General features: G+C 43.8%; 7 protein-coding genes across 12 annotated transcripts in view; 3 read left to right on the forward strand and 4 right to left on the reverse strand.

Moving 5' to 3' along the window:
* Nucleotides 1-4157, reverse strand: part of ST6GALNAC3 (ST6 N-acetylgalactosaminide alpha-2,6-sialyltransferase 3) — a 228180-nt gene extending 224023 nt beyond the window's left edge. The window contains exon 1 of the mRNA XM_035332981.1: nt 4119-4157. Coding sequence (XP_035188872.1) covers nt 4119-4142 — 24 coding nt within the window. The 5' untranslated portion in view covers nt 4143-4157. The remainder of the gene's footprint in view (nt 1-4118) is intronic.
* A 12749-nt stretch (nt 4158-16906) lies between these two features.
* On the reverse strand, nt 16907-25334 carry PIF1 (PIF1 5'-to-3' DNA helicase). The gene is made up of 12 exons (XM_035333270.1): nt 24795-25334; nt 24618-24723; nt 24333-24458; nt 24090-24243; nt 23464-23578; nt 23287-23393; nt 22726-22865; nt 21939-22045; nt 21115-21202; nt 20391-20536; nt 19219-19410; nt 16907-18894 (listed from the first exon to the last, which is right to left on the reverse strand). Exons 1-12 carry the CDS (start codon nt 25281-25283, stop codon nt 18838-18840), a joined length of 1827 nt encoding a protein of 608 aa, XP_035189161.1. The 5' UTR covers nt 25284-25334; the 3' UTR covers nt 16907-18837.
* A 62-nt stretch (nt 25335-25396) lies between these two features.
* FAM183A (family with sequence similarity 183 member A) lies at nt 25397-26741 on the forward strand. Its single transcript, XM_035333272.1, has 4 exons — nt 25397-25566; nt 25849-25908; nt 26091-26194; nt 26444-26741. The coding sequence occupies exons 1-4, from the start codon at nt 25434-25436 to the stop codon at nt 26531-26533; spliced, it is 387 nt and encodes a 128-aa protein (XP_035189163.1). The 5' UTR covers nt 25397-25433; the 3' UTR covers nt 26534-26741.
* A 237-nt stretch (nt 26742-26978) lies between these two features.
* Nucleotides 26979-32124, reverse strand: EBNA1BP2 (EBNA1 binding protein 2). The gene is made up of 9 exons (XM_035333271.1): nt 31969-32124; nt 31810-31893; nt 30842-31008; nt 30095-30218; nt 28677-28766; nt 28373-28448; nt 28019-28109; nt 27584-27746; nt 26979-27254 (listed from the first exon to the last, which is right to left on the reverse strand). Exons 1-9 carry the CDS (start codon nt 32041-32043, stop codon nt 27204-27206), a joined length of 921 nt encoding a protein of 306 aa, XP_035189162.1. The 5' UTR covers nt 32044-32124; the 3' UTR covers nt 26979-27203.
* On the forward strand, nt 32075-53731 carry CFAP57 (cilia and flagella associated protein 57). 3 transcript variants are annotated; one of them, XR_004752868.1, is made up of 22 exons: nt 32075-32277; nt 32352-32671; nt 34063-34349; nt 34523-34706; nt 35480-35632; nt 36328-36467; nt 37189-37354; nt 37712-37825; nt 38298-38510; nt 39152-39325; nt 39523-39684; nt 40160-40315; nt 42424-42517; nt 43424-43614; nt 44658-44831; nt 45632-45790; nt 46196-46339; nt 47469-47585; nt 48060-48194; nt 48317-48460; nt 49395-49508; nt 52314-52440. XR_004752868.1 is itself a non-coding variant. In XM_035333268.1 (22 exons), the coding sequence occupies exons 1-22, from the start codon at nt 32121-32123 to the stop codon at nt 52923-52925; spliced, it is 3723 nt and encodes a 1240-aa protein (XP_035189159.1). In that variant the 5' UTR covers nt 32076-32120; the 3' UTR covers nt 52926-53731. The 3 variants fall into 3 exon arrangements, 2 of the variants coding, with proteins under 2 accessions (XP_035189159.1, XP_035189160.1); XM_035333268.1 differs by lacking the exon at nt 49395-49508 and adding an exon at nt 52714-53731 and having other exon boundaries at nt 32076-32277; XM_035333269.1 differs by lacking the exons at nt 32075-32277; nt 32352-32671; nt 49395-49508 and adding exons at nt 33078-33356; nt 52714-53731.
* Nucleotides 53732-56007: 2276 nt separating this feature from the next.
* On the forward strand, nt 56008-63712 carry TMEM125 (transmembrane protein 125). Of its 3 annotated transcripts, none has more exons than XM_035333670.1 (2): nt 56008-56324; nt 60552-63712. In XM_035333670.1, exon 2 carries the CDS (start codon nt 60863-60865, stop codon nt 61523-61525), a length of 663 nt encoding a protein of 220 aa, XP_035189561.1. In that variant the 5' UTR covers nt 56008-56324; nt 60552-60862; the 3' UTR covers nt 61526-63712. The 3 variants fall into 3 exon arrangements, with proteins under 3 accessions (XP_035189561.1, XP_035189562.1, XP_035189563.1); XM_035333671.1 differs by lacking the exon at nt 56008-56324 and adding an exon at nt 60186-60471; XM_035333672.1 differs by lacking the exon at nt 56008-56324 and adding an exon at nt 60186-60443.
* Nucleotides 63713-67257: 3545 nt separating this feature from the next.
* The window catches only part of C8H1orf210 (chromosome 8 C1orf210 homolog), a 3681-nt gene continuing 2668 nt past the window's right edge, over nt 67258-68270 (reverse strand). For both annotated transcript variants that reach the window (XM_035333927.1, XM_035333928.1), the window contains exons 3-4: nt 68052-68198; nt 67258-67903 (exon numbers count right to left, since the gene is read on the reverse strand). In XM_035333927.1, the coding sequence (XP_035189818.1) occupies nt 67533-67903; nt 68052-68198 (518 nt within the window). In that variant the 3' untranslated portion in view covers nt 67258-67532. The remainder of the gene's footprint in view (nt 67904-68051; nt 68199-68270) is intronic.

Genomic DNA, 68270 nt, shown 5'->3' on the forward strand with positions numbered 1-68270 from the left:
GGAGAGCCAACAAAAAAAAAAAAAAAAAAAAACACCTTTGTGAGCCATGCTGGATAACTGTTTACAGCATACTCCCTACAGGAGAAGAATAAATATTAACATATGTTTATATATATAATTATTGAATTACTTCCAGAATTCTTTCTCCCCTCAATTTACCACTCAAATGCTATCACACACCTCCCTAAGAGGTTTTTTCTTTGGAAGAATGACTGCCTCCACCTTTATAGCACTTATATTCCTCTAATCAAGTGATGGGGACTCCACCACTGACCTGGGCAGCCTGTTCCAATGCTAGTCTATACAAGCTACTGCCAGCTTGATTTGACGTTTACCTTCATACTTTCTTTTTTAACTTAAGGCCATTCATCACTAAAGCAATTTATAGAGTACTTCATATCCAGGATTACAAACAGCTGCATTGTATTCCACACGGGTGTACACCCATAGCTTAGCAGCATTCTCTTTAATACTAAAGTCTCTCAATTTCAAGACAAAGCAATGCTGGCTCCTAGGTGTCACTATTCATCAGTTTCCTTTTCCCCGGGCAGCTTAGGATTTCACAATAAATCATCCTAACTACTTTCTCAGTCTTGCCATTAAACAACATCTCTTCTGTAACATATTTACCTTCCAAGGGTCTTCACTATACAAATCTTAACACATTATTTGTCTGACATGTACCAGAGCATTAATATTTGCGTAAGTGAGTCTACGAACTCATATGACTAAATACTGGGATAACGAGTTCAACATCACCTAAACATTAATAGGAATACAGACGGATAAAGCTCCTGCAACAATTTAGTAGCAGTGATGTTCACTGGTCATCACGCAAAACACTGCTGAAAAGTAAAGAACAATGAACTGCATTGGAATAAGCAAATAAACAGAAAATCCGAATTCAGTCCCTCTTCAAATCTATTATGCTTCTTTGTGCAATATTAAGGTGGTTACATATTTCTACAAACTTTAAAAGGTAATGTGCTTTACACAGTAAAGCTAAGATAAAACAGAATCGCGTACTATCCTGAATTGGAAGGGACACTTAAGGATCAAGTTCAACTCCTGGCTCTGCACAGGACCACCCAAAAACCAGACCATATGTCTGAGAGTGCTGACCAAACACTTCTTGAGTTGTGGCAGACTCAGTGCCATGACCACTTCCCCAGGGAGCCTGTTCCAGTACCCAACCACCCTTATGTGGAAGAGCCTTTTCCTAACACCTAGCCTGACGGTCCCCCAGCAAAGTTTTATGCCATTTCCTTGAGTCTCATCACTGGTCAGCAGAAACAAGACATCAGTGCCTCCCACTCCGCTCCCCTTCACATTTCACATGCGTGTAAAGGTCACCCACATGCATCAGGAAAGCTTGGACAGCACTCTTCTCCTCCAAGCACTTCCAGTAGAAGCTTTTATTGTTGGCTCCAGCTGGCAAAGCAATGTGTGCTGCATACAAGTCACTTAATGTTTGGGAAACACTCAAATACTAAGGCTATCAATGCAGGCAAGACCCTGGAAAAAATAAAAATAAAAAAAAATTGTACTGTTCCCCCACAACAGTGCTCTCCTGTCATTGCTTCAGGCCATGGAGCAGCCTGTTTCAATCAGTTTCTGAATGAGTTACTTGGCAGTACATAAAATGGACTTCTAACACCAACCACCTTTTGCAGATACCCCTTTGCCAAAGCCTCGTAACGGGTACACCTCCCTGCCAAATGCAGAGCACAGCACGCTAGATCATTTGTTTCTACTGGCAACTCCAAACTGGAACCTTACCGTGAAACTAAGGGGGAGTCTGAGCCCCTGATCTCTACAGATCCAAAAATAATCATCATATCATCAAAATCAAAGATTATCCTACAAATACATACGTGCTATATATAGTTCTTATTTTGATACCTGGCTTTGTTGGCAAATATAATGCTTTCTGCACAGCGTTGGCTGTCTCTAGATGTTTTCATGCAACAATATTCTTTTCTCAGTTACAAGTTCTCCACATTCAGCACGCTCTCACGTGACACATTTCCCTGGCTAATCATGCAAATTAGTGTTTAAGTCATGCCTAGACCTGCATTGAATCAAAAAGTTAAGTTTTCACTCCATTTCATGATTTAAGAAGTCTTGCAAAATGGAAACTATGCCTTGTTATTGACAGCTTTTGCACTACACCACCACATTTTTAACAAGCTACGGGTATTCTGTGTTTCACAGTGCTGATAACTATATTCTAACAAAATGAGTTTGTGAAGTCTCTCAGGAAAGGTAGACCAAAAAGGAGGCAGAAATCCTAACCAACTATTCATTGGCCTTTCATTCTCTTCAGAAGTGCCGGTCCCTTTGAGAACATATTTTTCCTTTCTTTTAAAGGATCTTTACAGCAGCCTCCTCAGAACGCGTTACAAGGATTATTCTATGTCAGATGAAGTGTAGTAAAACACAGCTATGTGAAGCAAAGCTTTTTGCTGAAACAGATAAAAAATAGATTTGCTTCTGTTTTTATGCTGAAATAGTAAATCACTGAAACAAATTGATATAAGCTGTCACTTTAGCTATTTGAAAAAAGTGCTGGTACCTCAGAGGAGTACTGTCTTCCTGAGAATACAAGAGCAGATGATACACATTAACACCAGAGCCACACAAATAATTGATTTTGCAGTTTGCTTGGTGAACACAAATAACCTCATTTCAGTTTAATCTGAAATATTCTTAGTACTCGGTGATAAAAAAAAAAAAAAAGCCTTCAATCTAGAAGACAGAACTTCACACAAAGTTTCTGAGCTTCTGAAATGCATCTGTGTACGAAGCAAATGGAAAAAAAGTTTGAAATGTTTTTCATTTTGCAAAAGAGTAATTAATACTGCTATCCAGGCAAGTTTTCAAACAGTCACTGTTTAAAGAGAAAAACTAGAAACATATCAAGCCTTATGCACCTATACTATGTTTCTACTAGAATTATTTATTAGCAAAGGGAAATTTGCAGCATAGCTTTTATATCTGCTGCATAGAATCCAACACCTGAATCTACATACATGCATTCCTTTCCAAAGAATATTTGAATTAAGCTATGTTTTTCTGCATCCTTGGCTATATGGATATCAGAACACCTTAACCCATTCATAACTGGGCAATAGAGTTCTACAGACCAGTATTAATTTAAGAAAAAAAATATATAACATTTCTAACTAAGGCCTACCTATCTCTATTTCCTTGTCTTTTGTGTTGCAAGGCACATAACAAAGGTTTTGTTTGTTTCTTCTATTGTTTTGCACACATTGTTCAAAATTAAAAGCAATAATAAAGATTAAATCACAGAATCACAGAATTTCTAGGTTAGAAGAGACCTCAAGATCATCAAGTCCAACCTCTGACCTAACACTAACAGTCCCCACTAAACCATATCCCTAAGCTCTACATCTAAGCTCTACATCTAAATGTGAATTATTATTTGCATCAACAGTAATACAAGAAACAGTCCCAGGCTAAATGATGTGCTTCAAATGCTGTTTCCATCATATCACAAAATTTTAAGTATTCTCAAGGTTTACTAGTCTATATCAAGCCCTAAGCGTTTTTGAGTATTCATAAACCAAACAGAAGCATATTATTTTCTGCAAAGTCATTAACAAGTTTTCTCAATTGTTCATGCTTGGGGAAAGCTTTCAACGGCTTTCATTTTACCTTTACATAACTAACCTGTTGCCTCTGAAAATTCAGTCAGCAGCACTTTCCTCCCAGCCCATATTTGAATCTTAACACTTACACAGCATCTTATATTCATCTTTAAAGCATGCACAATGCAAGTATTTAAACTAATCCTCGTAACACTTCAAAGTCCACAGTAGTTGACTAATTTAAAATGAATAAAGGATTTATACCTAGAATGAAGAACAAAGTAGTTCTGAAAAAAAAAAAAGAAATAAACACAGCATGCATTTGCTATCCTGAAGTGAGGTATCATAAAGAGTTCGGCCTGCTTTATAGAGAGCTAAGTCCATACAAGCAAGGACACTCTGAAATGTGACAGCATTAGAAAGTCAGCACTACACATGCAATGCTTTCAGAACAGAAACACTACTAATAACAGCTCATCCATACAGCTCCATTTATCAACTAACCTTGATAAGCACACAGTATATCATCCACACTTCCCCTGATTCACAAGCTCTCAACTCTCTTCTTAATGCAAGCCCTGAATGAAAAGCTATCCTATTTAGAAAGCAGTTCTCTCACCTGGGCTAAAGCAATATTGGCCATGGTGATCAAGCAGTAAAGAAACCCTACCCATCTTTGATAGATACTAGAAGGCAGCTGTGACTGGCTTGGCCAGAGCTTCTCTTTTGCAGCTGTCTTGCCAAAGGCAATGTATTTGCCACATCCTATTCATTTACTTCTTTAGTAACTATGGAAGGGTTACAATTCTACAACACCTGTACACATTTAAGCATTTCAAGGAACGGGTTTTCAAAGGTATTTAGGCATATAAATCAGTTACTACAACCAGATTCAGACATTTAACTATCTTTGTGGCACAATGTCTTAATTCTGTGTAATCTATCATCTTCCTAGTTCTATTTAGAGTTAATCTGAGGACTGGGGTACAAAGGGCTCATTTGTGTCACTTCCTCAAATGAAGGATCTATTTTCCTTCCCTGGCTCTTGCTCTAGGTACTTGGTTTCTTCTTTCCATCATGTTAGGCCTGCATAAAAAAAGATCCATCCCCATTTACTGCAGTGACTGCTGGGATTCTACTCAGTATCTCATTTCACCTTAAATTTAATTTTAAAGTTGATGCTAGAAAACCAAGATGGACAACTGGAATCTAATCTAGGTAATCAAACTTTATTGACGATGCTATTAGCTTACCACTTTCCTATAGATACTGTGAGGAACTCCAAATTCAAATCCAAGCCCAGAAATTGCCCCAGTTTAACAAAGAAAACTTTGTTGTACATAGCAAGGCCAACTCACTCCCTTACATGCCACTCTGGAAAGATAACAGGATGTCTGAGGGACTTCAGCCACAAAGGAAGAAATGGCCCTAATAAATGAGACAGTGAGGACAGATAAAACAAGCCTAAGCAGTTCCTGCCACAGGCAGGAAGGGATAGGTACTGGTCAGAGCTGGCACAATTGGGTCTGCATTTGTCATCCTGAATACTGCTCTTAATCACAAAGCCACCCAGACGAAAATGCTGTGGAGTGAGCCATACACCAAACTAACCCCCAGTTTACCTTTTTTTGGTCCATTAGATAGTGAAAATATGAGTGGGAAACTACTGAAGATTTTTTTTTGCCCTCCCTACCTGTTGGACCTTTTACATAAGAGAATTTCTCACATCTTTCATACAACCTGTTTCCCAGGTCTGCAGGGCTGAATACTTGATGGCAAAAGGGAAAGATGTAGGAGGCAAAAAGCACAGATGTGTTTTTTTGTTTTGGTTTGGTTTGTTTTTTTTCTGGGGAAGCTTAATTAATTGTTTTTATAGTACAATGATGACATTAATTGCTTTGGAAAAGCCAAATTTTATTATCATTACCACCACAAACTGTCATGGAGGACAAGAAATAGTCAGACCAATACACTTGATGCATTGATTTTAGATTCCAACTTTAGTGTTCTGTAGATTTTTCTTTCAATAGATAATCACAGTCCACACAGTACTACAACAGAAAGCTCTTCTGGTGCAGATAAAGGATGTTTGGGGAGATTAACAGAGGGCAGAAACAGAGCATTTTTTTTCTAATATGTTTCTATGGTGTAGGAACACCAACCCACCTTTTATGTATTCACTTGAGTCCATGCTGGTTTCATTCCATTCTGAAATTATCTTGGTTCAGTTAGAAGGCACTGCTCTCAGCTGAAATAGATAAACACAAAGAATAAGATTGTAATTAAAGGTTGTTTTTTCCCCCATCTTCAACACACGCAGTTGGTCCTTACAGGCACTACTCACAGCTAGAAGACTACAGTGCCATCTCTCTTTCTGAGCAATGTTTGCAACATCATTTAACCTGCCTTCATCATAGGGCAAAGTTGTGAGAATTAATTATATTTACGTACACTAAGGAGGCAATCATTACAGCTACAGTGCTGTAATCCCAACCTCTCTCTGATGTAGCTACCAACAGTTGCCCACTGCCATTTTGCTGTACGCTTCCAGTTTCAGCAACACCTTACTGAAAGAATACCATATCCCATTAGTTTATGTCCTCTCTGCTACGCGACTGAAATACTGCAGTTATAGCACAGTAAAACAAGTAACTCCTGCAGAAACAGCAGAGCTGGATTACAAGGGAATATAGGTGAGACAGGCAGATAAACAGGCGAGCAGGAATACTTCACAGGCAGCCTTTGCTGACAAGAACCTGGGAAGGATAATAATGCGCTGCTATGTTCTTGTCATATGTGCTCTTAAATGTCAACTTAACGATTATCTAAAAGCACAGATGAGGGACAATTTTTACCATGCCAATTCTGTGATTGGGTGTACTGGTTGTTCTGGAGGAAACAGTCTGCTGGACAACAGATTTGGTGTTGTATTAAAAAGGTCTGTTCAGAGACCAGTAAATTCATCTGTCCTGGGTCAATTTCAGGACTTCAGTGACATCTCCTGTGTGTCACAGAAGGCTGCTGTGGTAAGCTATACAGTTTAAAATTGTTCCTTGTGCTGAACTCAGTGTTCCAAATAGCCTCGTGAAATGATAATACCTGAGTGCTCTTCTGCTCTCATCAGCATTATCTCTGGACATTCAGTAGGATCCCTTTTTATCCTTCAACAGTTGTCACTGCACTGAATTTCCAACTTTCTGAGGTAAGCTGGCCCCCACGAACAAGCACAGATAGCTACAGCCAGCACCGCTGGCTACCTCTGGTTACCGGTATGATTTGAGGCAGACGTTCAGTGTCCTAACTGGTCAAGAAGAGATTTCTCAAATCGAGCTCGTAGCTTTCCTTTGAATCTTGCGTACCTGGCTCAAGCAGCTTAGACCTAGAGATAGTTCTCAGCTTATTTAACTTTACTGTCTGACCAGAGATCTGCAGAGATGGTCTTGATACACGAGGCCTCTCCACTGCAGAATGGCATTGATGTCATATAAGCAGTTACACAGCTGAGCCAATGATTTAGAAGGTGTCCTGTTCAGCCTTAGATTACAGGTCATACATGGTGGTGATGTGGCTGACTGGACACATGTTAAGACAATTATGTCAGGGGAAACACAGGATGAAAATTGCAACCACCGCCGATTAGTACTCTCAATTCAAACGCAACAAGCCTGTACAAATGCTAGTGATCAGCTCATCACATTGTGGAAATGGAGTTTAAAGCAAAATACTTCTCTTCTTATGTATGGTAGTTTACCTTTTTCCTTCAGATCACTAACTTAGAGAGTGATGGAAAAGAAAGGGTAAATCAAATAGGAACTCAGAACCAATATAACCTTTCCCTTTGTCTCCCACCAGACATAGCTTTTCCCATACAATCACAAACTCCAACAGAAAATGAATTGTGACTCAATGACCTAAGAAAGTTCAAAGCTATTAAAACAGCAAATCAGCACAAGTGGGTCGGAGGCAGTGCTAACAAAGAACACATGCTACCAGCTATATACATTTGGAAGCTAATTTTCAGTAGTGCTGAGCACTCACAATGCCAGCGGAAGCCAGGTGGAATGGTAGGAGATCAGCACATCAGAAGATCAGGCTCGTTGGTTTAAAGACTATCCTGAGGCACAGAAAGCCTACTAGTGGGATGAAAGAATGGAAGACAATGATTGTCAGTAAGAGTCAAGCATTCTGGGAAAACAAGTGGAAGCCAGCAAAAATAATCTCCTCTATGCCAGACTCCTCAGAAAGGTATAAAACTGAGTACTTTAAGAATCCAGGGGTGAGATGTCTGTGGAGAGGAAAAAAAGTGGTAAGAGTGGTGCAGTACTGTTTCAGAACTGTTTTTAGGGTGACTGCCGAACAGATATTTGATGGGAGTACCTAAGGGAAGACTATTATGTTCTCCAACTGATGAAACCCATCTCTGCAAATGCAGAAGATAAAACACAAGCAGGTACCCACACAAACAAGCCTGTAGCTTACAGGCCCAGCTGTTCAGCAATTTCCAAATCTGCATAAATATCATGAATTACATTTTACTATGAAACATATTCTCTCTAGTACCTATAAATATGTCATCTTATCGCAGAGCCTTGATTCAAGTGGATTTCTATGCTCTCACTTTGTAATTGCCTCTTCCGCAGACAGCTACATGAAGAGGATCCCAGTGATATACATTACACAACATATAATGTATTAAAATACTAAACACCTACTAAATACTAAAAACATGTCACACGCATACTCCTCTTACAAAGCAAGAGGGAAATGTGAATAAAGTTTGGTGGTTTTGGTAATCAGGAAAAAGGGATTGAAGACTTATATTAAACACAAGCAAAAAAAATACAACACAAGTGCTCGCAGTTTGTAAATCAGCACATTCCCAGCTGTGTCAAACTGCAGGCTCAGGACTGGATCAACAGTCTCTGCAAACATGGAAGTGAAGCACTGTATTTCAGACTATGTTGTCAGACAGGAGACATTCAATGCTTAGCCTGTTTTTTAACCTTTCCTTTACTCTTCCTCATCCTCAAGTCCATATCACAGCAAGCATTTCTCTCAGCTGTATCCTGCTGTTGTTTCTCTGTTGTGATCCCTTTTTTACCAGCTCTACAAGTGCAGACCTTGTCTCAGTGAGCTGGACTGTAACCAGCACGCAGCAGTAACAAAGTGCCCCGTTCTACTTAATGCAGAACGTAAACCTGGGAGAGGGAACCGGTTGGCACCTCTTTACATTTTTTCATTTAAGATAAGAGTCTCTGCCTCAATAAGAAAGATAATAACTCTTATCATTTAATAGGAAAAGTTGGAAAATAGACATCTGGAAAATGGGAAGCTCCCAGAGCCTGTAAAAATCACTAGACATCCACATAAAACTTTCCTTCAGCAGCACGACCCACACTGTAGAACCTTCAAGCAATAAACTCCCCAGACTTCCCTGATGGTAGATGCCTTCTGAATGCAGTTAGTGTACTGCAGAGGGAGAAAAAGCACAAGTTAATGCAGCCTCAGACCCCTTTAGATAAGTAGAGGCTTTCATCTGGCTAGAGAGAGAGATGAAGGCAATGTATTTAACCCAGGAGAAGATAAGCTTCCCCTTGGAGCCCGGACTCGGAGAAGAACAAGGAGTTTCCAAAAGGTAAATACGATATTCAGAAGAGGCAGCTTAGAGGAAAGCAGGTGGAAAGGGCATGTCATTTTCAAGGAGTTCTTCAGAAAAGATAATCTATAATGGTTCCCTGGTCACTGAATCCCTAGTACTAGTTTGTTGGTGTACTAAATCCTCAATTAATTTTCTCATCACTCTAATGTCTAGTGAAGTCTCATATACTGCAGTAGAACATTTTGAAAGAACAATATTTTTGGTTCCTTATGGAGAAGGGATGGATATAAATGTATATAATTGTTTTGCCATGTTGTGCATTTGTGCTGTTATCAGTTGTTAACAGAACTCAATAGTTTTTGAATGAGTTTTTTTTAAGCTACCCTGCTGTCAGTATATAGATGCCTTGAGTTCTGCCTATATTTATGTAATTAAACTGCATTTAAGTTTCCACGGCCGGGGTGATTTCTGTGGTAACATGGTGTGAGCTTCTCTCCAGGGCAGGCTTTCAGTAATACAGATACCAATAAAGCTCCAGTATAAACACACTGCTGAACCTTGACAACTAAATGCACAAGACTTGAGTGCTGAAAATAAATACAGGGTGGATATTTATGCCTCTTCCTCTTTTCTGTGACTGCCTGAGCAACCTCGCCTGAATATGAAGTAATCTAGTTATGAATTTAATCAACGTTGTTAGTAGGCCCCAAGTTCCACACGGCTGCATATTTTCACTGGCTGCTACTGTTTTCAAACACCTCTTAATGACAATTTCAAGTTCAAACTATATTTTGATAGCCTAGCTCATACATATAGCTCCTCATATGCTTTGACGTAAATCAGGATGAAATGGAATATAGGCCCTGTGTGTCCTGAATATTCCTTGTAAGAAATTGAAGGAAAATGAATACTTAGAAAACCAACATAAGTAAAGGTATTTAGAATGTACAGCTTTCTACTATAAAAGTGAACTTGATATTGGTGTCACTATACTTTGCATGTGATTAATGTTCATGGTGTATCATAAAACTGCATGAAAACATTTCTGCAAGACTCCATTAACATCTACAGGGAATGCTCACGTGTCAGTTAGCCAGAACATTCACAGAGGAACTAATCAGTGAATTGGTATTACACTGAGACTGTACTTGGTTAGTTTGAAATAAAACAGGTAAATATGTCTAAACACTGGTTATGTCTCACCAGACTGAAGACAGGAGCTTACTCTGCATACAGGCTCCCAGCTTGAGTCTGTGCAAGTCTGATCCACCTCGCCAAGCAGCCAGGGCCCCAAGTGAAACTCAAGAGAGAGCCAGCCAAGCTCAGGAGAACGCATATGTCTTTCTAGACAGTAGTCAAATATAACAAATAAGAGGTTTTAACCAATAAATTTGAGAATGAAATGTCATAAGGAAATTATGCTCTTCCTCAGCTGGTGTATTTAAAGTACAGAGAAAATATCTGACAAATTGAAGATGATGGCATTTAAGATGGATTAGGTAAAAGCTCTTCCAACTGTAGCTAAAAAACTGCACAGACACACAACAATATTTGCACAGCTGCCTTTTTTTTTAAAGGCAATAATTTATACCTGCTAGCAACTCTGTTGATGTGTGTGTTTCAAGGATAACAATCTCATCTTTCAGGGAAGGAAGTTCCTGTTCTGAAAAAATCAACAAGGAATCTACCCCCCCTCCCTAAACAAGCCTCCCGCCTCTGACTGCACTAGATGGGCACATTGTTAGAAGGCAGTCCCTCATTCTCTGAATAACTAGATTATAAACCTTTAGACATTACCAAGGACAAAAAAAAAAAAAAAAATCAAGCTTAATGGCCTGATGCAATGTGGCAATTCCTACATCATCACTCCTAGTAGGTCATTTCCATACAAAATCCTTCAAATAGCTAGACAAGAATTCCACTCTCCCTCAGATATCTCTGTCAAAAGAATTTGCATCACATACAACATTTATTACATCCTCCAGGCATTCCACATGACTTGTCTCACACTGGCATCTGTACAGGCCCAGGTGCGTACGATATTCTGAGAAGCTATGAAGGAATCTCTTGACAAAAGGGCTTTAAGAGGCGGTCAAAGGCCTCAGCATGGTTAGTTGGGGCTGCATAGCAGCCACAAGATATTATAACTTAGTTTCTTATTTTTCAAGGCAAAAATTAAGACACAGCAGACATACTGTATTATGGAACAGTCTGGCACACCGGTAGGTAATTGATTGTTGATGTTTAGTATATTTGTAAAATGGAGCATAAGGAAACAATTAAGCCTCCACACTGCTTCTAAGCTGTAGAACCGATCTTTGAAAATCTGCCATATCTTATTTGACAGAAAATAACAGGCACTTCCAGCCTGCCATCAAAGTTTATATGGCTAAATAAAGTAGGCAATGTGGTTTTCTTCTGACAGTTTTTGTCACTTACGTAGCATTTAAAATCAAAATGTGCACTCTCCGCATGTTTTCATCATCAATTATCTTCTCTTCAATGAAACTGCGAGTTACAGACAGAAAAGAATCCTATTCTTTTTACAAAAAATGAGCAGAACAACAGCTGTTTACTTTGGAGAGTTCAATAACATCCAATCAACTTCTGTCCCTCTCCAAAAGAAAAGCCGGGTTTTAAAGAGCACCCTGAGCAGCATTTCTACCAAAATACTTGTTGTTAGTTAGCATTTTTTCTCAGTTGTTGGAAAATGTGCAAAACAAATATTGGAAAAATGTAGCTTTCTTTTAACTCTAGAAAGTATACTGACTTTTTGTTATTGTTCATTTTGGTTTTAAGCACAACTCGTTGAAATATTGAGATGTCTTTGATTAGAATTCTGAAATTACACAAGCAATCCCCATTCAAACTGTAAAGAAATTAAGAAAACCAGAGATTAAGCAGTTATCTTCCCTGTCAGCATGCTAAGCAAAGGACTCACCCTTGCTTTCCAGAAAACATTTCAGTGAAAGCAAGACGAGGTCTTTATGAACTGCGAAGTAAAGAAGAAACATGCTCCACCTACCAAGCTCTGGAAATAAATTGAAAGGGCTTCATACAGCAGCAGTACAGAATCTAATCTCATTTTCTTTGTGGTACCTTTTCTCTTTAGGCTCTGTATTGGCTGTTACTTCTTCCTTTTCAGTAAGTTTTATCAAGTCTTGTGTAAGTCTTTTTCTACTTGTTGGGGCTGAAATCTATTAACACATGACCACCTTGGGGACATTTCATCATCACAGCATGTATTCTATATACATACATGGAACATCTATCTTATGTCACCTCTTAAATGTCCTGGAATTACTATTTTTCCCCTTCAAACATTCCATCATAGCATACCATAACTCTAGTTCATGAATGACGAAAAATATATATATTATAGCATGTTGGTAGGTTTTCTTCTGTTCCAAAAAGTTGTCTACACTGTAGCTTGGCCAGCGCGCCTCGCATGATATATCTGCCACTAGCCATTACTTCCCTGGGGGTACCCTACCACCACTTCATTGGACTGGTATGTGTCTAACATGGGTTAGAGACATTTGGCTGCATTCAGCACTAGCTTCATCATAATGCCTCTTGACGGCTTCCAAACAGACTGCAAGTACGTTTGGTGCCCCAAGATGAACTGACAAACGCATTCTACAGCAGAGAACAGACAGCAGCTCCTTTTTAACACGAGCTTATCTCCCTTCTCTGCCCATCAACGCACTGCAAGCTCTACTGAGCCAGCTTTGCCTCAGCACATCCTTAGTAGGCATCATTACCTCTATTATCATACTTTCACCATTCCACAATAAGACTAAAGGTGCTAGGATGGTACTGGTCTTGCAACTTTCCCTGCTCTTTCAGATAGCTTTCTGACCATGCTAAACCTCTTAATGTTCACAACAGCCTGTAAGTACATCATATATGGATATATGCAAGTTACTCAATAACTGTTCTAAATCAAGATATTGCCTTTATATGTCCTCGAGCCATCTGCATTCCTCATGATTCAGTTTCTCCAATTCTAGACTCCTTCAGATGCCACATTCTCCATACCTTCAGTTTTTCTCAGCTTAGCTTGCTATTCTGTTCTGTACTTGGAGTTGTTACAACCTGGCAACAAGTTAAATTCTCCTTTCTTTCAGGCCTCATGCTGCATGAAAAGCACTTTCAAATCCAACCTTCACGCTTGAGGTTCCACCTAGCTCTAGTTTCTGTTTGCAGTGAAATGCCTCTTGAATCAGACTGATAATCAGAAATGGTTTTTGTTTTGTTTTGTTTTTTTGTTTTTTTTTAAGAATGCTTCCCAAAGCCCATAGCAAAGGGTATCAGGGGGTTGATGCTTCTTTTCTGCATTATTTCTTGATCCCCAAACTTACCACCATAAGTATGATTTGTGCCTTATAGAAATACTGAATAAGCATTACTTTTATGACTTTTTGCCCAATGTTTTTAATGTGTTATATTTTTTGAGGCCCTTGATGACATTCCTAGGACAAATGTCAAAATATGATTATCATTTATTTTTACAATAGTTTTATTAAAATAGATGATAGGTCAGGGACAATATTTTTGACCTTGCACTTTTTTGAGATCTGAGGGTGCACAATACTGCACAGCAATCTGTCAAAATAATATTCAGCCTATAACATGAAATCAAAATTGTTTGTACAGAGTAACTTTTAGCCTTTGTTCTAAAAACAAAGGCCTTGCATAGTATTTGTCCAAACGTTTAGCTGACAATGATAGCTACGGCTAATGAAGACAGCAAAGAGACACTATTTTGTGGAAATTTGTCATTTTGATCTGACTGGACCACATGTTTTGTTTTCGGTGAGAACTTCATGCTAAAAAAAACTTTTTACTGCCGCAAGTAAAATGGTTTAGATTATTTTAAGATCTCTTTTACCTGGACAGATGATGCATAAAAAATGAACTGTTTCATCCCTTTGCCTAATGCAGAATGCATCGAATTTCCGGCAATTAGATATTAACTCATTGCTAATTTTTTTTTTATTATTATTTATTTATCTTGTGTTGCAAAATGTCAGTTGAAAGTATCTGGTATAATTATAATCAAATATTTGTTTTCAAGGTGCCCCAGTAACCCAGTACAAACATGAAGGGAACTTACCTAGACTATTTTTACAGAACAAGTTAAGGACCAAGATGATCACTGCACATGACTTCAAAGATGTATTTTAAAATTTAAAAGCTATTTTTTAAACCAAGTTATTCTCATATTAATCCACAAAAATGATTTTCATTTAATATAAAACCATCCAGTCTTCACCTGGAGATATTAAAAAATGTGTGTTGCCTCTCCTTTGTGAAAAAATAGCTGTTACAATGTTAAGGAGTTTTACCTACACTGAGTGTCTAGCTTCATCTGCAAAATACATTAAATCCTCTCTAAGCTGATATTTGGTAGTATGGAATCACAGAACTTTCCATAAGCAAAGCAGGATCCAGAATCATTGAAGACCTAGACTAGCTTCTAGCCCCCAGCTGAAAGGCTCGGCAAATGACCCTATACATTTCAGGGTGTTAATATTTTGGGAAAAAAAAAAAAAAAACAACAACAACAACAAAAAAAAAACACCTGTATATCTACAGAAAATTGATATAGTTCAGTGGCTTATGAAAAGTATACGGAAGATGTGATTCATGCGCATATCAACCTGGGTGCCTATTTATTTATGGTAAATAATAAGAGGAAAATCCCCTAAGGTGCCAGACTTCATGTGGTTAGGAAAAAAAAAAAAAAAAAAAACACTCAAATTTCTATTGGAGGCATTTATTATCATAGTTCTATATTCTTGCAAAAAGATTACAGCAAACAATTTAGTAAAAACACACATTCAGGTTACATTTGGAATATTTTGAGCTTAACTCAGTTGCTAATAGGTTGTTGGTACTATTTAAGATGTTCTAGGTGCCCACTTGGCCTTCAGCTGCCATTCCAAAGGCCTCTCATAGGTTCTTTGTCACATCTGATAGCCTCCTGCATCGACACCATATTTTTTTTTTCTAATTTAGGTAGCCGAATATTCAATAATTATAAGTGAAGTTTGCTATTGGACTTGTTATCAACTTATTTTGCTTGTGTAACCAGATTTCATAAGTTAGTAGCTTAACTAAAAATTCTTTTCAGAATCCTTATAATTTGTAAGAGAAACAACCATAAAATAATCACACAGGAAATAGTGAGATAGAGATTTTACACATCTAAATACAATCTCTAGTAATTCAGGTCTTTTCTCATGCTAATAATTCAATTGCTGGGATTTAGCAGCAGAAGACAATTGCATGTCACCAAGTGGTATAAATACAAAATGAGAAACTTTTAATATCTGTGAGAAAAAATGATGTTATTAGCATTCATAGCAGAGCCTTTAATGTACCGTGTTTCCATTACTTAAGAGTAGCATTTGTTTGATCTATTCAGAGCAATTCTGGATAGGGGAATCTAATTCATGGACTCAATAATGTTACAGCATCTGAGACCAAGAGGAATATTGCTCCCTTTGCTGCTCACCACAGAACTTCTGGGTACAGACTGCAAGGACATACTCATGTTTAATTATTATGAAAATGTCACATAAAAATGAGAAGGGAGTTAAATCACTGTACAAAGATTTAAACTGGAAGCCGGTCGGGTTTTAATAACACTGCATGTGAATTATGTTTCCAATAACACATAAATGTATTATGAAACTTTAGCCAACATAAAGCAGTTTCCTATGGCTTAACGTATTTGAAAAGAGAATAGCTGTACTTGTGGTAACAGAAATACCAATTATGAATCAAACATGTAGTTTAATTCACTTTATTATAGCTGCGGTTGTTAAGGGAAAAGCTGTGTTTAAATACTTTCTCCTCACTTTGTGAAAGTGAAGAGACAATGTTCATTCCCTCATATTTATGGGAGTATAATAAACCCCTGCTATTCACCATAGTGCCAGACACCATCTCAGCTCGTCGCTTGCTTTGACAGTGCTCCAGAGGCCTTCTACCTCTCCCCTGCCACCCACCACACAGCGATGTCCATCCCCTCCATCTTAGGCCCTTTCCCCTTTGGCACACCACAGCACCTCCAGACTTACCCAGTGTATTCAAGGGTGCAGACAATACAAGCAGCTACAGGAGAGGGTAGAGATGCAATTTCAAAGGAAACCAACAGACTTGGTGCGTGGGGTATCTGCACAGGGGCCTGCATGAGTCTCTGTGAGGGGAGGCCGGGGCTGCCCAGGGCCTGACAGGACAGGACTGGGTTGAGCCAATTCCACAGCAGCCCCACGGCAGCCCAGCCCCAACACTGGTGGTGCCCCTCTGATAATTTGTTGAAGAAAGGGCAAAACATCTCATGGCAGTGAGATGTGAGGGGGAAAAGTGTGAGAAACAGCTCTGTGGACAGCAAGGACAGAGGAGGAAGGGGAAGAGGCGCCTGCTGCGCTGCAGCTGGGCCTCCCTTGAGGCCTGTGAGGGGATCACAGCCAAGCAGATTTTCCTGAGGGAGAGCAGCCTGTAGGGAGGGTCCCTGCTGGGGCAGGGGGAAAGGGTAAGGAGCAGCTGAGAGGATCTGTTATGGACTGACCCCAGCTCCTGTTCCCCCTCTTCCTGTACCACAGGGTGCAGCTGGGTAGAGGAGGTGGCAGAAAAGGAGTGAAGTCGAGTCTGTAAAAAAAAAAAAAAAATAGGGGTGGTGGCAAGGTGTTTTTGTGTTTATTTTTTTAATTTGTCTGTTTCTCAATATCCAAATATATTTTAACTGGTAATAAATTACATTTATTTTCCTCACGTTGAGTCTGCTATGCCTGTGAAGGTACTTGGCAAACAGTTTAATTGTAAGAACATTTTTACTTCATAGAGATGGTTGCTTTATTCTATTAAAAAAGCAGCATTACAGTCCTGACTGCAGTGGACCCATAACAGAGGCTGATAGCTTGTGTGTGTCCTAACTGCTCCGTTTAGGATTTAAATAGCAGTATTCAACTGCAGTCTATATCTGCTTTAGCTGGAAGTGAGTGAGAACATCCTAAAATTTACAGACAAACCCCTTTCAGCCTCAGGACAACTGTCAAGCCATCATAAGCCACTGCTATTCTGTTTCCCCTGCTTCACCTCTGAAAGGGCAACCCTAACATTTCACATATATTTAATATTAACATGAAAGTTACTACGCCTTCCAGCTTTAAGTTTTGGTTTTTATCTCTAACATCAAATCAGCACCAAAACAAACAACAAAAAAAAGCATACAACTGGAAGTGTCAGTCCTTAATCCATGAAAGCTGCGGTTAAGTCAGCTGCTTCAAGATCACAATAGTTTATTCGCATTGTGCATGATCACCCTTCTTAAACTCTAAGTTATCTTGTTATTACAAAACTTTAATTCAGATTAAAATCATTTAAGATCTCTTAGCTCATTACTCTTCTAATCTGTCAATAAATCCCTATATTGTGTATGACAAGAAATGGCTGGTATATCCTTTGTAACAGTCTAACCCAAGAGTAAACACCATTTTAACAGACATTGTTATTTCACATTGTTCCTGCCTATTAAACATTTAAAAATATACAAGTTACTTAAGCTTTAAGCAATACAAAGAGCAAATCTTCTCCTTTATTAAGGCTTTAAAAATACAGTATATGCTGTTCAGCCCTCCTTTTTGCTGAAATAAGTGGTTATGGTTTACTTCTCAGGTCCTTAGCCATTTCTCTATTACACATTCAATTTCCATCTGACTATCTGTACATTGTTTCTAACAAATGCCCTCCCCTTTGAAAGAACTTAATGTGTTTAAACAAATGGGTGTCCCATCAGCACCTCTCTGCTCACTCCATTCTTGCTCTAGGGGTAATGGATCTTCCCAGTTCCTGTAATTCCATGATTATGGGTAGAAAATGTAGGACTTACTCCTAACTTTAACAGTGCTATCTCATCTTGGAAGGATTAAAAAAATAAAATCATGTGTTACTGTACACAACAGGCTAACAAAATGAATGTTTATCAGCATAATAGAATGTACAAATTTTTACATTTTTGTTTGTGGTTTAAGTTGTGCAAAGCCTACTAGTGTTAAACATTTGAAATGCAAAAACATCCCAACATGCAATATGAAGCAATAGTCTGGCTCCTGGCAGCTGCATACTTGCAGGAGAATCACATGTATTCCAAATACTCTGCATTGCTTTCCCTCATGTCAGTAGCTCTAGTGAACAGATCCAGTTCATTCAGGCAACGGGGACACACACTTCCCATCTCTCAGCAGTGGTATACTTGAAGAAAAAAATACAAGTTACGCAGTCCACATACGTGCAGGATAAAAATGCAGCCAGGCAGACAGGATAGAACCATAGGAAGGTCCCTCAGCAACATCCTCATTCAGTCATTTTGCTTGTTAGAGTCAAATTGGAGACACACAAGTGCTTGGGACTGTGGACCCAAAAAGGGGCTACAGAGGACTTCTAAATTTCAGAGGCACAAGACAGGGACATTTTATACATCCAGAGTCAGTTGAATGAAATAAACCTTAAAAAAAATCTTCTGACTTCATCTTCATTATCAAATATAATCAACAGCAAGATCACTGCAACTCAACCATGTGCTGATGCCTCACAGAGGCCAGAAGAGCATTCTCAGCTGTTTTTCCAGTTCTCTTTCTCATCAGCATCTGAATGGGTGTGTAGTGAATCCTGAGGAGGAAAAAAAATAAGAGATTTCTTGTTTACCACTTCCTCTTTTTCTCATTTACTCCTTACTCCAGCAGGAGAATCAAAGAATCCCACCTACCCCCCTTTCCACCCATGTGGCCAGGAACCATAACACCAACACTGCAGGAGATTTTGCTGCTGAGAGCTGCCCTGCTGCATTCCCCCTCCCTGCAGTTTCATTTCTCCTGCCATTACAAGTTTTAGTTTGAACGATCTTGCTTAAGAAGTAAAATAAAGCGCTCAACCCAGACACCTGTCATCCTGGTTGCACAAGACTCTCTTCGCTGGCACGGGATTTTTCTTTACCTGGGTTAGAAGTTGATGACGTCTCAGTTGTCTATAAAAATGCAACACAGAAGGATCAGCTCTCACTACTTTTGGGTCAAAATCCAGAACACGGAGACCTGCAAGGCTACGGGCTCGGGAAAGGGCTACATAAGCCTGCCCACTTTCAAAGACACGAGACAGGGAGATTTCCACACAGTCTAGAGACATGCCCTACCAAAGACAGAGAGAAATCTGTTATACAATATACACAAAGAACACCACATTGCATCAATACTAACCTATCCAGTGAGCCTGTTAAAGGCTGTACCATCCTCGATGTACAAGCCTGATGAGAAAGAAGGTCCCTTGTTTGACTATATATTTAACTGATTAAAGGGTGGGAAATGGTAGAAAGAAAACGACAGCTTTCTAACGTCAGTAAACTGCTATCAGACAGTAGAATCCAGTAACTCTTACAAGCCTGTTATTGTGTGAAACTCTACAAATCCCATGAACCCATCACAGCAGGGAAAGAAGTCCCACTGTTTTCACTCCTGGTAATTAACTGGAGGAGCCATCATTCTCAAGCAGTACATCTGAGAGAGGGTCTGGGTTAGTTCTGGCACACCCCGCCTGCATCAAGAGAAATAAATCCCAGGAGGCAAAAATTTACAACATGGCTTGGGAACAAGCTCATAGGTCTCTTTCTGAGAGGAGTTTATCAGACTGTATGAATCATTCCAGAGAGGTAGTAACTGCATGAGTTACATTAAAAAAGAGACGCATCAAAGGGACAGTTTAGTCCAAATAGCACATCTGTGACTACTGCAGCTTCCTCGGGTACACAAAGCAAACCTCAGGGTCACAAATGCTGATAATTAATAAGGAAACACAATCCTGACCAGCCCACAGCAGTTAACTACTGCTGATTTACAGTCCAACACCAAGCGTGTAGACAGCAGCACCATTATGGAAACTCTAGGATCCAAGACGGGCTAGCAGTACTATTGCCTACCGAACTAAGCTTATAGACAAGCATCATGATCAGAAGAGATGCTGTCTTCCCTGCAACTAGAGACATACATACCTGAGAGCTTCCCCACAAGGGCCTTTCATTTTTCCTTCCCATTTCACCAGCAATGCAAGCTCACCCAAAAGAGAAGGCTTATGACAGTATACAAGCCTATAGACAGTTGCGTAAGAACACCCACCTGACTCTTGTGAATGGAAATGGCCCATGCCAGTTTTAGGGGCAACTGTTGGCGACTCAGATGAACTCCAGGTGGCCCTTTGAAGACCCACCTCTCCATTTTGATGATTTGCGTGACCCCGCAGAGAAACCTCACCTTGGGAAGCCCTGTAGGAATAGAAAGGAAAAGGAATAGGAGAAAAACAAGGGTGTATTCCTGACACTCAACAGCAGGAAGCCAGCAGCCTTACGAGCTGTTTGGTTTTTTTTACCTCTATCCCATACCAGTCATTCATGAGTTTTAGGGCTACGTTAGAAAATGTCATAAAAAAAAACAGAGCCCACACATGGTTAAGTAGGATGTCCTGAAATTAAATTTGGGACTTACTTAAGCAGATGAATTAAACTCATAATTTATCAGTTTACATTCAGAGAAATACATGTTGCAGGTAACAGAACATTATTATGAGGAAAATGAAAACAACCAAGACTTGTTTCAACAGCACAGAAAGAAATACAAAATGAGCAAACGTATCCAGAGAATAAAGAGAAGCAAACATGGGAGGCCTTACAGATTAGGCTGCAGCTGATGCAGCAGATGACATGACAGCCCATGAAAACCACAAACCTCTTGCTGCAGAGATCTCTTCCCTGCTTTCCCTTAGATTATTCTTAAACAATAAAGAAAATTAACAAGTCCATTAATTTTTTTTTTAAAAAAAAAAAAAAAAAAGAGGCTACTTTACCCTTCTGATCACTTTCAAATCCCACAACAACTCCTCGTGCTCCATTGACCAGCCCTTGAGACACATCCAGATTCTTAGCTAGCATCACCTACAAGGGAAAAAGAAAAAATCCCTTTCTAGCCTGTTTAGCCACCTCTAGCTAAGCTTCTAGCCAGAAAGCATAAGCATGTCCATGTTATCCTATTGCAGAATAGAGCATAATCTCTGATTAAACTGAATTTATGGCACAGCCTTCCCTTCCTAGGATTCCCAGCTACGTAGTTCTGCAGCACTGAACACTTTTCCCTTGTGTTGCTTCTGTCCACAGCTGCAATGTCAGATCCAGGGAACAGATTTCCTCCTCCCAAATGACAACAAGCTTAGATATGTATAATTTCTGGGCACCTAGCGTTGCTGCTTTAACACAACCTGTTCTGCTTTGACAGCCCCAGCACACAAAGAGCCCAGTACTTCACATTTGGCAATCTGTGTCTTGCGCTTACAGGTCAGGAAGGCTGCTATGCCTGAAGCTGAGACTGCAGGCAAGGACTGCCTATGCCCTCTGCTTCCTGGAAGCTTCTGTGCCTGATGGGAAATGTGTCAAAGTCCTAGTGCTCACCACTGTCCATGGGACAGAGACCTGAGCTCAAATCAAGTCAACTTTCTGTTTGGATTCCAAGCAGAAAGGACACAAAGAGTGGGGTAGTCTTCTGTTGGTATGGGTTTTCCATACATAATCTGCATTCTATACATTAATCTACTGTATAGATTTATATACTGTTTATTTTTCTTACACCATTTGATCTGCTGGACTTTCCCAAACAAGCATACATACACACACTCACCTGAGCTCCAACCTTTAACACAACTTTACCACCCACAGGACACTGAGCATCAATTAATTTCACGAGCATTGGGTCACTGTCCAAAGCTTCAAAACTGTGCACTTCTCCTGTTAAGGAAAGAAAGGAGTCACAAATTACAACCATTGGATATAAGCTATGCAGTGTTTGCAGGAGACTCAGCTTTTATTTGTTACAGCAATTCCTCTTTTAATATCCCTCCTCTCCCCTGCTGGTATGACACTTTCACACAAGCCCTGTTCTACCCAACAGTGAAAAGCTCATTGATACCTCTCCTCCCAGCACACCTCCCAGAGCACAAGAAGGCTTGGGAATTAAAGACCAGCAATTAAACAGGAATTGATCAATTGCCATTTTGAGCACAGAGCCAGTTTCACTCACTGCCAACACCAGATCTCCAAAGAGGACTAAGGAGGAATCCTTGGGCCTGACAAGGAGGCAAAAATGAAATAGCCCGATAACTCAAGTAGCATTGGTTAGACCATGGCCTGAGATGCTACAGAAGGAAGAAGCAGAGGTGGGGAGGCACCAGTGACCCACCCTATCCCATTGCAAGCAATAAGTTCACTGTCTGTTGCACACTAAGTAACAAGGTGGATTTAGAAGAAATTTGTGAAATTTCTCTCCAGGCAGCTCAACTCCTACACGCACAGCTCAGACTAGCACTGCTGTGCATGACAGAACACCGATTGTCCTGTCACCGCAATATCCCCATTGGATCCACTTAGAGCTCAGTCCTGAAGCCAGCAGCTTCCTGCACAAAGTTCACCTGATAGCTGTTGCAAGCGTTTCTCATTAGTTAGTTCTACATCATCTTTGTGAGTGCAGAGCCGTGTAGCCAGGATCCCATCACGCTCAGACCTGTTAGTAGCTGTCTGCATTAGCAGACTGGTAACCTCCTCTGTGCACCTGGGGATCCAAAAAAAAGGGATTATTATTGAAAGCAACCAGGAACGTGTCTTGAGCAGCAGCAACTCCCACACTGCTACATCAGGCTTTGCAAGCCCAAGCCTCTAGCAAGAAGGGTGGAGAGACATAACTACACAAAATTGGAGAGCCACATAAGTGTGTACCCCTGTCCGTTCCCAGACATTGCCAGCTTGATATCAATTGCATTCCCTAGCAGAAGTTGTAAAGAGGGATAATAGAAAGGGTCCTTGGTCCTTCCTTACCATAGCAGCATACAGTAAACTGCCTTACCTTGACTAATGCATTCACAGCTATTGCCCCCAGCCACACACCCCTCACAGAGAACACAAGGAAGAGGTAACAAATGGCTCTTCCCTCTGCTCCATCAGCAGGGAACAGAAAGAGCTGAGTTTCTCCTCACCTGCCTAAACGGACCGCACTCAGGAGCGAGATAAACGTCTTATCGGTCTGTCTCCGCACTTCAGTGAGCTCCATGTTTATGTGGATGCATTTCCTCCAGCTTTTTGCCTGGCAAATCATTTTCTTGTTAAGAAAAGACAGACAAAGTACAAGGGCGAGCTTACGGACAGCTTTCTACCTGGAAGCAGAACTTGATTTCTTCGTTAGCCTTGCACACTGGGGGTAGCTGCAAGAAGTCCCCACAGATGATTAGCTGAATTCCTCCAAAAGGCTCATCCCGTTTCCTCACTGCTCTGAAAGGAAAGGAAGAGAAATTCTGAATGCCCTCCAGGACCTGACCATAGCCAAGACTCAGAAGTTTCTTCTCTGAAATTACTTCTCTGTCAGTATGTTCAAACATCCACATTAAAAGATGGTTATCCTTGGCTGTGTCAGAACAGTTGAAATAATTAAGCAATGTTATTGCAGTACTTTCATTTTTCTCTGCCTATCCACCCAAAACGTCATTGCCAGTCTTCTTCAGTAGCTGTTATACGACAGCTGTCTCCTGCTCCTCAATGTTCATCATCAAGACAAGTTCATTGTGTGTTCTAGACTCAGCTCTATAGAGAGCATATTGCTCTGGAGATGGAAACCACAACCAGAACAGCCACAGCTGGGAAGATGTGATCACGGTCAAAACTTATCTCAAGCTAAAGGTCTGTCCTAATGCTGGCTATGATATCGGGCTTTCCTTTCAGGAAGGAAGCAACCTGGAAGTGTAGGGAAACTCACTTTTTTTTTTTTGACCTGACAATCACTCACCTCGCCACTGCCTCTAGCTTGTCAAAGAACTTGCCATCCACCATTGAGATCTCATCGATAATTAAGTGCTGGCAGGCCAGCCAGTGCTGGCGCACTCCAGGTCTCTCTGCCAGCTGGATACACTGCTCTAGTGGCGCCTTCCCAGAGCCAATCCCTGGCAGGGGAGAAGAAAGCAAGCTTTGGGAAGCTCCTAACTCCCTGGAAAGGGAGCCCTCAGCTCCTTACTGCCTGACCGACCATTACCTGCAAAGGCGTGGAGCGTCGTGCCACCGATGTGGCACGCTGCCACCCCGGTGCTGGCTGTGGCATAGGTGCTATTTGGAGGGAGGGAGCCCACGATCTTCTTCAGCAGGAACGACTTCCCGGTCCCTAGGAGGAGGCAGAGGAAACCTCTTTCACCCCCGGCTCCCCCCCAGGGGCTCCGCTCACTCCCGGAGGAGTGCCGGAACCGCAGGGGTGCGGGAAGCAGCAGCAGCAGCAGCTCGGGGCCGAGGGTTTCCCCCGGTGACGGCCTCCCCCGGCCCTCACCCGCGCAGCCGGTGAAGAAGACGCCCTTCCCGCTGCGCACCGCGCCCAGCACCGCCTCCTGCTCCGCCGAGAGCCTCACCGGGGGCCGCCGCTCCGCACGGGGCACCTGCGGGACGGGAGCAGCGTGAGGGCGGCGGCGGCTCACCGGGGCCGCCCCGCCCCATCCCGGGGCCTCACCTCCGCCGGGCGCTGCCCCGGCTCCTCGCCGCCGTCAGCCCGGGGGCGGCCGGGGCGGCGCAGCACGTCCTGCTCCCGCAGCGGGCTGATGATGGAGAAGGCCGGCGGCGGCCGGGCCAGCAGGCGGGGGCAGCGCGGGGCGCCCTGCGGGCCGGCGGCCAGCTTGTGCCGCAGCAGGCGGAGGAAGCGGCGGAGGGCGTCGGGCGGGCAGTCGGACAGCAGCAGCTGGGCGCCGCCCGGGGCCAGCCGCACCGCCGCCCGCCCCTCGCCGGCGAACCGGGCGAAGAGCCGCACGGCGTCGCCGCTCAGCGGGAAGCTCAGCGCCGCGCCGCTGCCGGTACCGCCGCCGAGCACCCGCAGCACCGGCTGCCGCAGCTCGTTGCGGCCCAGCAGCACCAGCGCGCCCCGCACCACGCGGCGCCGTGGGGCCGCCCCGCCCGGCAGCGGCTCCTCCACGGCCACGGTGCAGCGCAGCTCCGCCGCCGCCATCTTACAGCTGCCGCCCGTTCAAACCGGCCGCGTGCCGCCGCCGCCAATCAGCGCCGGGGGCTTTAACTCGGCGGCCAGTAGGAGGCGGGAGGGCGGGCGAGCCGGGCGGTGCGTCACGCGTTGCTAGGCTGCGGGACGCCGCGCGGAGCCATGGCGGCCCGCGGCGGGGCGAGGGAGCAGCCGGACCCGGTGCAGCTGGACCGGCTGCTGGGCGAGCGCGTGCGGAAGGAGCTGCGGTGCCTCAGGCTGCACACCGAGCACGGCCTGAACCCGCTCAGACGCGGTGAGGCGGCCGGGCCGGGGCCCCTGGGCCATGAGGTGCTCCTGGCAGCTTGCCCTCAGCACCCATGGCCTCCAGCATGCTGAAGGCCTTCCAGTTTCCAACTGGAAGCTGTCAAATACTCTCAAATTCCTCTCAAATACTGCTTTGCCTTTACAGCTTCAGTAAAATAGTTGGCCTTAGACTGGGGAAATAACCACAAAGAATATTTGCCATGATAGATAAGCTATAGCTGTTTGCAGTGCTAAATGCGCATTAAAGCAATTCACTTAATTCTTTTTTCAGTTCACACAGTCACCAAGAAGCCTATGTCTTGGCACGACAATATCGAAGAGCCTGCAGATGGTAAGGAAGCTCTGAACTGCTTGTGATAACTATGAGAAAACAACCAACTGCCTCCCACCTTGGGTGTCTTGCTGTTTGGACATGGTTGAGATGTCCCGTGCCATCACTGGTGACTGGTTTGTATTTTGTTAGGTTTTAAACATACTGCCTTTCATTTGTATTTGTGTCCCTTAAACCAACAGAAAAGTTTCTGAATGTTATTCATCATGCTGCACTGGAGCCAACAAAGAAATATTCAGAGCCACAAACTGAAAGCCAGGAAATAGGCTGGAACACAACACCTTTGGTGAGTAGAGTGGTTAAGGATTCAGCTCTTTGCATGAGTAGGGGGAACTGAGTTTATATAGCCAGGAACTGTTTCAGAAATGAAATTATCCTTTTTCACCAGGTTCTACTGTACTGAAACAGTGAACAGTATATACTAAAATAAAGTGGTACTTTACTCATTAGTATTTTTTTAGCACATCACTCTTCTCTGGAGGGACTATACTCATTCTAGAAAAGCCCATGACTTCAGCCTATAATTGTTTTCCAGATTGATGTAGACCGCAGTGATCGCAGACTCTACTTCCCACGCCGGAAAACAGAGATCACTAAACTAGGCAGCTGCCGTGTGGCACCTTGAAGAAGCAGTATGAGAAGTTGCAGTAGGAGAATGGCAAAGCCACACAACGTAGACTGAGGCAGTTAATGACATATAATGTATTAGACCCTGTTTGTTACTAGGCAAATGTGTTAGATTTCTGGCACCAGAAGACTACAAGAAAAGGGAGAACCCATCTGTCCAGATTTGCAGCCTGACAATAGTTACAAAAATAAACCTATTAATAAGACTTCTGCATTTGTCTTGCCGCTGTTTCCAAAACCATCTACACAAGTAGTCTAAGAAAACCCTTCAACTTCTTGACAGGCTTCAGACTTCTCATTTTGACATCAGCAACATGACCCAGAATTCAAGTTCACGAAGTACATATCAACAGCAGCTGTGGAAAAAGCTGCCAGAATTAAGGGAACACAGCAGATTTCAGCCACCGTTCATAACACAACTAAATATGAATTAGACATAGGAGTTCTGTGTAAACTATTTAATACGTTCACACACCAAAGGTTCAGGTAGCAAGCAACCATTCAGCAGAACAGACAGCAAGAAATTAGTGATAAGGCACTAGTTTCCATTGACATTTTTCTTGCCACTTGGAGGCACCCAGCTTGCTCCACAGTTAGCTGCCTGGAGACAGCAGAAACACTTTCCAACACACAGAGACAAAAGAGGCCCGCTGGGGAGCACAATCCTCTCAGCGTGCTCGGCTCTTCATTTTCTGCCGTGTTCTCTTGCCAGGTCTCTTCTGCAAAAAGAGGGTAAATTCAGATTTTTATTTTGATGTCTTAACTTCATTCTAGCTCTATAGCATGGGGAAGATACTAAAGAGAGATTATGTGGCAATACCTCTAGAGAAGAAGGTTTTGGGACGCAGGTAGCAACAAACAATACATGCAAATTCCCCCACTTACTTCCCTGATCAGACACCAAACCACCACCCTCAGCCCTGTCTGCAATTGAATTGTTACTTCCAGATGCTGGAGGCGCTGATCATCTATCTACTCAGGTCTCCCTCTGAGGCAAGGGCTGGCTTCCTAACAAAAAAGGATCACTTGCACACAACATGGTACTTACATTGAGGGCTTTTTTTCCTGCTTTTCCTGGGCCTTTATTGTGAGCCACTTTTGACTTGAAGCCGGATACATCATTAAAGCTGTCCTTTGTGTTCCACTTTGAGCCCTTTTTCTTCCCACCAAAACCAAACTTCTGATTTTTGTATCGTCTTTTGGCATTTGGTCTGAAAAACAACCCGGCAACATCGCTGCTTAGAAACCTTGCCTTAGGAAGTAAGGCTGACTCCCATCAGCCATTGTAAACCTTTCCTCTCTTACTGAAGAGGCAGAAATTAGCACCTTTCAGCCTCCGCTCTTTTGGGCCACAGTTATCTCTAAGGACAGAAAGACACTCGGGACTTATTTTTAACCAATATTAATTCAAACAGCTTTCTTGTTTTACAAAACTGGAAAAAAATAGAGATTCTCCCGTTAAATCTTTCTTTTTTAATCTCACCCTTTCTTCATCTGTTGATTTGCACTGCCTTTTTTATTTCCATGAGACGAACTCTGCTCTTCATCTAGAAAATCCAGCTTGTCAGAGAGACCTGCAAAAGCAAAGGCAAACACTCAGCTACCACCACAGAAGATGAGAGTTTTCAGTCTAAGCAATAGCAACAAGTCTCCCACTGAAGACCAGCTACTTGGAAGGATTTTCACTGCCACAGGCATATGATTCCATACAGCTGCAGCCTTTCAAGCTAACTGCCCAGTAGTAGAGACTGACAGCACACATCACAGTGCCGGACATTCTTCACGCATTTACACTATTTCCATTATACATTTACTCCCTTAGACAAGTTAACTGTACCTTTCTGGTATTTCTTGACTGCGTTCAACATATTTTTCTTCTCCTTCTGCCTCCTCTGTAGAATTTCTATTTGTACCTGATAATATTAGAAGGCAGAATGTTAGTATTGTTTCTTCTAGTGCGCCATACTTTTTTTTTTTAAAGGTATCCCATGTTTTGCTTTGTCTCCTGTCAAAGTATCTATACAAAAGACTAGACAGATTCCATATATTTTAGCCTGCCTCCTGGGATCTCACTTCCTAAGCTCCTCACTCAGGCTCGACATTCTTGTTATAGATACGTCTCTTTTGTAGCTCCTCCTCACCTTCTTTCCATATTTTCTCATTGCACGAAGCTGTTTTGCTTTTTCAGACTTCTCCATCGCTTCCTGTTTACTCTTAAGCTTCTGACGAATCTGGGGGGAAATAAACAAACAAAATTGATCAGTAATGCAAAAGTAATGCTGTGCAGTCCTGAAATCAATTATCATGTTAACAACATCACTGAATGCCAAAAGAAAATGCGTCTCAATCAGATAATATGTAATTGATCTCCAAAGTTACTCACTGGCTACCTCTTTGATACAGTATTATTTTCTCTGGTGTATGCACTGATTATAAGGCATAACTTACTTTCAGTTCAAGGCTGGAAGTTACTACAAAAAATCCTGAACTAATCTGTAGCCAAAATCTTACTCAAAAGACAAAATTCACACAGACAAAACAAAGCCTTATACAAATGGGCTCTACTGGAACAGCTGAACAAGAGTATCTTGTCACATACTGTTAATATACTTGGGTGCATGTAGAAGCAGAGTTGATAGTTTCTTTCTTGCCATTATTTAAAAAAAAAATAAAGCTCTTCTATAGAGTCAAAAATCTTTTAACGTGATAGAAAACTGATTTTCTATTCATTCCTTGTGCACGAACATTTCTGTAAGGAATTCCTGTTACAAGGGATTACAAAGATTCCAACACAGATCTTCTGAGGCTGTGACTGCAGTAGGAGATAAAAGCCCCTGTTCTTCAAACAGAAGCCAGCAAAAGAAAGTAACCGTAATGTGTAGAGTTGAGATAAACCTCAGCACAAACTATTAATTATCTTCTCTAAGAAGATCCTACCAGCATCAGAACAATGACCAAACACACATGAACTCCAGCTCGTCTCACTTACACAATGCAGATTCTTCCAAGAATTACAGCTCCATTTTGAACAAAGACCACAATCGAGAAGCACCTTTGTGAAACTCTCATTTCCCACACAAATCTGACTTACTATCCATGATAGTTTAATTCAATACCACGCAGTTTAAAATCAGAGAGACCAAATATGCTGAGTATAAACAAAGGGTGATACTTAAATAGGGAAAAAGGATCACGTTAATGCCTCTGTTCACTGTAAGTTTTAGGACAGAGAGCATAAACACAGCCAACTTTACGACCGCTGTTACATATATGGAGAAGAAATCTCCGTTTTTAATACTAATTACATTCAGGACAGAATATAAATCACACTCTTCTACTCTACATTCCAGCCTGTTATGGAAACCCCTACATTGCAGAGAAATACCTAAGCAGGAAGGCATTTCCTACCATAAAAAAAATATATATCAGACTTGAACATTGTCACAGATCTTTGTCAAAGAGGTGAAGGTAAGTATTGACAAACCACACAGTTAATACATAAAGTAGGCTAAAACCAACACACAGCACAGGAAAGAAAGCTATTTTTCACTGCACATACCTTCTGCATCTGTTTGTCTGATTTGGCCATCTCTGCAAAGTAATCATCTGGCCTTCTAGTAGGAACTTTGAGCTTCTGCAACCTAGGGAGGGCTTCCAGGACCGCTGCCTGAGCCTGGCGGTAGCTAGGAAGACAGCACAACAGCAGCTCTGTCAGAGGGTACCAAGCATCGCGCAGAGCTAATCTAAGCTCTTATCACATAAGCTAGCTGATACTGGGATCTAACAAAAATTAATCTAGAATTAGATTGACATTCATACCCTACAGCATTCAGTGCTGCAGCAATTCAGTACCTAAAGCAATTTAGGTACTAGTACAATTTTAATGCTGATATCTTCTGCACAGACATTTATCTAGTTTCCAACTACAGTTTTATACGCTGTACTGTAAAAGTATGGCAAGAAAAGAGAACTCCAATAACACCAAACACACACAGAAAAATCCATATCCTGTGTTAAAGCCGTAGAGTTGCAACCCAAGAACTTCTTAAAGAAACTTTTCAGCAAAGGATGGAAGTTCGCTGCAGAGGGAAATTATTTCCTGTCACGAGACAAGTTCAATACACTAACGTGAATTTGCAGTTATTTGGTAAAACGTTCAGAAACATCAAATGTAAATTACGTGGGCCAAGAGTGACAAGACACCGGTGACAGACTGCATGGCAGTCTGCAGCATACATGTGAAATTAGATGCCAAGCATGCAGCAGCATGCTGACCCTGCAAGAAATCTCTCTTTTTTATACTTACAAGCTCATCTCTCTCTGGAAATCATTCTCAGGGTCCATAGCATCTTTGTCAGAAGTACCGTGTGAGACATATTCCACAGCGTTTGTAACCTGACCCAAAGTCACGTCTAGCCTTTCCACCCAAGCTAGCTGCTGCCTGAATTCAGCCAGGCACTGCTTCAAACCTTCCTGTGAAAAGGAAGCACAGCTCTGAGCAACAAGACACAAAAACTACAATTCAAGCTCGCCACAAATGAATATCCAGGTCACAAAATGGACTGCTCCTCAGCAGCAGTTTGGTTATTCCCCAAATTACCAGAGCAATGCAGACCACCCTACGCCTCCTTCCCCTGCTCCCACCCCACCCCAGAAGGCTCTGGCTCCAGCATGACCCCGGCCCCACTGGGAGCTGCCCACCCCGCAGCCCCACTTGATACCAAGTCAGCAGGATGTACGGTTCTCTCCCTGTTAAAACTATAGGGCCAAATCTGAAACGTCTTATGAACAAGTAGATCAAACCTTTACTATACACAGATAGAAGTTTAGTAATTTTTTAAGTGTAACGGAGGAGCCAGGCTTAAGAGGATGTGTCTGAAAAGACGAGGTGAGGAACTCAAGGCATGGACGCGTGCTTGGACATGTAAGTGACTTGGTGAAGTCACTTACTAGGCATGCGTGCCTGTGAACTATCACCAAACATCGGGAGAACCCCAAAGACCACCAGCAGAAACAAATGATCGCGCGTCAGGGATATTTAGATACTTTAACGAGTTCGAGAAACAGTGTGGATACGCTAATTATCTTTCTCATTTAAATCGGTTTTGACTGTAAATAACCCCAGTAGCCTGGCCAATTCGGCATGCACACATGGTGGAGATCCCCTGGATGTCTGGCACCGCAATGAAAGCGCGCCAGCTTTCTAAACCCCAAATCGAGTCTTAGGAGAGCTTCTTTGACCGGCTTTTAGGCTATTTAGGCTAACACGCTCACCACATCGTTGGGCCGCTTCGGCCGCCCCTCCAGCACCACGTTGAGCCCCGGCTTCAGCGCGCCCTTGGCGAAGGCCTCCTGGAGCTGCGGAGAGAACAGGAACAGGGTCAGGAGCAGGGCCGGGGCTAGGCCGCCCCGCGGGGCCGGCACCGGGCTCACCTCCGAGTCCGAGAGGGAAGAATCCTCCGAGCCGGAGTCCGAGGAGCCGTCAGGCAGCTCTCCGAGCGGCGCCATCTTCCTGCCGCCGCCTCCGGGCACGCGCTCGCCACCGCCCCTTCCGCCGGGGCCGCGGTTGCCGGGACGACGGCGCCATGGCGGCCGTGGTCGCGGAGCCCGCCGCCGTCTTCGGCTGCCGGCCGCGGGTGGGCGGCGGCGTCTGCTTCGTGGGCGAGCGGGAGGTGCTGCACGCCGCCGGGGCGGGCTGCGCCCGGCTGCACACCGAGCACGGGCGGCAGACCTTCCTCCCAGGTGGCCCCGGCCCCGCTCCCCGTTCCCGCTCCCGGTGCCCTCCCCCGCCGCGCTGACCGCTCTCCTCCCCGCAGGGCGCGAGAAGAGCCGGGGCGTGCAGGCGCTGGCCGTCAGCCCCGACCGGCGGTTCCTGGCCGTCTCCGAGACGGCGGCGGAGGAGCCGGCGCTGACGGTGTACGAGCTGGCGGCGGGGCAGCCGCCGCGGAGGAGGAGGGCGCTGGCGGCCGCCGAGCTCCCGGCGCGGGAGGCGGCCGTGTCCCTCGCCTTCTCCCCGGATTGCCGGCACCTGGCGGCCGCCACCGGCCCCCCCGAGGTGCTGCTGGCGTACTGGCTGTGGGACAAGCGGCGGCTGGTGGCGGCGGCACGCCTCCAGGCCCCGGGCGGCGGCTGCCAGGTAACGGCACCGCGCCTGGGCCGGATCGCCGCCCGGAGTTGCACCGTGGTGGCGTGAGCCGTGAGTGGGCTGGCGCTGTGAAAGCGAGGTGCCGAGGGAGTTTTCTTATAGGCAACAAGACAGCTGAGAGAATGTGGCCTTCAACATTGCACCGTGGTGCTTGGGAATGACAGTGCCCGGAAGGATCCCAGCCCAAAAGACATGTGCAGGGGATGTGTTCCTGTGGCCGTGGGCATCTGTTCGGGGCAAGAGAGGGCTCTCCTCAGTAGACTATAAACGGTTTCTGACAATACACAATTTCTGTAACCTTTTTTGGTATCTGGTATTGGCCCTTCTCAGCAACAGGACACAGCTAAATGAGATTTTACTTTGACTTACGGACATTCATTCTCATGTCCTTGTATAACTCTTTGTGGCCAGCACAGCTGGCCAATGCACATGCAACGTGTCCATTGTGTGTGTCCCGGTAGAAACACTCATTAAAAATCATGGCTGCACTAAGCAGACTTAACACACATCATGGAAGCTCTTGGTGTGGTTTGGCACCTTTTTTCTCCTGCAGTCTATTCTATGTCCAGGTCAGAGGACTATCTCAGAAAGAGTGGCTGGGAGCAGGATGATGCCACTCAAACAGTTCCTGCATCCTGCTTAGGTTGCCCTGGTTTAGTATCTTTCTTGCAAGGAGGTAAGAGGCTTTCATTACGTGGGTTGATTGGACATTAGCTGCCTTTTTTTTTCTGGAGTACAGCTGCAAGCAGATATGGGGTGACTGTCTTCAAGAGCTCAGCTCCTGAAGAGAGGACTGTGAAGATTGTCTAAGGTCCCATTAAGCATGAAAAACAGGTCTAACTACCCCTGCTGTCCTTCATCTTGGGTATTGAGGTGGTTACTCCACTGTTTTCATCAATACATGCCTAATTCTACAAATTAAAATGCATAAGTAAGGTTTGCCTCTCCTGAAATGCAGAAGTTCTTCCTCACCTTTAAGAATGGATGGCCTCACTTTTCAGGTAGCTGCCTATCTGAAAAACTTGCTAATGTGTAGTAAAGATGCATTTTTGCCTTTGTTGTTTGATTCTGAAGGGAAGAGACAACATCTGTATTACATTGTGATTCAGATGGCTTCTTAGCTTAATAGAACCATAGAATCTGTAACATGGTGTAAAATTGATATACACAGTTCTGAAAGGGGGAAAACTGCAATATATAGTTATGATTTTTTTTATTCTCTTCTGTATTCCTATATATTTCTGTAAGCCTTTTTCCCTCGTTTTATTTCCTGTATCTAGAACCTTTATAGAGCTTGCTTTTTTTTTTTTCTTTTTTTTTTCCCTAAGTTCTGAAAGTGAACATAGTTATGTGAAGTAATTTCTCTCTCCTTTGTTCCATAGGTGAGCTTTAGTCCTCAAGACAATGCACGTATTTGTATCACTGGAAATGGCTTTTTTAAACTTTTTAAATACAGTGAGGGAACTTTGAAGCAGACGAATTTACAAAAGGGAAAGCCACAAAACTACTTGTGCCATGCCTGGCTATCTGAGGAAGAAGTTATATGTGGCACGGACACAGGCAAACTTATGTTGTTTGAAAATGGAGAGCTGTGCTGGCAGACAAGTGTAGAGTACAGAAAACCACCCAAAAAACAAGAAGGTGGCACAACAACAAAAGAATATGAGAGGTAAATCATTGCAAAATTACTGGTAGGTTCATACTTGTGCATGAAGATTAGTTGCAGGCCATTCACCTACTTCCTTCTTGTCCTGTTTATGAATGTGTTATATTTTTGTTGCTGATAATAAACGTTGTTTTGTCCTTTTTATACTTAAGTCCTTATGCATTTACTGCTTGCAGATATTCTGAAGTCTCTTGTAAACTGGTTTCTGAAGATAATGGTTCACAACAGGATTCTGTGCCTCAAATATCTGCAGTTGCAGCCTATTCTAAAGGCTTTGCATGTTCATGTAGCCCAGGAGTTGTTCTTCTGTTTGAGAAAACTGAGGAAAAGGAAGTCTACAAGGAGAGTCAAGAAATCTGGGTAGGGGTATAAAAGCTTTTCTAAGCAATTGTGCAGCAGAGACCCGCTTTGGCAGGTGGAAGGGTTGCTTCGGAGTCAGTTATTAATAATTTTAAATGCATCTTTAAAACACATTATAAGCATTGGCTAAGTGTCCTGGTGATGTAGAAAGGCAGGGATTTGCCAGAGGTCATGCTGAAAGTCAGTGACAGCCTTTGTACATCAGCTCTGCATGTTCTACATGTTAAGTAGCTTTGAGGTTGGTAAACTTCAGGAAACCTTTAAGAAACTTGTATTTATGGAGACTTGGGAGCTAAGAAATAGTCTGCATCAGTTCTGAAAAATTAGGCTGCTTTTTTCCCCAAGGCAAAGCTTTTTTCCCTTCAGATATTCAGTATAGATTTAGTAAGACAATGCACTTTTAAGTAATCTAGTAGGATTTCTAACTGTTCTATAAGGAGTAGGATGCACTGACTTCCTGTGGTCCTAGGATAAGAACATTTAACTCTGGTGATCTGGTCAAGCCTTTAAGATTCCTGCTGAAATGTCCTCTGATGCTTTTTTCAGCTTCATGTTGTAGGTACACTTATGTTATCTTGAACACTGTTCCCTGCCTGGCAGAACTTGTGTTCTGCTTACTTTCCAAGTTCTCTTACTGAGAGAACTCTTACATTGTATATACATATACTTAATGGGGTAGCATAACAGCAAAAGCATGTGTGCATGTGTGCACATATGCCCACTACTGGAATGCGGAGACCTGGAATATCCCATGGGATACTTTTCTTGTGCAGCTTCCTCAGGACCTGTTCACCACTGAGCCAAAGCAGTCACGCGGACAGGATATTACATGTATATGCTTCAGCCCCTCTGAGGAAACAATGGTTGTTAATACAAATAAAAATCAGCTTTACATGTTTACTATGCCCTCCACAGATCTTATGAAGGTGAGTGCAACCTTTCCACAACCAGCATGCCCAATAAGGGGGGTATTGTAATGGCACAGGCTATTCAGTGTCACTTTCTGTGATGTATTTTCATGAAATCTGTTAGCTAGAGTCTGAACCCTTAAACCTCATGAAGTCCTCTGTGCACTTCTCTCAGGGCTGTATTTCAGCAGCATTTCAACTTGTATGGGGTTAAATATCTAACCTGTGTACAGTAGCACAAAAAAAGTTTTGTAGTTATGGGACCTTTTTCTACATGTAGCCTAAAACATTATTGGTGCTTCATTTCCAGCATGTAATAGCTAACATCCTGGTTAATTTGCTTATCGTTCAGCACTTGAATACTTCTTAATATCTGTGTGACCATAATGTCTTAACTGAGTTCTTGGAGGTCCAGTTCTATTTATTTATCTAACTTGTATGTTAGATTACAACTTATGTTGTGCTCTCTGTAGTGTATGCAATCTATGGTGCCTGCATCTTCCCTGCATCACTTTTCTTGATTATTAATTATAAAGTTGAAACCAATCCTAACACTTCTGTGTTTCTAGGGCTATGTTCAGACTGGTGCAGTGACAGGGTTAAGTGGCTTCCTCAAGTCTGCTGTACACAAAGAGCTGTGATAGATTTCTTACCTGACTTACTGCCTGTAGTGAACTACTTGATACTTGTTGAATGTTCTCATTTGTTCTCAGGAGAAATCAAGTCATTTTGCATATCTGCATTTCCCATTACATTCTGCTTCGATTACGGGTCTGGACATCTGTATTCGGAGACCCATTGTTGCTACTTGTTCCCTGGACAGATCTGTTCGCATCTGGAATTACAAGGCAAAGTAAAGAGTTGCTTTTGTTTGTTACTATCTCTTGCTTTTTTGTATATTGTACTGAGCAGGTGACAGCACAATCTCATATGAATGACAGTGTTCCACTAAAATTTATGTGTGGTGTGGGATACAAATGGTCTTACTGACATGATTTGGTCAGTATATATATGCAGTGCCTATAAAAACAGTGTCAATAGAAACCATAGCCTTTTCTATTAAGCCAAATTTGTGTTTAACTTCTCATGTGTTTTGGAAAAATAATCTTGAGGAACATTTCATTCAGCTTGACATCAGTTGTCCTTAAGACTACAGACGATAACCTTAAGATACTGTTGTCCCATCTCTTGCTTCATGGCTGTAGTTCTGAAGCAAAATGAGTCCAACTTTTAAGGTTCAATGGGAGCGAGGGGAAAGAAAACAAATCTTAGAAAACTTATGTTTGTGTAGGTTTTCAAACAGAGCTTCACCTACCTTCTTTGTAGTATTACAGTAAGAAAGGATTTGCTCCTGCACTTTCCCCGCCTGTTCTGTGACCCAGAAAGTTCATATTTGCCCTTGTTCCTGTAATATCTGTGTGATCATTACTTAACCAAATACTTACAGATTTCCTCAAGGATAAGACTAAGTCAGATTGTACCTGGAGTTGCATCTGCTGGGCCAGATGTTGTCTTTTCAGGAGTGCATAGGGAGTTTGTACTGTTCCATACTGCCCAGCGGTTTTGTCTTTCAGCACTTTGGAGCTGTATAAGGAATTTCAGGAGGAGGCACACACAGTATCACTTCACCCCACTGGCCTTTTCTGTCTGGTTGGGTTTTCTGACAAACTACGATTTCTAAGTCTACTATATGAGGACATGCATGTTTTCAAGGAGTTTGCTGTGAGAAAGTGTGAAGAGGTAAGGAGGGGGGAGATACAGGGAGCAGAGGGGTGAAAAAGAATACAGAAGATAGCATCCTGTCTGTTAGATCCTAGTAGGAGTTAGGATATCAAAGCAGAGAGAAAAGGTTTCTGACTACTGGAAAATGAGCCTGGAGACCCGTGCATAACTGTGGGCCTGGGAGCCATTGAAGGGGTCGTTTGTTCAGAAATGTTAGAAGATTGGATTTTACAGGGGAAAGCACCAACTAAGGAAGTGGTAAGAGGCTGATTATGCTCCTTATGTAGCATTCAGATGTTACATGATATCATTGGAATTCTGTGCATGAATTTTTATATCCGCTGCATCTACAGTAACGGCTATATTTTTTTGTAGTGCTCATTCAGTAACGGAGGCCATCTTTTTGCTGCAGTTAATGGAAATGTGATTCAAATTTATTCCAGCACCACCTTTGAGAATACTAATAATCTAAAAGGACACAGTGGGAAGGTTAGTAAACAAATCCTGAACAGTACAACTCATTAAAGCATGGAATAGTTCATAAGATGCATTTTGAAAAGGTGAAGTACAACCTTTGACACAAAAATTAGAACAAGGAATACAAAAGTCAATTAATTTCACTACTTAGTGTATGTGTTCACTACATACATCTAGAGAGTCAGTCCTTAAGTTAAATGAGAATGATTTGCAGATAGCTGAACTAGGGGAACTATCCCAACAGTAAATTATAAAAATAAAATATACTTCTTATTACTGAAATGAGCTTTTTCTGTCAGTATGGCCATGAGGTAATTTGTATTGATTGTTTTTGAGTGCTGAAATGGACTTATCTGAATATACATAAGCTACTTAAGTAAAACTTAGAAATATGGTTCCAAAGTTCTCATGGTTTTACCAGTAAAATGACTGTCTACTGTATAATTTTCACATTGGGGTCCTTGGTGTGTTTTTCTTTTGCCAGATACGTGCAGTAAAATGGAGTGCAGATGATACAAAATTTGCCTCCTGTGACACACATGGTGCTGTGTATGAGTGGAATTTATTGACAGGTAAAAGGGAGACAGAGTGTGTGTTCAAGTCTTGCATCTACAGCAGCATTGCTCTTTCTTCTGATGCCAAAATCATCTTTGCTGTTGGATCAGACCAAACTCTCAAAGAAATTTCAGAGTCTTCGGTGAGTTAACGTGCTCTGGATGTTAGCTAAGTTCTCTGGGGAGGGTGCTAGTGCTTAGGTTTTCTTATCTGTTTGGTAAGTAGAAATTAGTGATTTTTTTGATAGCTGCAGTATTTACTGACACTTTTCTTGTGTTATGTCCTTTACCGTGAAACCTGAGATTCTGTGGTAGTTTTATATCTTTATAACCTTACCTGGATTTATCTAGAAATCTTCTAATCCCACTAACATACCAACTTTGCAATATGGTATCGACTGTTTTGCGGAAATATCAGGGTATTGGATCTACCTCTGTAGGCTACATGCATATATGTATTTTTAATCCAGAACAATATTAAATTGTACACGATAAGGATTACATTTTTCAGAAGAGATTGATTTATGGAACTTGGTTTAAAAATTTAAGAGTGCACATGTACATAAAGCTTAATACTAATTACTGTTAATGTTTTTTTTGTGTGTGTGTGTTTTTCTATAGGCATGTAGATTCTTTAAACTGCTTTACTTGCTGCAGGCAGTGATATGACAATTGCTCATGTAATAAGTAATCAAATAACTTGGGGGCACTTAATGTAACATGGTGTTTTTCTGTGTGGCTTGTTTTGATTTCGTTTGTTTTGTTTTTTGTTTTTCTTTTTTAGATCCAGCACGAAGTGCCTGCTTTTGATGTTGACTATACTGCAGTAGCCGTTTCTCATTCTGGGAACATGGTATTTGTTGGTACATCTCTGGGGACAATTCGAGCTATGAAGTACCCCTTGCCTTTGCGCAGGGATTTCAATGAGTATCAAGCCCATGCAGGTGCTGTTACAAAGGTAACATGGAATACATTCTTTTCCCTACTGTGCCAGTTGCTCATCTCATTTAGCATTGATTCTCCTTCCCATTTCATAGCATAATACATTAAAACTAAGGCTGAGCCTGCATGTGGAGAATGGAGATTAGAACATTCACAGAAGTCCTGTCTTGAGAAATAAAAGTCTCGACTATTTTGCTTTCTCTTTCTTCTAAGATGTCCGTAACAAATGATGACCAATTTCTGCTGACTGCCTCAGAGGATGGCTCTATATTGATCTGGAAGGTGTATGATAAGGAAGGCGGGACACTGAAACGGGAAAAGGAAGTTGAATATGCTGAGGAAGTGCTGATCATGAGATCAGATATAGAAGAGAAGGTAGGAAGAGCAACCCGTGCATACGAACTGTAGGATTCCTGGTCTACAGCTTATGAATTACATTTTCAAGATGTTTGTTACTAGCTGTGCCTATTTGTCTAAGAGGGTTTTCATGACTTTCTTCATAAGAAGAGGCTACAGAAAGTAGCTGCAGCTGCTTGTTAATATGCAAACAGTGTTGTATTTGCAGCAAATGTGGATAAAAGATTAGGCTCTTCTCTAATACTTCCCCCCATCACTTGTGAGCAGTTTTAATGTGGTGAAAAAGTCGAGAACTGCATTTTATAAACCATCTTGTAAAATAAGAAAGGAATTTTTCTTCTGGAACTTCTTGGTCTGTCTTGCTGAAAATTCTCTGCAAAGGCTGTCTTTTTCATAAATATGTGCATGTAGATAAAACATCCTTAATAAGTTGTTGCTAGTGGCAAATAATCTCTCTATTAAAAGAAATATTTTCTCATCCATGTCCTAACAGAGTCAAGCAATGCTAGACCTGCAGATTCGTGTGAAAGAGCTACAGACAGAAAATGATTACCAGTTACGTCTCAAGGACATGAATTATAATGAAAAAATAAAGGAATTAAAAGATACTTTCACTCAGGAAATAGGCTCCCTTAAAACCAAACACCAGGTATGATTTATACTGCAGTGCCAAATACCAAGAAATTTTTCCCTTTCCCTTTTTGAGTTAAATTCAAACTTGCATTAAATATGTATGAATGCCATAAGGCATCTGAAAATTGAAATATGCCTTTCTAATAAAGATGTTCTTGATATTTGTAAAGCATGAACATATCTCATAAGTACTGAGGGGAAGAAAGAAATCTCCCAGGTAGCCTGGGAGAAAACAGTTTGAGCAGTTTCTGCAGTAAGTGCTGCCTAAGACCAGGGATCAGTAAGCTATATCACCCTTGAGTAGAAATGGGACTGTGCTATAAAACCTCCATCAAGTGCAAGTTGCTCCTGCTGTGGGATCCAGCAGTTGTTCTTCTTAATGACTTCTTCTTTATGCCTTGGCTGCTTAGCATTTTTAAGAATACTCAGTGATATGTCTTGTATGCTTTTTGAAAACAGGAGTAAAATATAGTCCCTGGATTTCTTCTGCTCATGTACTTACTCATTTCTCTGTGGTCATGAAGGAGGAATTTCCTGAAAGGCAAAAGCCGTAATAATTATTCCCAGTGTCTTATTTATCTGTGTCCACTAATTCTATTCTGTCCGTCTGTCTGGTGCGCACACCAGCTTCATGATTTATTGCATTTGTATTATTTTGCTATATTTCTGGACCCTTTTTAAAGTTAGAATGCAAGTGATACGATAGCAATTTCAGTGTCGGTAAGATGGCTTGAAGTGAGAGATTGTCCACCATATATCATGATTCAGTTCTGTCATCCTTATGTTCTTTTCAATATTTTCAATGAATAATATCCTGTCCTGGTTATTTGTCAGCACTTATGTTGAGTTTTACATAGCCATTCCAAACGGTATTTTGACTCCACATAAAAAAATGATTCCAGAGTGAAAGCTTGCTAAGTTACTAATTAGTTCCATTACGTTATAGTCTTTTCATTTTCAAGCACTCCTTTTATATCTTTCTTGTCTTTTGGTTCTGCAAATAGTCTGACAAGTTTCTAGTTCTGATTTTTTTGAGAAATTTAATTACTCATTTTAATGTTTTCAGGTTGATCCTTAGGCTCTTTGGTGCTTCTGGTGGGTTTTGGTGGTTTTCGTGTGAGGTTTTTATTTATTTATTTATTTAAGTAACCAGAGTTTTAACCTTTCTGTTTTTTCTCGTTTTTGTACAGCTTGACCTTTCAGAAGAAAACCTTTTCACTTCTTATAGATTCCTCTGCCTGTGTTTTACCTGTGCCAGGTTTATTCTGCTGTTCTTCAGGTCTTTTCGTAGGTAGTGCTTGGCTATAGAGTTTTATTAATTTCAGCTACACTGAAACTTCTTAAGGCTTGGTGATTATAAGCTTGCAAGCAAATGCCTTTGAAAGTGAATAAAAGTTCTAGGCAGGGAAGTTGTATTTCCTGTCTGAGAATCAGTATGTTCTAAGATTAAACAGAATGACAGATTTAGGCAGGTTTGGGGCTACCCTTTCTAGTTTTTGCGGCCAGTAGGCAAATAGAGTATTTATGTTTATGCAAGACCCGTGCAGTAGTTATGATTAGAAGGTCAAAAAGTTGTACCCATGGCAGTTCTCTCAAAATTTTCTGGGATATTTCTCACCCATCTTCTTTTTCCAATTCTTAGTGCTTTTTTAGATTAAGATGTTTGTAGTGGTAGTGGAACATTCCAAGAAAATGGTGTTCAAGCCTGAATTTGAATGTCAGTGTTTTAGGATCTCAAGGTTGCTCCAGGTGAGAAAGGAAGCAGCTTGAATTTTGTTATTGACAGCAATGTGCAGAACTGCAAATTCTCCTCAAACAGGCACACACGAAGAAGTGGAGGTTTTTGTGGCTTACAAACTTTTGTTGTTAAATTAGATTTATACAATACCTTGCTTTATATGAAGTCCATTTGCTACTTTCCTTTAGCTTCCTTAGTTTTGTAATTTGTTGTAGTGAATATCTGGGAAAACAAGTTTTTGTAACGCATGGTATCTGCCTTTTTTGGTGAGAGATTTCAAACAAATCTGTTGTGTATGTGTCCCCATCATGGGCAAGAACTCAAAGAATTAGGACACTGCTTTGCCTATTTTTGAATTAAAATTTATTTTTCTTATTCTTTACTAGATTTTGCAAGCAGAAAAAGAAAAGCAGGAGCTGCAACACCAGTCTCAACTGTCTGAGCTGATGAATAAACAGGCCAAGGAGATGCAAGCCCTAGGTTAGACTGCAACAAATGTTTATAACTAGAATGTGAAGGAACTGCATTAGATTCCTAGCAAGTAGCGTGATGGGAAGAGATTACTAGAGTGCAAAGCACAAGGAAAAAATGCATGTATGTCATACAGTTACCGCAAACCAAAAGTTTGTCTTGACAGCATGCACAAACAGGAGAATGTGCATGTGGGCACAATATATTTATGTTCTGTTCCTGAGATTAGTAATTTCCTTATTTATACTATAGCTCACTGTACAATAATAGTGATATCGTACAGTTCAGCAAACAGGCTAATTAATGTACAAGGTGCACAATGTGGAAATACCTGAACCCCCAATTCTTAACCAAGATAAAGCAGAAATACTGCAAATTAGTACAAAAAATCAAGTCCACCCATAAGAGAGGCCATTGGTTACTCATCCTCTGCAGCAGTTGTACTTTTCCAGTTCTGTCACTGCTGACATTCTCAAGCAATGCTTAGCGTGGCTATTATTCATTTATTGTTATGGCATGCTAGGTGATTTTGGTGCAGGTTTTGGACTTGTTCAAGCTGGAACAGAACTTTTTTTTTTTTTTCAGTTGCAGTGAGCAGGGATACAATGGAATATTCAGAAACAAAACTGAGAAGGGTGAATGACAGCTTTGGAATGGGCATTATTAGTTAAGTGATAAGTAAAAAGAAGAGCAGGAAACCCAAGAGATGGTTTTCTGATGTAGAATTTTGAAAGGCCGCAGAGCCTAAAACTCCTGTATATCTGATGAAGAAAGTGATGAGGTGCTTCTAGTATAACTTATTGCAACCAGCTGCCAAAAAGACAGTAGAAAATAAGACATTGATAACTGCAAAAGGATAGGATACACCTTTCTTTTCTATTAGTTTTATCAGTTCCGTATGTTTCCTGTTACCAGAATCTGACAGTAATCAGAAACTCTTAATGGAAAATGAGAAATACCAGGAGCTGCAAGTGAAATCCCAGAGGATGCAGGAGGAATATGAGAAACAACTGCACAATTTGGAGGAAAGCAAAAGCAGGACTGTGGAGGAGCTAACAGTATATTATGAGGAAAAACTTAATGAGAAATCTGTTCTGTTGGAAGAGGTAGGAAGCTTGATTGACAGCTTGAATTATTGACTATGTTTACTTCCAACTGTGATGAAATGTTCCCTAGAGGAAGGAAAGTTGGCTCCCTTCATGCAAATTCTAATCTGCCTGTTACCTTGGGGAAATATGTCGACAGGTAGAATAGTAATGAGGAAAACCCCAGCTGAGTTACCAGCTTTTCTGGGCTTCATACATTCAGCAAGTAACCTGCTAATGAGAATATCCTTGGGCACTCTATTTGCCTCTCTTTCTCCTATATCTAAGAATTCCTGTTTATTAATATGTGTTAGATGATACACTTAACGGCAGTTGGAGAAAGATTCAATCACCTTGTTCTAATAAAGAAATAGCATATCTAAAATGGTGAATTCTGTGACAGATCAACTCCTATTTGTTGAAATCACCACTGACACTTAAGTTCCTGGGGTTCCTGTGTGCATAATTTGGGGAATACCCTGAGTACTTAAAAAATTCCTGCCCATTGAGGTCAAAGACTTGGTCAGATAGGGTAGCCAGATAACCGATGCTGATACTTCTAATGCCAATAAATTCCATCAACATCACTGATTGCAACCCTATGTTGCAGCACCAATATGGAAAGAATGAGAGGAAAGAACATGAGAAGAGTGATACAGAGACCGATGGAAAACTGAGTGTTTATTGGTTATTAATGTTACTAGTGTTTGTTGGTTATCAATGCATCAGAAACAGCAACTTAAAAAGATTTTCTGAAGTGTTTCTCATGTTTTCATTTGCTTCTGCCTGGGCAATTTTGCTGATTTGAGCTAGGTTTTCAGATTATTTTTTTTTAATATTGTAGTCTTCTTAAGACTTGCATGCTTTCAGTTAAGAATTTTTTGTGTCTTAAGTTTTTAAGTGAGTTTAATCCCTTAAGAAATTGTTAGCTTAAATGATATTGTTGTTGAAGAGTCCACTAAGTATTGGCCCTCCCAGGAGAAAGACAGTTACAGATAAAGAATTATCCTCTTTATTGATCTCTTACTTTTGTGTTCTCTAATATTTACTTCTCCTAACTGCAGGCAGAGGAGGATATCAGGCAGCAGTTTCAAGCACATGAAGAAATTAGGAAACAGATTGAAGAAGATGAAGACCGAGAAATTCTAGATATCAAAATCAAGTATGAGAGGCGACTCGTAGAAGAAAAAGAATCAAATCTGCAACTGAAGGGAGAAATAGGAGTCATGAATAAAAGGGTATCTCTTATTCTTTGATAGGATCACACCTGTAACATGGAGACCTATAGCCAAGAATTGAATGTGATTAATGATATGTTAAGGCCTAGTAATATTTAGCCTGTAAATATTTGGCATTTCATATGAGAATAGTCGCCCCTTTTTATATCAGTTTGAATATTTCAGGATATTTGTGCAGAAGAAGAAGATGTGTGCTGATTGTATTGTTGATATGGTTATAGACAGATGATAGAGCAGTGTGTGTTATTTTTAGTACACTTTTTCTATCTTATGTAGTTTGAAATCATAAATAATAATATTGTTCCCCCTATAATGAGAAAGAAATGAACCTTTTCATTTTTCCAAGATCCAGTGTGCTACTATGTTAGAAAAATACTTCTACTGCTTTATTTAATGCAATACACTTTGTGTTTTGTACACATCATCATTTTTTATTTTTCTTACTCCTTGAGTTTTTAAGGAGACATAAAACCTTTTTGCTCTGTTACTAGCTGGGCATTACATTTGCCTAAGGATGTTGGATGGACATTTTTTTCTTTCAAGTTTCTTCAGCATCTATTTTGGAGGCATAGAGGTTCTCTACCTCCCCGCAGTCTTTTATCAAGGTATTGCCTTCAGTTCTGATGTCTTTTAGACACCAGCACATTAAATGCCCTTCCTGAAGTGATATCTAAATCCTGTAATGTCTTAATTTGATAACCTTTATCTTACATTGTCTTAAAAGTAACTTAGAAAATATGGTAGTTAAGTGTCGCACAGCTTCTCGAGACAGTTAAGCCCTTATCTGTTTGCCTCTCTAGTTGGGCAGCCTACAGAAGGAGCTCAAGGAACGAAACAGTGACATTGAGGAAATGAAACTGGAACAGCAGAACCTGCAAGACATAATTAAGTCACTGGAAAAGGACATTGTGGCGCTGAAGACAGAAATTGAAGAGAGAGCTAACACTATCCAGGACAAGGTGAGAAACTGGATAATTGGCTAATATCAAAGTCACCCTCCCTTAATTTAATACAAGTATTTATTTTAACAATATTGTATTAATGTCACATGACTGGAAGCTCAATTTTAATTTGAAGAATTTGCGGTCTTTAGTTTGGGACCTCAGTGTTTTACTGACATTCTGAGCTTTTGGAAGCTCAAGTGTTGAGTTTCTCATTCCCCATTCTGGGATTTGTAGGATTATGCATTATCTCTGCATTATTTGCCTCCTTCCTACCCACCCAGTCTGTGTGAGGTGTATGAAACCTAGTTTTCCATTAGATCTATGACTGCTATTTTGGCCTCTGCCATGTTTGTTCTTCGTCTTAGGGATCTGTTTGAGAGTGCTGTGGCTGATCCATAACTCTGTACGTATTTCTCCCAGGAGAAGCATATATATGACCTGAAAAAGAAAAATCAGGAACTGGAAAAGTTCAAGTTTGTACTGGACCACAAAATAGAGCAGTTTAAGAAGCAAATAGGATCATGTGAAAATGATATCAAAATGAGGAATGAGCAGATCCATGAGGTGAGTAACACTGTCATTTGGCCTCTGCTACTAAACCCTTTGGCTGAATAGAGAGATGACCAGGCAAGCCCCATGGATGTTCACCTGTTTGCTGCTTAACTTCTTTCAAGGATACACAGCATTGATTCAGTATTTTTACAGCAAATAAAAATATTTACACACAATACCTGCTATTTATTTTTGTATCACATAGTACCAATGATCAATACAGTTATTTAAGCTCCTCTTTCAGTATTTTATTCTAGACTCCGAGTAATATAATTTTTTCTTAAAAATAGATCTCATCTTTGTGTAGTTGTCCTGCATGCACCCTGTAGAGTTTGCAAGACGCTGCCTTTACTGATCTGGAGGAACAGAGAGTGAACTTCTCTTACAAAGTTACAGATTTATGCAAACATAACCCAATTTAGGAATTAAGTTCATCGGCTAATCCATGGAAACTTTCCATGTGTTCATAATTAGCTTGCAGGAGATTTCTTGAGGCAACTTATTCATTATAGGATCTTACTGTGATCTCTCGATAGCTAATCAGTGACCTGTTAGTTTTCATAAATCTGTTTATTCAGAATGAAAACCTTTTAAATAACTAATGAACATTTTATGTGCATGTCAGACCATTATGATGAAAGCCTTAGCCTTTTCTCTGGTTACCATCTCATGACAGCAAATGCTGAAGCATTAGTGATTTTTTCCCATTATTCTACATATGTCATCACAGCTTTTCATGCTTCTTTTTTTCATGCTTCATGTTTCTTTTCAGTATCAATTGGTTCTTATTGTTGCACTTGCTTTTTCCAGTATTGACTATTAGTTTATACCTCACCCATTTTTATTCAGGTGGAACAGTACAGCTCCAGTCCAAGTCAAGGAAATGAAGAGGCATCACATCACTTAAATACCTATAACTAAATGGGATTTAATAGGCATTTTTTGTGTGTTTTCTCTGTATTCTGGCAGAGGGCAGTGTTGTTCCAAAATTGGCTTGGTTCATGTTGTATGTAATTGAACCTGAAGGGGGATCTACTCCCTCAAGCCTGTGTTTCTCGTCTCAGGTTCTCCTGTTATGTGTTGTTGTTTTTTTTTCATAATGTCTTCTCTTAGTCTTGGTTTCTCCCCCACTTCCTTTCAGATGGAGGGGGAACTGGAACGATTCCAAAAGGACAGCACACATTTGAAACTGAACATCACACAACTGCAGCAGAAACTAAAGGCAACTGATAACACCATGCACAGAGAGAGGCAGAAGGTATGAGGTAGCAGTCCACAGGTCCTGCATAATGAAACAGTGGGGATGAAATACTGCAGAAGCATTAATCTGAGCAAAGAGATCCTTCAGGGATATCGTGTACAAGGACCAGGGAACAGGAGATTCGCTAGTTAAGTGGGAACAATGACAGAAAACTTCCAAATCTGAAACTGGGTTAGCTATTTGATATTACAAAATTCCAGTTTCTTGTATGTAAGTTCAACCAACACATTCTCCCAGGTTTAACAGAGCAGTGATGCAGAAGCCTGACTGAGTCAGTGCCCTATCAATTGTTTGTTTCTTGTTTGTTTGTTTTTTTAAATGAAGTATTTTAAAATACTAAAGGGAAGTAAAAGTATATGAGAGCTTTTACCTGTTCTGCTAGACTTACTAGAAGATTGCACGTGACAGAGTGGTCTGATGAGCCAAATAAGAATGTATCTACATTAAACATTAATTATATTATTCTTGCAGAAACAAAATATGGAAGCTTTGATCAAACGGTTTAAAATGGATCTTCATAATTGTGTGGGCTTCATTCAGGATTACAAAAAACTGAAGTATGGGATCCGTGAGCTCTACACCAAGTATGTGCAGCAATTGGACATGGTGAGTTGCCTTCTCACATGGTGAGTTGCCTTTGCCTTCTCCTTGCAGATGAATTTATGTGGTAGTGTATTGAGGCAAAATTATGTGGTAGTGTATTGAAGCTAAACTTTGTGCCCTCTCAGGTGGAGACTGAAGAGTTAGATGTAGATTTGCAGAAGGAGTACACGAGACAACGAGAGTATCTTGAGAGGAATTTGGCAGCTTTAAAAAAGAAGGTGGTGAAGGATCAGGAAGTGCATCAAGCTGCTTACATGCGCATCATGCAGGTAACAAGCTTTTTCCTTATGTTAAGGGAGGTAAGAATGAAGCAGTTGCACAGAAGAGACTTCAGTCACCGTACTGCTATAATTTGTTAGTGCTTTTAAACAGTTTTGTTTTGCTTCCTTGCCAGAAATGCCTAGGGCTTTCAAGAGTTTCTATTCAAGGATAATATTCATTGAGCTCTAGTGCTCAACAGTTTTCTGGACAGAAAGAGCAAGATCTCTGAAGCCAGAAAATGACACAGTTTGTGGATGATTTCCTTTGTCTGCCACTTCCCAATGTTAAAGGAGATAGGGATCTCTGCTGCCTGGATTTTTTTTTAAGCCATTGATGGACTTGTCTTATTTTGAATGGTATTTAGAATTGCCATCATAGTCAATTTGCACCTGAGTACCAAGCTGCACTTACTGTGTGGTGGTGTTTAGGAAGTAATTTTGGAGGAAGAAAAAAGATTGGCTTTCTTTGGCCACGTAGTCCCATGCCTACTGGTCTGAATGCAGAAGAACTTTCTGCTGCTCACATCCATGTTTTCCAAGGAAGTTCAGAAACAAATGATAAATAAGCCTATTCGTACTGAGACCTCTCAGAATCTTTGTTCTTTACAAGACAGGATAAACTTGTTACTGCCGGGGCCAAAGACATTTGTTTTCATCTGGAATGAGAGGATCTAAAGGCCCACAACCAACATCCTGGGAGGACAGCACTTGTACAGTCTCTTCTTACCGTGGTCTGCCTTTGCTCAGTCAGCATTTCCTTTTCCCCTCACTAGCACTTTCTTCATTGTTAGCTTATTATGCTTCCTCAGGATCTCTAGACCTCAGTCCTCTCCTAAATCATCTGTTCTTTGTTACGTATTCATAGTGCTCCTCCAGGACCAGGCAGCAGTGATCTTCTTCTTTGGTCTTGATTTAATTTTTTTTTATTCCTTCTGTGAATTAGATGCTTCCTTTTCACACAAAATGAGAAGGCTTCAGAAAAGAAACTGAAGAATTTCCTTTCTGGAATAGGGTGACAGATGGTGCTCATAATGATAATACTTGATGTCTTGGACCGGTAAGCCTAACATGAAATGATGATTAAAAATGAATTAATAAAACATCTGGAAGATGAAGACATCAAAGGTTCTGACCGGCCTGGTTTCTTCAAAGAAAAAGCAATTCTCTGAAGTCTAGTAGATTAATGAGACTTTACAGCCAGGAGGAATTATCATGGTCTTCCAGTCCATCACAGGAGGCTTTGAGACTAGTTTAGACAAACTTCTGTCAGGGCTTGCTTTGAACAAGTAAATGACATTTTTATGGCCTTCTAGCCCTGTATTTCTGTAATTCCTCAGTTGTGCTTACATTTTCAGAGCTATGCATTGCTCTTTGAGTGACTGTTCATAGGTACATTCCATTAGTGACTGCTGCAACAGATGATCAGAAACGTCAAGATAATTTTAGTTATTCTTACCAATTGGCAAGTCACTTGTTGTTGGACAGTTAGTTTTCCCTCCAGCCTTCTGTATTTGTAATGGCGTCTTTAGTCACATGGATACATAAGAACAGACATACTGAACAATCTCAAAGTGAGACTGCTTGAACTGAAGCATGTGTAGGATGATCTGTTCTATGATGTGTCATGATGTTCTCTGACAGTCAGCACGGTAGGGACTTAGGAGATTGTAGATTCCATCCAGACATCATCTGCAGTTGTTCCTGGTGTCCTCACCCTCTATGCATTTGATCGATCTCTTTTCTGAAATATTTTTCACATTTCCACAGCATCCTGTGACAATGAGTTTTGCAGTGAACGTTTATTTTAATCTGTTGCATGATCATTTCATTGCAGTGCAAGCTTACTGTCAGAATGCAGAGATTGAATTAAAGGCTAATCTCTCTTTATGGCATGCCTCTTCAGAAGAATATTATCAGCATCAGCCAGCAACCTTTTTAGCACCCAGCAAGCCAAACAACATTTCTACATAGCCCAGATTACCTCATACAGGATATTATGTATTATGCTAATAGGCCAAAAGTAAGATCTTCAATAGATAACAGCATTCAGCCACTTGGAGTGAATTTATTAATGTATTCATGCCAAAGCGCACCTTAACAGAAATAGCATGACATAACCCTGAAAGCTGTTCACAAGAAAATTTCTGTGATTGATTCTCCGAAGTTATCCTATTCAGGATCAAGCTCTGGCATAAATGTATAGCAGCTAAATTTCGTCTGTGTTTAAAGAATTGAATTAAACAAGTCAGAGTCTACAAAATACAATATTTTCAGAGCAGGCTGCATTGGGTCACCACCTCATGCCTCATTTAGAGTCCAACACAACCAGTGTGAGACCAACTGTTCCTGCCCAACAACTTCAAACCTTAACACGTTCCACAATCTGCCTCTGCATCACTGACTTTCAGCTGAAGGGAAACTATAGCATAGTTGGTATACTTGACTTAGTCTGAGCTACTAAAAATCTTGCCAGATGCATGCACCTTGAGTTACTGCTGCCAAATGGAACTCCTTGAATGCATCTGTATACAGAAAATTGCTGTAAGCGTGGTACTCTGTTACTAACCAGTTCTGAGTTGTCTGTTTCTACTGCATTGACTCTTGTGTGATGCTAATATGTCTAATATATCATAAGGAACCAAATCACATGCTTTCCATATATCTCTCATGGCAACATAGTTTTCTTTATCAACCAAAATTATAATCTAATAAAAAAGAATCAAGACTTGAAAATATCTTTTCAATATTGAAATATCAGTAACCCTTGTTCATATCACCTGCTGTTTAACTGTGTTTCCTGTTGCATGAGACTGCTATTAAAAAATGTACCTTTTGGCCATCTATCTTTCACAAATATTGCTGTTTTTGGTGAAGTTCCAAGAGCTGAAATGGTGCTGTTTTACAAAACTTCTGAAAAACCATTACAGATAACTGAAATCATTGATGCTCTTCATACTAGCTGTTGATGTGATTTTACTGTGAAATGAACAGAGGCAAATGTACAATTTCATTCCTCTTGAATTAGAAAAGAAATAATTAGCTAGTGATTCTCCTGTTTATGAGTCATGAGCAACAGTTTTATCATCCTTCACTAGTATTAGCCCATATTGTTTATGCTGAGGTCTTTGACCCTGTCAATACAGTGAGTACAGGAGAACCATATTGCATATGTTTGTACTTTCACAACACCTTCAGCAAGATTCTTTGTGGTATGCTGTAAAAAATTAGAGCTGAACTTTTACAGGTTGAAAACTGATTAAAAAAAGAACAAAGGTTGAATACATGGGCAACTTTTCCTCATAACAAAATGTTAACAGTAGGTGTCTCAAGTCTCCATCCGCTTTATGCATTTCTAAATAATGTGGAAGTCTTGGAAAGTGATGTCAGTCATAACTAATGAAAAAGTCTTTGAAGAACTGCAAGGAGATACAGATCATTTAAGTGAACAGACACATGGTGGCAAGCGAAAAGCAAAAAAAAACGCACCCTGGAGGGAGGAATGGGATTTCTTCACACTAGTTCTAAATTAATTGGATCAATCCCAGAACAGGACCTGAGCTTCCCTGTTGAATTGTCAAAGATGATGTCTTAGAGTGAAGCTGCAGTCAGAAAAGCAAAACAAATATTAGCTTCTTGAGGTGATGTGATTACAATACTGTCACATTTTATATCAGATGTACTGTAGCTTTTATCTGAAATGTGTAAAGTACAGACTGCTCTATCTCCACATGGATATAGTATGTTCTGCATCTTATACTGAATTTATGCTGTCCAGTGTCCTTCCGAAGGAAATGAGGATATATATTGCTGAGCTATTGAGATAGTCCTGTACTGTTCCTCATAGAGTACATTGTTTTTGCAGGAAAATGTAAGTCTGATTAAGGAAATCAATGACTTGCGGCAAGAATTGAAGGCGGCCTATACCCAGGTACACGACCTCCAGTCAGCACTAAGGTTAACCAAGAAGAAGCAAGCAATTCAAGAGCCAGGTGAATAGTGCTTCTTGTGTTTCCATATTGTCAGGGCTCATTCCAGAAGCCGTCTTTGTCCTTAGTGAACAATTCTGTTACTGTCCCTGTATTGTACCAGCTTGTCTTGCCTGATGGCAGCTGTTATATTGTAACATTCTGGTGAATACTGCAAAATCTTACTATTTATCTTTACTCCTTTGGTTCTGAAAGATGCCTTTCCTTGCTTATTCCAAAGAACTGTGAGCTAGACCTTTGTTTCTCTGCTCTTTGTTCTCTGTTCTTATCTTCTAGCTCCCTCCAGTGAACTGCTGTCCAGCCCAGCTGTGCTGAGGTTGAATGCACAGAAGGAAAATGAGAAAATCATAGAAATGCAGCAGCTGGAAATTCAATACCTACGAGACCAAATCAAGGAGAAGGGGCAAAGCCTTGCAGTTCAGCCTCTGTTGGATGGAATGCTTCCTAAGCTGAATCTGGAAAGAAGCCACAAGACACAGCAACAGTGACCTGGCTCAAGGACACCTTATGTTATTATATTCTCCTGGCAACATAAGAAATACAACAGCATAGATTAGACTTCCATGATTGTATACTCTTCCACTAGAAGCATTTGTGCAGCACTCATTGCTGACGACACAAGGCATCAGCCTTCCTTCCCTCCTCCTTTCCTGTAATCTGTCCTTTCCTCTCGTTTAAGCACCCATGTTCTGAAGTCCTTCTGCCAAGGAGTCAAGATAAAAAATAAATATATGTGTGTTAATGCAAAATTGATCTTTGTGCCTTCATAATCAGGGGTATACACTTGAAAGATAATGTGGCCTCATGTGTCTTGAAAGATGTGTCCTACTTCAGAACTGCTGGTAACTCTGTAAACATTACACTAGAATTCTAATTGTATTGTGCTGCAAAAATCACCATCAACCTTCTGTTTTCCAGTATTTTGTATATCCGTACAAAGGGTTTCCTGTACTTAAGACAGATGTCCCTTATTCTGAGGAAGTGTCCAGCCCCTGACTAAAAATCAGTTACATTGTGAAGGCACCCTTTACCTAGTAGTCAAGCACACCCGAACTGGAGCCCTACCTCATGTCTCTGGATGTGTTTGTTGTCTCCTCTGTTACAATCATTTCAGCAGGACAAAAAGATTGCCCAGTTTCAGACTCCAAAATCTTCAATGAAGTCCAAATCTTATGTCATACCTCACAACTTAGATAATTTCACCTTTGTTTTGCCTATTTTCCAACATCTGTAACTCCTTTAGTTCATTTTTTTCAGTGAAATTCTTCTTAATACATCACTTTTGAAAATACTGGTGTATAGAAAATAAACAATGAGTCCTTTCTCTAATCATAAGGGAAAAGGGTAAATTTTTCATCCTTTGTTGTCAGCGCATGGATACATGCCTGCCTCACTAAAGAGTTCTGTGCAAGCTTCAGAAGTTTTTAGCTACTGACTGAGCATGGGAACTATATGGTGTTATAACAGCCCCTACGTTATTGTTCCTGTTTTATATCTTGAAGTGTGGAGAAGTGACAAGTGGTTTCTAAATGCTACTAATATTACACTGTAGATCAAGGCGCCAAGGCTGGATAACATGTAACCTGTGTTAATATTTGGGATGCTAGACTTTTCCAGGCTAACTCCATCGTAAAACAGATGGTTCCCGTGAGTGCCTATGACCTAGGAGACTTCAGCTGACTGCCTTGTTCTTGAATGGGGAAAAAAGCTTCCTTTGTCTTACTTCTTTCATCTTGCAGCTTTAACCTGTGTGAAGTGTAAGTTTTACAGGAAAAAAAGGAAGAGGTTAGGATGGAATTGGTCTCTTAACGTGCTAGCTTAACACCCTTTCTTCCTCCCTCCCCCCCCCAAATATAATCATCTTGATACTTCCTGTACAGAAAGAGGATGTAATTAATGTAATTAGCAAATATTATAGAAACTAGTTCCCTCTTAAATCTTCAGAACACACCCATATAATTTGCTAGACTCCCATGTGGTATAATTTTCCCCTCACTTTGCAGAATAAATTGAGTGGTAGCAGCCACTACTTTAATTGATGTGGTTTAGAGAAATGGAATCAATCTTTCTGAAGACAAAAAAAAAACCTTGTCCTAATAAGAGGAAGAAGAATATGCAGGTGAAGAATGATTTCTAAGTGGTGATTAATATGCTTAAAAGTATGCCCATGTGTCACCCTCATTAAAAAGATGTCATTTTAAAGATGATACAAAGCCTGATGGATGAAGCCTACATAGACAGCTGGCAAACTAGGTTCAAGAGGATTTTGAACTTGATCATGGTGGATGAGATGTGACTAAAACCTTGTTCACAAAGGAGAACATTAAAAGTCAGGCATAGAGAATATTACAGCTGGGGTTTATCAGAGACTCACTGGGAGAAAAAATATTTTCCTTCTGTACTGGGAAAACAAGGCCAGGATCAATCTCCTACACATGCGCTGTAGAAATGCTTTCAGAATAAAGTTTTAACTCAATTATGGTTTTGTATTCTGATGGTCTTCTGATTTCTCAGGGTGCAAAGGTACTGCCTGGTTTCATCCTCTCTTGGTCTGTGTTGTCTGATGAGCATCTCATGCTTTTATAAAGTTACAGGCCACTTTTTAAAGTGAATACATGGCCGTCTTTAGAGCTGAATAAGGCTTCCTCTCGGATGATGTGTTTGTTAACTGGCCCACCAGAAGGACAATTTTTTCTGGGTAGGTAAGCTTGTTATTCAAGAGCATTTCTACAGGGATATCCACCACATCTCATTTGTTGTTTTAAGTTTTCACCAACTCCTGGAGAAATTATATTTCACAATGTTCAAAAGACCCTGTCACAGCTGTCGTACTAATTGGTGTCTATGTATTAGCATGTCCTAAGCTTCTCATCTTATAGCCTGCTAAAAATCCTAACGTGTATCTTAATAACTGAGTCTCTTTCCATTGATCAGGTAAGAGCTATTGTTCAGCCCTCTTTGCTTCTTTCTGCATCTCACAGGAGATTTTCAGGCTGCTCAGACCCATGTCAGTGATACCTCTGTAGCCTTCTGCTATCATTAAGCCCAGCCACAGGGGAGGGGACGTGCTTCATCCAGGAGTCTGATTCCCCTGCTGGCTCCGAGACTCCTGCTTCTCCCTTTTCCCCCCTTCCTTTCTCAGATGAGTCCTTTTCTGCTTCCCTGATCCCTCTCAAATTCCTCGCCCTTTTCTTCCCCCTGGATTGCTTGGAAGTCAGATCTGCAGCGTGGTGGGCTCTGCTGCTGCTGTGTCCCAGGGAGGGTGTTCTGTGGCTGCCTGGTGACGGGAGGTGGCACAGCATTCTGGAAAAACACTGAGACATCTTGCCTGGTTCAACCACCCGCCTGGACTAACGCTGTGCAGATAGCCAGTCCCAACGTGATCAGACGGCCCTAGCCTATACAGGACATCAGGAGCTACTTTGTTTAACACCACACAACAGCAAATACTCACTTAATAAATCTTCGCTGCCGCTGCCAACTTGGCTGCAGGCTTCCCTCACCTGCAGCCTCTCCTAGCCCGGGTCCCCCTGTGCTCGCAGCAGCCGGGAGGAAATGAGCCGCCCGCCGAGATCGGGGCGGGAGGGAGGGCGAGGTAGTGCCTGCGTGACTCTGGAGCCTGGCCAAGGCCAGCAGCAGGTTTGCTGAGCCGCCACCCTGCTGGGGAATGCACCTGCCCCGCGAGGGCTCACAGCCTGTCGCCGGTGCTGCCCGCGCCGGACCAGGAAGGAGAGCCGGCAGGAGCACCTGTTTCTTGGCAGGCAGGTGCCGGAGGAAGGGAAGAGATTTTTCCCCGTGAGGTTCCTTCTTAGCTTGATCCAGTGGATGAAAAGCCTGGAAAAAACAGCCAGGAGCAAGGAGCGACTTGGGCAAGGTGTCAGCTGCAGGTGAGTGAGGCTGGCTTCCCGGGAAGGGCCCCGCTCCAGACCCGTGTGTGTGGGAAGGGCCCTACTCCCCCAGTAGCTGCCGGCAGGTCTGTGGGCTGCTCCACAGGTGCTTCGTAGCAGATCCTGACTTCTGCCTCCACTTCACCCCTTCTCACCATCACGCTTCCCTTTGGCACGTAAGGCACAGGAGCCTCTTGTTCTCTAGGACCCACAGCCTGCCCTTGGCAGGGGTGCCACAGGACAGGCCCTGTGGGCTTGGGAAGCCAGATACCTGCTGCACACACAGAGAGGAGGGGAGGCACAAATCTGTATCACAGAGCATGCCAAAGCTATAGAGATTTCTGTAAAAAGCAGCTGCCTGCTGACCCTGCTACAATCAGCTCCCCACCATCCATGTACCCAGAGCCCCTTGACCCGGTGGTAGGAAGGGTTGGTCCTCCACCAGCCCGGGCTTTCAGATGGTGTCTGCAGGGAGGGATGCTCGCTGCTGGGGAGAGAGGGTGGGCTCTCCGAGACATAGGTGTTAGCCTGGAGCTTGAGCAGCCCCAGAAAGGAGAAGCACTGGGAATTGGTGGCTGCTGTAGCAGCCAAAAGAGTGCAGATCTCTTGCCAGAATGTTGGGAAAAACAGGGAGATGCCACATAAAAGCCTCAGTACTCCCATTCCTCATGAGTTCCTCTATCCCCTCTCCCAGATTCTCAGGGAGGAGATGTCCCAGGGCAGCGGTGTCCCTAATCCCAGGGGCACAGATGGGCTCAGAGCTTCTGCTTGGTGTGTCAGCAGTAACTCCAGCATAAAGCAACGTATATGAGCTTCATTCTCTTTAAGCCTACAGGGAACTGGAAAATTGCTTGAAAGGATGGAAAATGTGTATGCCTGCTCTGGACTGTAGGTTTCTGTGGGGCTTGATGAGAGGTAACATGAGGCACAGACTGGTCACAAATCCATCCCAAATGGGTTATGGCTGGACTGGCCAAAAAGAAAATAAATTGTGATGGACTGGAGAAACAGGGGGAGGAGATGACTTTTATCTGTTTGAGATTGTGAGGCTCTGTTGGCATCTAGACTGCTGATGCAAAATGTTTTATGTATTGTTGTTTATTTTATAGTGAAACTTGCCAGACTCCCCAGTCTCCATGAGGCTGGCATTGTCCACGTAGCTGCATCAAACCCTTTCCAAAGCTGGGCGTGCTGCAGGAGCCTGTCCCACCTCCAGGCTTCCCCTCCTGAACGCTGTGGGTAAGCAATGTCTCACGTGGTATCCTGGGTTCAGAGAGAGGAGGAAAGTCAGGAATATTTCAACAGCTGACCTGTAAGTGACTCTGAAATGAACGTGTCAATTAACATTTAGTCTATGATCCATCTGTCAGATATCAACCAGACATAAAAAGTCTGTAAGTAAATAAGTGCTCATACTGTTTCCTGGTGGTTGGCAGGCATGTGTCTCTCACGCCTGCAGTGGTCAGAAACCTGTTGGTGACGACTCTGATTTCCCAGTTAAACATTGACAGAGCACAAAAAAAAAAAAAAAAAAAAAAAAAAAAAGACACATTTTCTAACATTTTGTTTTTTCCTGAGTTCCCAGTGCTTTCCTGTTCTTTGTCCACCTGCCAGACAGCGGTGGGGAATGAGACAGACTGTCATTTTTGTGAAATGTGACCTTCAGGCAGAAAGCAGTGTGTGGCTGGGCTGCTCTTCTCCTTTTTTACTTCCACACAAAGAAACCCATCAGCAAAGTTGCTGTGAGATCTAGTTTCATCCCTGCTCCAGATCTGGAGCCTCCTGGTCTGACTTTGAGGTTGTCTGCTTTAAGCAGGTGTTTGGACCAGATGAGTTCACAAGGTCCCATCCCACCTAAATTACTCTGTGATTCTAAGTGTAAAAATAGTTACACCAGGGATACAAACCCTTGCAGTTTAGAGAAGCCCAAACAGGAGTGGATGCTCATAGAGCAAAAGAATGTAATCCCTGAACATTTTCAGTCAGATGCAAGGAAACACAGAGGCTCACTTCAGTGGAAGTCCTTGCTTCTCCAAATCATTCTTTTAATATAGGTTAACATAACTCTAGAAAATACATACCATGTTTTGTTCTGCAGTCAGGTGCTCTAACCGTTTTATCTTGCTCCCTGACCATATTCTGAGCAAATAAAACAGCTAAAGTTTAAAAGGCAGCATAAGAATGCAGTTCTGTAGCTTGGTTTTTGGTGGTGTTTTCCCTCGTCGTGGTTTCTGCTGCTGTGTTGCTTTTGCTCACTGTTTGACTCAGCTTGATTGTGTGCACAGCTTCAGTCAGGCAGCAGAAGGCCACAGCCTTTGCACTTCTTCAAGCTTTACATTTCTTTAGTCCCAAAGCTTGATCTTATCTACCGACCTGCTATCTACTAAACTCACCCGTTCTCTGGTAAGGATGAGATAAGGCACCTCCGTGCTTGGAGAAGGAAAGGCAGGAGGAAGTCGTGCTTACACAGGGCGAGCTGGGCTGTTTGCTTAGGCTGGGGAAGTGCTGCCAGACCTGCTGTCTTCTCGCCCCTCTGCTTTCAAAGCGCCCCATGAAACCCTCACCTGCCTGGGGACCTGTGTCCTAGGCACACGTGCACATGAGCCAGCGTGAGGTATTCTTGCTGTCTTGTGCAGAATCAAATGGTCCCAGTGGGCACAGATCAGCATGCTCAACAGATGCTTTTTTTTTTTTTTTTTTTTTTCCTTCTGACTGATGTTTTCTGATTGTCCTGGCTATAGCCGGGAGCCGCAAGTGTCCCACAGGCTTCCAGATGAGCATTGGCAGCACAACCTGCTGCATCCCAGCCCAGGCCCTGCTGAGCAGCCATGCAGGCGAACAGCACGGTGCTCAGCTGCTGTGGCATGGCAGGTCCTGGGCCGGCACACCAGCAGCGGCTGAGGCTTCCTGGACACGTGGCGGCAGCTGGCAGTGAGCCCCAAGCCACGTCCAGGCTGAGCTCACGCTGCGCCGCCACGGTGACTCAGGAGGAGCCGGGCCTGACGCCGTCAGGCGGTGACTGGTTCGGGCACCCCCGCCATTGTCCTCCCTCTTCCCCCACCCCGTGGTGGCTTGTCCCTGCGGAAGATGCCAAGATGAGGCCTGGGCACAGGGGGATGTGGTCTGTGAAGGGTGTCTGGGGGAGAAAAGTTCCCTGCTACATGCAGGGCTGCCATGCGTGGAGGTCACCAATGTTCTCTGGCCGGCCGGAATGAGCCCAGAGTCCCAGTGGTGTGCTGAGTGCTGCACAAAGACAGATGCAGCGTGTTAGGCTGGTGGTCTCCCAGAGAGAGCTGGAACATAAGGGATCTGCATCAGTTCCTGTCCCTGCCCTGGGCTCCTGTGGGACTCCAAGCAGTTCCTGTGAGGGTATGCCATCCTGCCTGGGAGGCAGCTCAGGGCTTCCAGGGTCTGCCCCATGTCCCAAGGGCTCAGCCCTACCTGAGCTTTACCAGGTGCCCCAACATTGTCCTCTTTGGGCATCATCTGTGCTGGAGGGGTTCCCGGTGCTTTGGGAGCAGCCAGAGCACTCCTATGCCGGAGCTGGAGGTTAGGTGAGAGAAAACCACAGTGCCAGGTCCCAGCTGCTTCTGCTCTTTCCACCCGAGTGCTGAGACACAACCAACACGTTTCTGCAGGAAACCTGGGAGGGGGACTGCCGGTGGGGCAGAGGCAGGGATGGGGCTGAGGACATGCAGCAAGGGCAGCTCGCCCTGTTCCAGCAGCTGGACTGGAAGGGTTAAGCCCCAGCCCGGACCCCCACCTCCTGCTGTCACTCTGGGCAGCAGAGCCAGTTGGTGACAAGAGGCTGATGCTGATGAGGGAGCATGTGAAGCTGGAGCTGTGAATGGGGCTTTATCCCCGGAGGGACTGGCCTCTGCTCTGTCCTGCCCCGCTGCCAGCACCAGCTGCAGGCAGGGCCCCGCAGGCAGTGACGTGCCAGTAGCCTCTGAGTGGGGCACACGGGGCTGGGGAGCTGGAGACTCTCTCAGTCAAGGGCTTTGCAAGGGGAACTGGCTGGGTCAGGGCGGGCTGAGGTCACCCCGCAACATGCGGAGGTCTCCTGGGAGGATACATGCGGCCCAAGGCATGGGGCTTTTGTGAGGGCAGCATGAGAAGGTCAGCAGGCCAGCCCCAAGCAACTGAGGTCTGGGGTTTGGCAGGGGATTGTTCGAAACAGGGAAGCAGGATCTCTGTTTAACGCTATCTTCTCTTCTTCGCTTTCAGATGAAACTCACAGGAAAGGAAGGACGCAGCCCTGGACGTTCCTGTACTGTGCTGCTGTGGGGATGCTCCACCATATCCTGCAACCCTGCTCGGAGGGTGGGCTCAGCCCCGGCACACGGACCGTAGCTCTGCAAGTGGCACTGCCACAGAAGGGAGCTCTGCCAGGCTCCAAGGAATGAGACAGAGCCGCCTGCGCTTAAGACATGTAGCTGCCTTCACAACCACTGCTGCTTTGACCCCTCCCTTTGCTGCGAGGGTCTAGTTCCTCTGTGCGACCCCCCTGCTGTGCCCTCCCCCTCCAGCCACCCACCATGCCAGAGCTGGCAGAGCTGAGCACCCCCCGCACGCCCGCGGACGCTGACCACATCCAGAGGAACATCCTGGAGGAGCACGTGGAGCTCTGGTGGTTCCAGGACCCCAAGAAGTCCATCCTGTGCTACGGGGTGGCTGTGGTGTTGATCCTGGCCTGCGGGATCGGGGGCATCATACTGCTGTACAGCACCAGCAGCCGGTCTGGGGAGTGGCGGCTGGCGGTGGGCACCACGCTCTGCCTCCTGGCCCTGCTCGTGCTGCTGAAGCAGCTGCTGAGCTCCGCGATCCAGGACATGAACTGCATCCGCAGCCGGGATCAGATTGAGCTCCTGAAGAGCGGGGGCTTATCGGACTGCCTGGTGCTGCTGCTCAGCGCCCTGGTGCTGCTGGTCTGTGGGGTGGTGCTCACCATCCTCTCCACCACCACCATGCAGCTCAGCCCGGCGCGCCCACTGGCCAGCATGTTCACCAGCGGGATTGTCCTCCTGGTCGCCGGCAGCGTCATCCTCCTCTGCCTGCTGCTCTATCTGCTCTGCACCTCCTGCTGCCAGGCTGCCCCGCGGGGCCTGGAGACGGGCGAGATCCGGGTCTTCACCATCTCTGGCCGCCTCGCTGCCAACAGGCGCCTTCCTCCCACCTCCAGCATGGCCAACCTCATCTGACCCGCAGCCACTCCATCTGCTCCAGGACACCCCTGCGTGAGGCTCACTGGATACAGCCCCTCTCAGGGCCTGTGCTGGCCTCTCCCAAAGGAAAGGTGCGATTTGTGCCTCGGATTTCCTTCAGAGGTGACTGTCATTTGCTGCACCTGGGCTAAAAGCGTGACTGGGACTTTGGTTGCCTGGACAGGCTTTGCAATCCGGAGCTTTACGAGCATGGTGCTGGCCTGCTCTGCTTTTTATCTCAGCAAAGCCTCCTGCAACAACTGCTGCCTGCCCCGCCGGCTGCGTCCTGCTGTCACAGAGCCAGGTGAGCCCGTCCCACACCTCGGGGGACCCCAGGACTTGGCTCCTTCCATTCCCTGGGCCATGCTGCTCCTGGCAGGAGAGGCTGTGACTGCTGGTGGTGTAATCCCAGCCCAGCCTCTGAGAGAGCTCTTGCGGGGGGGATTTGCTGGGGAGTCTGTGTGCCAGAGCCCCTGAAATGCCTCTTGTTTCTGCAGTGCCAAAATCTTTCCCACTATTCCCTTGCTGCAGGCCCATCTCAGGTCTGGGGCTGCTCTGCACGGAGAGCTGCTGCTCTGCCAGGGAGGCGAGAGGTGTCCGACCTCAGCAACCCCAGCAGAGACACCCCAAGCACTGCGGCTCACCCACTCCCCACCGGGGTGCACAGTTTTGTGCATGGCAGGGCAGCTGCTCCACTACCACCTGGGCCTTACCCTGAGCTTTTCTGGTTTTGTCTGTGAGGTATCTACCACTGAGGTACCTTTCCTAGGGGCAGGCTAACAGCTCACCCTCAGAAACTCTTCCTGTGAATTGAGGCTAGTCTACCTGTCAACATTTTTATTTCCTCCATGGACCCAAGAACCTTTTCACTGCTTCCTCCCTTTCCATCCAACCTTCTTAGCCAAGCTGTTCCCCTGCAACCCTCTCTTTCTCTGCACCTTCCTGTCTACTCCCATCTCCCCTGACCTGAGCTGCTCTGCCCTAGCCATTATTTTTGATCTTTATTTTCCAAGTTCCCTGAGAACTAGGGTCTCTGTAATAGGACAAGATGGAATTTTTTCTTTTTGGTGTCTGCTAGCAAATTTATTTTGAAGAGGATGATAGCTTCTTCCCCTAGTAACAGCATGAATCACTGCCCAAATTACACCTGGAAGCAGTGTTGGAGGTTCAGCTTCCATGAGCCCCACGAGGTATAGCTGGACAAGGGGCACTTCATCCCTGTGCAGCTCCAGACCTCACTGTCCCTGATGCACTCAGATCACAGGAGAGCACTTCTGTCTTCATCTGCCCTTTCCCCTTTCCTACTGATGTTCCTTCCCCCTGAAGTCTGGGATTGTTTTCCCCAAAGTGTGGGAACGTTGTTGTTTTTGTTTTGTTTTGTTTTGTTTTGTTTTTCCTTTTCTTTTCTGTATCTCTGTTTCTTCTATATTTTTTTCTCTGCCATTTTCGTATCATCCACACACTTTATTAAACTGATGTTTTCTCCCCTCTCTGCATCACTTCCCTTAATGCGACCAAGAACTGAGACTGTGCTACAAAGCTTGGGTCCTTCTGTGCTAAATGTTCTGCGTTTGTGTAGCAAAGAGCAGTCCTTCCCCACAGGGCTGCTTAGCCCCAGGTTCAGCAGGGATGGCTGTGTGCACGCATGGAGGGACGGCCACAGCTGGACACAAGTTTTGCACCTCCTGCAGCTGCTGCTGTGCACATCTGTGCGGGTGCACGTGCAGTGACACCGAGCTGCACCGGCTCTGCCTGCAGCAGTGCTTTTCCAGTTGCTCCCGGCTTCCCCGCCCTGCACGCCGGGACAGGTCACAGGGACCTGCGTGCCTGCTGTTTTGCACACCTGGGCACTTCTGTGAAGATGCACGTCTGTGCCCAGCTCGCAGCTCTGTGCTGCCCGCCTGTCAATGTGAATCCTTCTGTCCGTAGCCCCTTCAAAATGTGCCCAATGCACATGAACTGCGCCAGGAAAGGATGCCTGGGGACCACGTCCCAGCCCAAGGAAGAAACAGATAAGAACAGGCTGGCTGTACAGAGGGAGGTTTGGGTATCAGGCTGCCCAGATGGACGGGCTGCACGGAGCCTGTCACTGACTCACCTCCTGCAGCAGCATTACTGTTTTGTTCCTTTCTCATTTCCTGTGTTGTGCATGGAAAAACATAATAAAGTGTTGCAGAAGTTGGCTGTGCCGAAGGCTGGTGCTTCAGCGTGGGCTCTTCTCCAGAGCAGAAGATTGCAGGGCTGTGCAGATCTGACCTCTGCTCGGGGCAGGAATCACGACAGCCTGGGGTCCAGCCTTCGGCTGTGGTTTCAGCTCATCAGCTATCAGGGCAACACTGACACACTCCCCCAGATGCCTGTACTTATCTCCTGGTACATGACTCCCACCTCCCAAAGCTCACGCATCTCCGTCTGCTCAAGGACCTCGCCACAACAGGTCCCCTTACTACTGCTCCGTGAGCCTAAGACCCGGCCGTGCCCCTGGCAGGAGCTCGCGGAAGCAGGCAGAGCCGCCTGAACGTGACAGTGCAGGCTTGGTTGTTTACAGAGAAGCTGCTTTGCCCTGCGGTGGGGCTCAGCCTCGAGCCTCGTGGTAGCAGCTGCTGCCTCCGGGGAGCCTGGAACCAGTCCGGCTACATACCTGCTGCTGCTCACATCCGCCAGCCTGAACCTCCATCCTCTGGGCAGCTCCCAGGGATGACCCCTGTATGAGAAGGCTCCTCCTTTCCTTCTCTGACCCTCTTGTGTCCCCAGCTCTGCAGGCCACATGCATTTTTCCCCAGCACAGGCGAGCTGCCAGGTGCCCGCCCCGGCACTGGAGCTGCCTGGGGGTGGTGGAGAGGTGCTGGGCGCCCCGCATGACGGGAAAGCATCCACGCTGGTCGGTTAAAGAATAAGCAGGTGGTCATCCAAGCAGGGTCAAAGCAGACAAGTAACTAACCACTTGGTACTGAGGGATGAGAGTAAGTGAGATCCTGAGATTAGGAAATAAAACAAAAAAACAGCAAGCAGTTGTGTATTTAATCTCCTTTAAGACATCACTGAGACCAAAAGTAAACTACTGCATCTAGCACGAGTTCTTATTGTAAAAAGCATATTGAAAATCTCAGAAAAGAGCCTCCTAAAGGTAACTGAAATGCATTTTCCCAGCCCTCAGATTTAAGTTTCCTATTCTGTGTTACGAGAAATATGTTAGGAATTTCCCAAAATCACAGCACATAGTGTATCTGCAGAGTGAGGGGCAGAGGTAGTAAAGGGCTCCTAAGGTGAGCCCAGAAGTCAAAGCACACGGCAGTGACTGCAAAACTAAAGCCAGGATGAGTTCAGTTCAGAGATGTGGCACTTAAGAGAGAAAACTGAGGGACCACCAGGTCAAGCCACCAGGTTTTGCATCTCCTCGTGGTTCCAGACAAGACTTTCCTTCCCCAGAAGATGCTTTAAGCTGCCACCCTGCATCAGACACCTGATCCGGTAGTGCCCTTTGCTTTACATTCTCTGACGTGTGTTATCTGCCTCTGTATACACTGTGCTGTATAAATACCTTAATATGTGCCAAAGGAGAAGATGGTTTACAACAAAACGGAGGTCTGGAGGGCACAGGGGACTCAGCAGCGTGGCAGGGCTGTGAGGAAGGCATTCCCCGTGACCAGGCACCCTCAGAGCAGGGCGGAGGTTCCCCAGTTTTTAGGACAGCAAGGACTGGGCTGCGTCATCTCATCACAGAGATGACAGGAATGCAAAAATTACAACATTTGCATAATTCATGGTTAGAGATATGCAATCAGTCCCGTGAGATGGCACACATGCCTGCCAGGCACCACAGCGTTTCTAGGTGCCTTTGTAGCACATCTTGCTGCAAAGGGAGGAGAGAAAATAGAGAAGGAAGACAGCAGGAAACAATTCTGGAGAAACATACACAGGAACCCTGCAGCGACGCACAAGGACGGTGTGTACGAGATCACGTAACAGGTTTGTTTGCACAAGAACACAAGTTATGCCGTGAATCTCTTCTGTCAGGGCACAAAGTGCACAGCAACGCTTGAGCAAACCCGAGGCAGCACCCGCGTCCCAGCCTGGGCAGAGTCTGCGGTGAGGCTGAGCACTGTGGGCCGGGGTCCCTGGTGAGGGTCTTGCAGTTCCTGGCTTTCCTGCTCCATCCTCATGGGCAGAGCAGTGAGCCCCTTGATCTCATGGTACCTCATGGCCCTGCTGGGGAGCGGGGGGCTCCAGCCCCAAGGGAGGAAGAGCAGGGAGATGAGCAGGGGTCCTGCTGCCGTCAGGAGGGGTTGCTGGGGATGGAGGGAGACTTTTCACAGTGTTTGCTTGGTCAAGGACACCTGGAAAGGCACCTGTCACCCACCAGTGCCAGCCTGCCAGAGCCCTAACAAGCAGCTTATGTGGGATGGGGGAATACGCCTGGCAACTGGGACCTTGCTTTGTGTCCCATTTTTCTTAATTACTTTCATGCTTTAACCTGTAGACCCCAAAGACTGCTTGCTTAGTGTCTCGCTGTCTGGGCATTAATACAGCTGGAGGGAGCAGCAGAAGGCAGGAGGGGACTGCCCTGGCTGGCAGACAGCTGTGGAGCTGGTTCCTGGGGCACCCGGCCCCGGTGCCGCACGTGGTGCTGGAAGCGGTCCCTGCTGACAGAGCAGCCTTCTCGCACGAGGAGAGGACACTCCTGCCATCTGCAGCGAGGACACGGGATCCTTCCAGCTCTCCCTAGCTGTTCAGCATCGCTTTCCATGTTTTACCACCCAGCGAGCTGATTAACCGCACATGCTGCTGGCAGCATCGGCGTGAACACCACCTGGCTGCGGGAGGAATGAACGTGATGCTGACAGAGAGGCTCAGACCCAGCTTCTTGAGAGCAACAAGTCATGTCAGAGCACGGGGAGCTGTGGAGGCTGCTGCTGGCAGGCCTGGCAGCACCGCTCTATGGGACATGCCAGCGTCCCAGCTTTGTGTACCCCACAGAGCTCTGTGACTGGGACAGGAGCCGTGCTGGCACACACACAGGGCCGACACGGGAAGTGTTTGCAATCCAAGCAGTGAGAGCTGGCTGACAAAACACTCCGCCATCTGAGCCAAATGTATAGGCCAGCTCCTGGCGTGGTTTCACCCAGTTGGCTCCAGGAGGCCGTTGACACAAAGGCAGGTTTTGCAGCTGGGCACTTGCTGGTACGGCCGCTCTTCAGCTGGTGCTGCAAGGCAAGGAGCCGCGGGCAGTGCTGGCAGTAAGCGGGCAGGTGCAGGAAACCCTCACACAGCGCACCTGGTACAGACGTGTTTGAGCTGTTGTCCCTGAGAAATGACTCAAAGTCTGCACCAGGTATGGAGTTCTGTGAAAGGGCACATAAAAAGATATTGCTAAAACTACACAAGTTTAGTCAGATAATTAACTAGTTTAGTCAGATAATTAGCAATTAAGCATCTGTTACAGCCCTAAACTTTCCTCCTTTGGACTGGCAAAGGCTTGCTGAATACATGATGCTTCAACCGTTTGACCTGTGACAAACAGTGCAGTGACACGCACTGTCCCTGCCACAGGAGAGGAAAACCCAGGTGAGTAACTCTCCTTTGCCAGAGACCCAGCAAAGCTGCCAGTGGTGCTGGCATGATGCTTCCCCCATGCCAGGAGAGGTTTGGAGGCCCTGCTAAGCTGCCCCACGCCCCTGGTCAGCTATGGAGCCACAGGGAGAGACCCAGAAAACCATCGCAGGCAGAGGCAGGGTTGAATCACACTTTAATCACATTTTAATCCTCCTTGTCCAGCTGCAGTCAGCACCATCCCACTCCTCCTCAGCACCCGAGCAGGGCTGGGAGAGCAGCAGCGCATCTGGTGTCTCCAAAGCGGTGCAGCCCCGCTGGCATCACGCTGGGGCACAGGGACCCCTTCCCCACTCCTTCCCTCCTGCTCCCCTCCGCATGGGGACAAAAGCCAAGGGCGAGTGGAAAAGGCAGGAAGGAGATGGGGGCATGGGGATGGAGAGGGGCGGCAGCCTCAGATGGAGAGGTGTGACTCCCTCTCCTCCTCCTCCTCCTCCTGCAGCTGCTCGCTGGGCTGGATGTAGTTGTCCTCAATGAAGCCATCATCATCCTCAGCTTGCAGGCCGGTGACACTGGGCATGGGGTGGCTCTCGCCATCACCCCAGCCTGAGGAGCCCCTGTCCCAGCCCAGGCCCTCCTCCAAGGGGTTGCCTCCTATTGAGCTGGTTTCGGGCAGCGGCCGGTGGTGGTAGCTGACGAAGTTCTTGTGGCAGAGCTTGCACTTGGCGACCAGCGCCACCAGGATGGAGATGCTGATGGCTGTCACCAGGAAGCCCACCAGGTATGGCCAGCTCCTTCCTCCCTTCCCCACAGGCACAGTGGTGGCTGCAGCAGAGGACAAGCACGTCAGGGCACCGCGGGCCAGGCTGCAGCACCACGGGCTGCAGGGGAGAGCAGGGAGTCTCCACCTACAGTGGGGAGGTCACCCATGGGGGTGGGCTGGAGGGAGCTGGCTCTTACTGACACAACTTACTGTCATTGTGGGTGGCTGTGGTCAGCTGCCCCGGGCTGACATCCCGAGGAAACCGCTGCTTTTTTTGGCAGCCCAGGTCATGGGAGTCCAGAGCTGCAATGTCCTGTCCCCACAGCTCTGGGGGTGATGCGCAGGTGACCTGCATGGCTGGGAGACACACAGGCCAAGGTGAGACAGGGGTCCTCACCTGTTCCCTCCCCTGCTCAGAGAAAGTGCTCC

This window comes from Oxyura jamaicensis, chromosome 8, assembly GCF_011077185.1.
Source record: "Oxyura jamaicensis isolate SHBP4307 breed ruddy duck chromosome 8, BPBGC_Ojam_1.0, whole genome shotgun sequence".
NCBI lineage: Eukaryota > Metazoa > Chordata > Aves > Anseriformes > Anatidae > Oxyura > Oxyura jamaicensis.

Bases quoted from the DNA above. Each gene is read 5' to 3' on its own strand.
- CFAP57 (XM_035333268.1), top strand. From the start codon at position 32,121: ATGGCGGCCGTGGTCGCGGAGCCCGCCGCCGTCTTCGGCTGCCGGCCG. The intron at 37,826-38,297 runs GTTAGTAAACAA...TTCTTTTGCCAG, and splicing joins TAAAAGGACACAGTGGGAAG to ATACGTGCAGTAAAATGGAG. The intron at 40,316-42,423 runs GTATGATTTATA...ATTCTTTACTAG, and splicing joins CCCTTAAAACCAAACACCAG to ATTTTGCAAGCAGAAAAAGA.
- PIF1 (XM_035333270.1), bottom strand. From the start codon at position 25,283: ATGGCGGCGGCGGAGCTGCGCTGCACCGTGGCCGTGGAGGAGCCGCTG. The intron at 23,579-24,089 runs GTGAGTGATTGT...CTTTCCTTTCAG, and splicing joins AAGCTAGAGGCAGTGGCGAG to AGCAGTGAGGAAACGGGATG. The intron at 22,866-23,286 runs GTGAGGAGAAAC...TTGGATCCCCAG, and splicing joins AGTGCGGTCCGTTTAGGCAG to GTGCACAGAGGAGGTTACCA.
- TMEM125 (XM_035333670.1), top strand. From the start codon at position 60,863: ATGCCAGAGCTGGCAGAGCTGAGCACCCCCCGCACGCCCGCGGACGCT.
- FAM183A (XM_035333272.1), top strand. From the start codon at position 25,434: ATGGCGGCCCGCGGCGGGGCGAGGGAGCAGCCGGACCCGGTGCAGCTG. The intron at 25,567-25,848 runs GTGAGGCGGCCG...TTCTTTTTTCAG, and splicing joins CCTGAACCCGCTCAGACGCG to TTCACACAGTCACCAAGAAG. The intron at 25,909-26,090 runs GTAAGGAAGCTC...TTAAACCAACAG, and splicing joins TATCGAAGAGCCTGCAGATG to AAAAGTTTCTGAATGTTATT.
- EBNA1BP2 (XM_035333271.1), bottom strand. From the start codon at position 32,043: ATGGCGCCGCTCGGAGAGCTGCCTGACGGCTCCTCGGACTCCGGCTCG. The intron at 31,894-31,968 runs GTGAGCCCGGTG...TTCTCTCCGCAG, and splicing joins CTTCCCTCTCGGACTCGGAG to CTCCAGGAGGCCTTCGCCAA. The intron at 31,009-31,809 runs GTGAGCGTGTTA...TCCTTTTCACAG, and splicing joins CGAAGCGGCCCAACGATGTG to GAAGGTTTGAAGCAGTGCCT.